Source organism: Jaculus jaculus, chromosome 1 (genome assembly GCF_020740685.1).
Source record: "Jaculus jaculus isolate mJacJac1 chromosome 1, mJacJac1.mat.Y.cur, whole genome shotgun sequence".
NCBI classification, from domain to species: Eukaryota; Metazoa; Chordata; class Mammalia; order Rodentia; family Dipodidae; genus Jaculus; species Jaculus jaculus.
The window spans coordinates 316,528,480-316,599,397 of NC_059102.1; the positions used below are offsets into that span (position 1 = coordinate 316,528,480).

The following is a 70,918-nucleotide window of genomic DNA, read 5'->3' on the forward strand; positions in this document are numbered from 1 at the left end:
TAAAACTACCCAGCTCCTTTGAGTTTCAGAGTCCAGGGGACTTGGGCTGGAGAGATGGCTTAGTGGTTAAGGCATTTGTCTGCAAAGCCAAAGGACCCAGGTTCTATTCCCCAGAACCCACATTAGCCAGATGAACAAGGGGCCGCATGTGTCTGGAGTTCATTTGCAGTGGCTGGAAGCCCTGGTGCACCCATTCTCTCTCTCTCTCTCTGTCAAATAAATAAAAATAAAATATTAAAAAAAAGAGGCAGGGGATCAAAACTTCAGTCCCATTCCTAAAGCTCCCTGGGAACTTGTTTTTTTTTTTTTTTTTTTTTTTTTCTTTTTCTGGCTTGGTCCTCTTAGTTGGTGGGAGCTTGGGAAACTCTTTTTATCTGTTTGGCTCATCTGGAATAATCATTTCATTTATTTCTGGTGTGTGGAAACAAACCCAGTTATATTCAGTTCTATGCTCTTTTTTAAAAAAAAACCTGTACAATTGATTCTTTTTTTATATAACCATAGAAGTCAAACAGGAAGGGATTTCGGTGTATCATGGTATCACCGGTTTTCTCAGAAATACACTGAGAGTTCCAATTTCTTGCTTTTTGTAAGACTTAATATGCATTGTAATTGTGACCTAAATACCAAATTGACAAATATAACCTGAGGGCCAAATATGGCTCAACACCCTATTTTATAAATAAATCTTTATTAAGGCATTTCTTGTTCCTAGGGAGAATGTGTAAAGGGGAGGAAAGGTGGCAATAGTGGCTGCTCTGTGAAATTTGAAGGAGTTTGGTGCCTGTGCCTATGGTGGGGGGTGGACAAGATGACCTTATGTCGGCCTCCTCTGGTCATGACCTTGAGCGGCCTTCTTGCATGCATTTTAGATGGACAGGCAGGATGGGACCCTGAGAAGCAGGGCGGATGGAGATGAGATGGAAGCTCCTGAAAACGGCAGGACAATAAGCAGAAGAGCGTGGGGCCCGAACTACTTAGCTCATTTTCATAGAGGCTGAGTGAGGTGCTGGTGGGACCTATGTGGACTTTGGGGTGGGGAAGAAGAGAAGGAGCAAGAAAAACCGTATTACGTATTTGTGAGATAGCGAATGTTTGCAGGTGCAAAGGCACTTGTTTTAGAGTCAGACAGAACTGGGTTTATAGTTACTGAATAGGTCGCCAAAAGCTCAGTGTCTTCATCTGTGATATGCGGTGCGGTTGGGTCATTGTATGTGGTGAGCACATTACACAGGCACTACATGGTAAGGACTCACATCCCACAGCAGGGCCTCAGCAAGTGGCTGGTCCTTGTCCTCCATAGCTAACATGTACTTTCATGACTCTTGAGAGAGGACAGGCCTGGACGCCTGAACCCAGCCCTACAGAGGTGAGGGTGGAGGCTGAGGCTGCGGGAGGTCCCCGGGGGGGAGGAGGATGGGGAGAGAAGAAAGAAACTTTGGAATCGCATGTGGAAACAGTTCACCACCTGGGGGAAGGAACACGGAGTCCGGGAAGCAGCAGGAAGTGAGGCAGCAGGAGAAGCAGGACCGGCCTGCGAGGCCTGGAGTGTGCATGCGCCCAGGCACTAATAAGGCTCTCATAAGTAATAGCGACACTGGTGACGACACGAGCTCAGCACGTCCTGTCCTCCTGGTCTCTCCCCGCGGACCTCCTTCTCTCAGCTGCTGGCACTCAGTTCACCGCCCAAACCTGACCCTGCTCCCGTGCCCGCTGGGTGCCCTCCGAGCCCGCACCGCGGCCGCTCTGCCACGTGGGCTGGCTGTCCCGAAGGCCCTTCGCGTGACTTTCTCAGAGCTGAGGACGTTCTCCAGGAGGGTGTGCATAGATGCGCTTTAATATGGGGGTGGCCTGGGGGGGGGTGGTGGAGAAACAACTCAGTTTCGGAACCAGGCTCCTTGGGCTCCCACGAGGCCACACGCCCTGCTTGGGGACTCTTCTCCCAGTTCCCTCCACGGTCCCTGGTCTTCCCCTGCCCTGTCGCTGCCAGGGCGCCTGCCGTCTCCAAAGGCTGGGATTCAAGCTCATGTTGTCCCCCCGGCCCGGCTCAGCCCCTTGACCAAGGTGGTTTTCCTTGCCTCTCCTCCCGCCCTCCCTGTCCCCTTCCTCTGCCTGCCTCCACCGAAAGCAGAGGCGCCTTCCCCCGGTCTGGTCACCTCCGCCTCTCTCCTGCTCCCAGGCCGGGAGAAAGGGTGTTTGTTATCTTTTCCTGTTTTGGGAGCGGCCTGTTATTCTCCATCTTAGTCAATACAGGCTTCTCCTGCGGGTGGCGGCCTTCCCTCCTTTCTCAATATGTACTCCCTTGTGAGCTCGGGAGTCCAGAATCAATCAATCTGTCTTTCTCAGCTGATGGATAAAAATAAGAGCGATGGACAGGTTAGGGCATAGACAGTGCTCCTTGAAGAGGAAACATGCTACAGAGCCACAGCCACAGCCCTCTGCAACCCCTTCCCAACCAAGTACCTGGGAGAGAGGAAGCAGGTGGTTGGCAGGACTGGCGAAGCCTTGGTTGATGACCTCACAGCCTATCCAGAGCCGCCTTCTGGCCCATGCCACTAGGAACCCAGGGCGCTACCCCGGGGGCAAGGCCTTATCTCTAGCTAGAGACCCCTCCGTTTGAGAGGTTATAAAAGTAAGGAATTGTGTTAGGTCAGGTTCGCTGTTGACCTTCAGACCTCGGTTTCTCCCCCTTCTGTGGGTGGCCAGGGTTAGCAAGAAAAGGATATTTCACCAGAAATTCGTACCAGCACCTTTTTCTTGAACCGGGTCAGAGATCTTTATCCAATTTTATTTAACAGTTTGTGCTGGTGACTCCTCTCCCAACTTGGTGTAATGAGAGCAGCCAATGTGATTTGTGTGTGTGTGTGCGCGTGTGTGATTACTTCAGGGTGATTGGTTGGGAAGGTCACACATATCCTCCTCCTAAGCCCCTCTCAAAGGTCACTGTGGCACTTACCCTCTCAGAGAGGCCCAGGGTGGACGAGCAGAGCCGGGCAGGAATGGGAAAGCGGTGCCACCAATGCTGTGGACCTGCTAGGAGAGGGCAAAGGGCCCTGTCTATGAGGTAGGTCATGGTGCCCTTGTTGCTCTGTGAGCAGTATGTCAAAACTCTTCTTATTCAGCATGCGGGTTTCTCATTGATGGCTTGTTAAAGACTTGAGGAAATGCCGTGTCTGTGATTGCTGCTATTAAAAAAATTGAGCAACAGATCCTTGGTCAGGTGCCTAACCTGCTATTATAGCATTGTTCCTGTGGGGAAATCTGATTTTTTTTTTCCCCGTTCAGTGAACATTAGCCTTTCCAGGAATGGAGCATATTTTCTGAAAAGGGGAGTCATGGGGTCAGCAATATTCTCCCACCCAGAACACCCCACCTCCCTACCTCATCAGCTAAGATCTGAACACCAGTGAAGCCCGAGTTTGTGCCCCAAGGCCAGGCTTCTTTCTTAAATTCCATACTTGCTGTCTGCTTAGATATTTAACAGTTCACACTTAGCAGGCCCTTAAATCTACCCCAATGTCTTACCCCTCCTGGCTGATGGAAACTCTGCCCTCCCCTTTCTTTCTCTCAGCTCTGCCCCTTAGCCTTGCTCGTCCCCACCACATGCCCAGGGTCAGGAAGCCCTGGTTCTACCTTCAGAGTAGGGTTCGAACATGAATTTCTTTCCTGTTGCCTTGAAGCTCCAAGCCACCCTCATGTCTTGGCTGAGTTATAGCTGTGGGACTCCTGGTAACCACTGTTTTCCTTCCTGGTGCCCTGCAGCTTCTTCTCAACAAAGAAGGCTGTTAACTCGCTTTGCTTGAACCCTCAGAATGGCTTCCCAAAGTCCAGGTGCTTTCCCTGTCACTTCAGTGACTTGATACACTTACTGCTCCCCGTCTTCCTGGCTCTTCCCTCTCGCCACACTGGCTCCTGACCCTTCCTGGGTCACTTCAGGGATTTTCTCTGGCTTTTTCTGTTTGTCTAGAATGCTTCTCTCCCAGATTGCCCAGTGTAAATCCTCACCTCCTTCAAATCTTTGCTCAGCCGTCTCTCCAGTGAAGTCTGTCATGGCTACCTTAATGAATATTGTAGTGAGCCTGCCTGTGCTTGTCATTGCTTTAAAAAAATTTTAGTTTGTTTTCAGTTTTCTTTTTTTTTTAGGTAGGATCTTGATCTAGCCCAGACCGACCAGAAATTCACTATGTAGTCTCAGGGTGGCCTTGAACTCATGGTGATCCTTTGCCTCCTGAGTGCTGGGAGTAAAGGCATGTGCCACTTCGCCTAGCTGTATTTAATTTTTTAAATAAAAACATTTAAAAAATTTAATTAATTAATTTATTTGGGGGAGAGGAGGAGTAGGAGAGAGAGGCAGATAGAAAAAGAGGAAAGGCGCATCGGGCCTCTAGCCACTGCAAACAAATTCCAGACACATGCGCCACCTTGTGCATCTGGCTTATGTGGGTACTGGGGAGTTGAACCTGGGTTGCTAGGCTTTGCAGGCAAGCACCTTAACCACTAAGTCATCTCTCCAGACCCTTTTTTTCCCCCTTTAAAACATAGGTTCTGGGATCTGATCTAAGGTCCTCATCCTTGCATGACAAGTACTTTCTGACTGAACCATCTCCCCATCTCACGACAGGGGTCTTTGGCTGTGTTGTTTACTGAGGTACTTAAACTCCTAAAAATGCCAAGTGGGCACTCAATAAATGTTCCAAAAAGAAAAGAAAAGAAACAGGACAAGGGAGAGGGCCACCTATGGCAGCAGGAGTTAATCTTCGGTCCCTCAAACCCTGAGGAGGTGAGGAGTTGGTGAGGAGTGCCCCATCTTCTTGGGAATGGTGAGATGGCAGAAAGTTGTTTGAGCACAGCCTACTGATTCCCTTGACCTGAAGAATCTATCTCCAACCCTGAGACCCTGGACTCCCTCAGTGTAAGGGATATATAACAATGGACTATTGCCTACTTGCATGCTCTCCCCTACCTCACATGAACCTTTTAATTAAAAAGTATGCTTTGGGAACGTGTGACAGGACTGGGATATTAAACTTGATCCAGGAGCAACCAGCCTTCCCGAGGGAGACCATTAAACTCATTTGGAAAAGTCAGAATGATACATACGACAGTTGATTCAGCTTCATGTCAGCTGGGAGGGCTGAGGCTGTGAGATCATTTGAGGGATGGCCTCTGAAAGTGGGAGTGCCAAGGGCTGAGACTTGACTCATTTCCTTGGAAAGCAAGGATAGATAAAGGCATGTAGCCAGGCTGGGGGTTAGGGAGAAGAGACTGGATAAAGGGACAGGGTACATGAATGTGTCAGGCTTAAGGGACAGATAAGAGCCCTGCCAGTCTAGAATGGAAGGTGTGAGTGGCAGTCACCTTCAGCTTAATGCCTCTTAGGGCTGGCGCTTAGAGGGAGGAGGCGGGAAGCTGCTGGGCCGCAGCAGGGCCCTGTATTTCTTCCGCTGTCCACTGTCTATTCAAGCTTTATCCTTCCATCATTCTGGTTTCCTATCCATCTTTCTCAGACTTCCCTGACCCAGACCAGACAGTGGGAGGTGACTCTGTTTCTCTTTAGTGTTTAGAACCTGGCTGAATCAGTCTTCCAGGGATGAGGTCTGCAGTCCCAAAGCTGTGATGGTCCCCTGAGGCAGGGAGACAACTTGGCAGTGGCGTGTTTGTGTGTTCTTCCGACAGGAGGATATGTGGAGTGGTGGGTAGGACATTCATTAGGGGCAGTGATGGCCACAGGAACAAGAAACGAGGAGGTGTGTACAAAAGACCGCAGCATCTCCTCTGCCCCCAGGCACCGATTTGACTTCCCTTGACTCGCTGCTCACTCTTCCCGAGGAAACTCATTTGCCCTTGGAAGTACCTAAGCCATCTCCAGCCCAGAGTGGCTGAGTGTTCAAAGACAATGTCTGCTTTGGCTGTGCTGCAGTTCTGGGGCCAGCTGTGAGCCACCAGCAGGCAGGCACTGGCCTTTAGTCAGCATGTCCTCCTAACCATCCTACAAGGAAACACGCTACTTTCTTTTCCCCAGTCACCTGCTCTGAGGCAGCAACTCTTAATGTCCTCCCCACAAAGGGCTGTGTGAGCCTCAGGCCTGAGTAATGTGACTCATCTCCAGGGACAATCAGCGTCTAGCAAGCCCGTCTCTCAACAGTGAGCAAAGCATCGTCTTCTGTGTCTGATCACGCCTCCCTGACCAAGTCATTGTCATTGCTTGGAAGGGCTTCTCCCAGACAGCATCTGGGCGCTCTACCCAGTCACTCCATGGGGGATGGGAACCCCAAATTGTGTGGGCTTGTAGTCAGAGGGTTTGGGGTCAGGAATAGTTCCTCATGGCTACCGAGGCAGCCCCTGCACTCCCTGCCACCACGGACTTCAGGTTCTGATGTTTTAGGATTTTCTGGAAATGGGTAGACAGAATCCAGGTCAGGTGACCAAGGTGCTACAAGATTAGTTTGGGCTGAAGATGCTGTGGGAGAGGCTCTTAGCTTAAAGATATCATGTAGTCCTTTTCTCCTCAAGTTCACATTCAAGGAGCCTTGCAGATCTGAAGTGTGAAAAAGCACTTGATGATAGGCGTGCCCTGGTGTTCCAGGGGAGAGTAGAGGGGCAGAGGAGGACTTTTCTTCACGTTGACTTACATTTAAAATGTGTTTACTTATTAGAGAGAGAGAGGGAGGGAGAGAGAGAGAATGGGCATGCCAGGGCCTGCTGCAGCAGCAAACTAACTCCAGATGCATGTACACTGGGGAATCCAGCTCGGGCCATTAGGCTTTGTAAGCAAGCATCTTTAACTGCTGAACCATCTCTCCAGCCTCCAATATTTATATGATTTATCTCAATATATTGCTCAGCCTCCGAATGTCTGTTTCTTTGTAACCCCCTGTCCCCTGAAAATAAATGAATGAACTCTCGACTTTAGCCTACAAGGTGCTTGTCTCTGGTCACTTTTGGTTTTGGTGACTGGTACATTCATGTGCCTGGTCACTCAGGTCAGACACACCTTGACTCCCCGCCCCCTTTAACCAAAGACACCTCTCTTCCAGCTCTGCTGTGCTTTTTGGATTTACCTGCTTCTTCCCACCCCCTTTCCATCTCCATCTGGATTCCAAGCTGCATCACTTCTTTGCTGCTAGGATTGCTGCAATCATTTCATTTTGGGGCTTTCACTCTCCCTCTTCCCTCTGTGCTGCACACAGCACCAGTGTGGTTTTTTAAAAATGCAAGTCTGATCATGTCATTTCCCTTTCTAAAGCAGTTTCAGTGGCCTCCTTTTTACATTTATAATTAAAATTTAAATCTTACCTTGTCCTACCAGGCCCCACCTGACCTGACCTCTGAAGCTAGCTTCTCCTAAGATCTCTCTTGCTCATTATTCACTAGCCATGGGACCTTCCCTTAGACATTCACACATGCCAAGATCTTTCCAGGATTTCTATTCTTTCCAATTCCTCAGCTTACAGGCCTTCCTGGCTCTGCTTTATTAATTCTAATTCTCCCTGCTGGTTGCAGCTTTAAATGTCCCTTCCTAAGAGAGAGCCTTTCTCTTGCCTCCCGCCAGCTATGTTTTGCTGCTGTGTTATTCTCTCTCTTGGTTTTCAGTTATTTTCTTCTGTATAGCTTAGCACAGTTTTAATTAAACCTTTGTGCTTATTTGCTATGTCTGTTTCTGCCTACTCTAGCGCAAGCCTTCTGAATGCAGAGACATGCTTATTTGACTCCTGGACAGAGGGCTTCCTAGTGTCTCTTGCACATAGTAGGTCCTCCTTAAAGGTGTGCTGAGAAAAATGAATCCTGAAGTTAGACAGTTTAGCCTGCCAGGAAATCAAGGTCCCTTCTGTTGGGCATCTTCTGGGCTATAGCAGACTCTCAGAAGCTTGCGTTTAGCTGTGGTAGTATGGATTTGGGAATTATAAGAAAAAGACCAGTGGGAGGAGGTCCTTGTATTTCAGCCCAGTGTTAACGTTTGTGATTATAAATCATGCTAACAAATTATTAACTTAAAATTTGTATGTCTCTGCTTTTCAAAGTGACTTGGATGCTGGGTTTGGATTCAGAAATCTTCCATTCATTGGGGTTTCATTCATAGCAAAACCTAGGCCACTGTCCTAGGCCTGAGGCTGGACTTCTTCTCTCCTCTCTCACAGCTCCATCACACACAACGTAGGGCTTGGTGCCCATATGTGTGGATGCCCTGTGAGACCCACAGACCCACCAAAGCTACTCAGACCCTGAGGCACACATATGAATAGTTTTGACCATGTTCGGTAGGATGAAGCCAGAAAAGCCCCGGAATTCCCGAGTGGACTGGGAATTACTGGATTTTGAATTCCTGTAGTGTGGTCCTGGTGGGGAGTGAGTTCGAGGTGATCGTCCCTTGGCTCCTTGTTGGTGGAGGTGAGCCAAGGAAGGCCCTCTGTAACACAACCAAGGAAGCAGCCATCTTGTCCATGGTGCATGCTGATGCTGTCTGTGGGCATGGCTCCCCAGGTATAGCTGGCAGGGAATGGACTGACGGACATGATGCTGTCTGTGGGCATGGCTCCCCAGTGGTAGGTAGCAGGGAGTGGACTGACGGACATGATGGACATGATGCTGTGGTATTCCTTTTGGGATGCTGCTGCTTGGACTTGGATGAGGCTCTGGATGGTAGCTCTGGTTTTGTTGCAGAATTCTCTTACAGATGATCCCGGGACTAATATTTTCATCTTCTTCTGACTGCCCAAGGCTCAGGACTCCTGGTAACTCAAGATCCTCCATCTGTCCTCTGCATATCTTGTCTTCTTGCCAGGCCTGTGGTCAGTCCATCTGCTGTCTGTCCCTCGTACATTCTCATGTGGAGGCTTCATAGGATGTGGGGATGTGTGATCAGCACTTAGAAGACTCCAAGCTCCTGGATGTTCATGTGTGTGTGTCAGGGGTTGCGGGGGGGGAACACTGTTGGGAATTTTCTGGGATATTAGGGGATTTCTGACCAGGGAAGAGAGAGGGCCAGATGACTAGTAGATTAAGGTGGGTAGGACTGTCCAGGTGGGCAGGTGATGATTGCTTGGGTCTGGTGAGCAGAACCCTGGTGAGTACTTGGAGCTCTGAGCCCTGCAGTTACTCTGGTGGGGGACAGGCAGGTGATGGTGAGTGGGCCAGCCAGTGCATGCAGCGAGCAGCAGCTAGGATGGAGACCTTCTCATTTCCCCTCCAACTGGCTTGAATTTCAGTGAGTTTACTTGCACTTGAGATTCCTGAGTGGCCCTAGCCAGGGAGCGCAGCTTGAAGGGCAGAGGTAGGCTTGCCTGCGGGAGATGGGGTATGTCAGCTCCTCAGTCTGGCATCCCAGGTTGGACCCTGGCTCAGGAGAGTGTCGCTGGTCCTAGCACCGCCCTTCTTTCTTTTTGAGGGAGGGTTTCACTCCAGTTCAGGCTGACCCAGAATTCACTGTGTAGTCTCAGGGTGGCCTTGAACTCATGGTGATCCTCCTACCTTTGCTTCCCGAGTGCTGACGTTAAAGGTGTGCATACCATGCCCAGCTCTGCTCTCCTTTTTCTGCAGTATCTGGAAGTGCCTGCGACATCTCTGTTTTCTGGGAGCACAGTCCCACAGCACGTACTGCACTGGGGAGACGTGCCCCCCGGGGAAGATGCCTGGCCAGGCTGTCTTCCATTACTGCCAGCTGGGGCTATGTTTGCGGACAGAGCTTCTGTCCATTCTTACCATGTTCCCTGGGGACTGGACTGGCCCTCAGTGGGGACAAGGTTTCGCAGGTTAGACATGCCTTTGCACTCATGGCTGGGGGCTGTGTTGCTGTTACTGGAGTTGTTGACAACGAGGCTGTGAGCCCTTTGAGGGCAGGGACCGGGGTGGTTGTCAATACTCTATGAACCCTTGTGCTGCCACGCAGAAGTTGCTCAGGAAATGCTCACTGGGTGAACAGATGGACGCGCTTCCTGATCTGCGGATGCCGGCTCAGACTCCTTCTTTGGTGTTTTATTTTGTTAAACCAACTATTACTTCTGACACAGTGTAATACGTCACCACTCCACTGGCCCCAAAGGAAAGTCCTTGGCCTCTGCTAAACTGATCTAACTCCACTGGTTGGGAACTGGATTACCAGCAAGCAACCAGGGAACAGAAAACAGGACAGAGGTCCGGAGGGCTGCATCCCCGGCTTCTGGCCTCAGTTGCTTGGCCTTTTCTTTGGGACACTGAGCTGCCCACACTTTCTAATAAATTCCTTATTGGCTTCAATTAAAGCCAGAGTTGCCTTTAATGTTGCATATATCCAGAGAATCTTGATTGATCCAAGCATTTTTCTTGAAAAATTTAGCGTATGCACACATGTACCACGTTGCACGGAGGCCAGAGGACAACTTTCCTGGTTGGTCCTCACCTTTCACCTTGTTTTGAGCCAAGGTCTCTCTTGTTTGCTGCTCCGTTTGTGAGCATCTAAGTTTCTGCTTCCGCCTCCCGTCTTGCCGTGGGTGTTCCGTGATCACACTAGGCTGCCACAGCTTCCGGCTGTTATGTGAGGTCTGGGGATCAGAACTTAGGTTCTCAGAGTTGCACAACAAGCACTTTATCCACCGAGCCACCTCCCCAGCCTCGGCATTTTCCTCCTCAAGTAGCCTGGAGAGCATGAAATTTTCAGTAGCTTTTTGCGCTGTACTTTCTGGCTTGGATGATGCACTGTTTCTCATGTTTTTCCTTGATAATGGTTTCACTCCTTCCCATCACTTTCCCTTTCTTTACAGTTCTGATACTTTCCCCAAGCATAGTGAGGGAAAAAAATGGCAGAAGGAGAGAGGCTAAATAAGTTTCTTTTCATAAAAACATGACTTTCTTCTCTTTCTCTATCTTCCCCTTTCCCTCCCCCCTTCTTTTCTCTCTCTCCCATTATAATCAAGTCTTAGTCAACAACTAAACTAAACTGCGACTGTTTCTGACATCCAAGCATCGTCCTGTCACCTACCTCTGTTGTGTCACTGTTCATTCTTTCTTTTCTTAACTTATAACACGTTCTTACCATCGGAAGGATCTTTTTAAAAAGTCTCTCGTCGGGCTGGAGAGATGGCTTAGCGGTGAAGCGCTTGCCTGTGAAGCCTAAGGACCCCGGTTCGAGGCTCGGTTCCCCAGGTCCCATGTGAGCCAGATGCACAAGGGGACGCACGCGTCTGGAGTTCGTTTGCAGAGGCTGGAAGCCCTGGCGCGCCCATTCTCTCTCTCTCCCTCTATCTGTCTCTCTCTCTGTGTCTGTCGCTCTCAAATAAATAAATAAAAAATTAAAAAAAAAGAAAAAGTCTCTCATTGTGTATGTGCATCTCTGTATGTGTGGTCCATGTGTGTGAGAGTGAGCATGTGTATACCACAATGTGCATGTGGGGGGGTCTTTTGTTTGCAGCTGCGTGCTCCAGGCTAGCCAGCCCATGGGTTTCTGGGGTTCTCCTGCCTCTGCCTCCTGTATCACACTTACAGACACACACTGCCACTTCTGACTTTACTTCAGTCCAAACCCAGGCTTTCATGCTTACACAGCAAGCACTTTTACTTACTGGAGCCATCTCCTCAGCCTGTAGAAGGATCTCATACACTGGGGGAAGGAATAACACACAGGTTTCTTCTTGGCTCTCAACTTTGATTGGTAGGAGTGACACAAGCATCGTGTCTGGAAAAGTACACGATAGTTAATGAGCTAGGTCTGACATGACCCAGAAGAACAGAAGTCTGGATATTTGTGCCATGGCTCTGTCATTCTGGGCACAACATCCTACCTAATATGAAGTCTCCAGTCTACGATCTTACTCGGATGGTTCCTAATTATCCCTACTCATTGAAGCAGCTCATTGCATATTTAGGTTTCTTGATTTGTTAGAAAGTTTTTTTTTTTTTTTTTTGCCTGGTATTGTCATGCAGTGTTACAGGCTCGAGTGATTTAGAAAACTTAGAGCTAATTTTGAGGTTACATTGACTAATTTTGTCCTTTTAGGGGATTAACAATTCCTTTTGGCCTCAGCTTTCCACATAAGAAATGAAAAAAGCCAAACTGAGTAACCACAAAGTTTCCTTCCAGCTGTAATATCCTCTTCTTCATGTGACTCTATCTGCCTCTCGGTGACATGCTCCATTGGTCCCAGTTACACAGTCTGGGTTTATATTATAGCCCTTCAAGTATTTGTAGGTCCATGCCTCTCTGAGTTTTTTGTTTTCAGCTAAACATGGCCACTTTCTTTTAGCATTCCCCATATGGAAAGGGCTTCTGGACTTGTCACCATTTTCGAGTTTTCTTATGTCTCCCTGAGAGTGCACTGAGACCCAGACGAGCTCCTCAGTGGAATGTCCTCCTACCCAGCCTGGGTCCAGCCTATCCTTCGAGTAATTAGGATCGGCCAGCATACATCCTAGGGGGAGCAGCCGCTCAAGCTTCCCTGGATCTGGGGTTGTGTCTTGGGAATTCACAGCCCTTCTTTCAGGCTGTTTCCAGGGCAGACTCAGGGAGCTGTGCAGTCAAATCTGCCCAGTTGCTTCCCTGAGAGATCAAGTAAGTCATCAGGAGCTGGTTAACAGAACAAGCACTGCTTTGTACATATGGGCTCAAGATTTGCCAGAGACATCTTTGATGCTTACAGCAGTTTCTTCTCTTCTCCCTCCCTTTCTCCTTCTCTTCTCCTCCCTTCCCCTTTCCTTCTCCTCTTCAAAACATGTCTTCATAAACAAACAAGCATACAAACAAAAATAGTTCTCAGGGCTGGGAAGATATGGGTAAAATACTTGCTCTATAAACATGAAGAAAGACCTGAGCTTGCACTCTCAACACCCACGTACCACCACCCAGGAGAGGTGGCATGCTCCTATGTCCCAGTGCCGGGGAAGTGGACACAAAGAACCATCGAGGCTCATCGGCTAGCTAGTCTAGGGTAAACAGTGAGTTCTAGGTTCAATGAAAGACCTTCTCTCAAAGAATAAGGTAGCGGGTGACCTAAGAGGACACATGATGTTGATCTTTGGCTTTCACATGCACATGAACACATGTGTACCTACACACATATGAACACAAATACATGTTTGCACATTACATGCATATACATGAAAAATAAAGTTCTCTTCAAACTTTCTCCTTTGCTATGTCCTTCTGTGTTCTCTCTCACACACATACACACATATATGTAATGTTTTTCTTTTTGTCTCACTCTGTAGCCCAGGCTAGACTAGGAATTCCTGTGCAGCCTAGGCTGGCCTTGAACTTGCAGCAATCTTTCTGTGTCAGCCTCTTCCTTCATGCTTGCCTGCATTCTCTTTAAGATCTCTTCTTCTTTGTCTCTTCTTCTTCCTTCCTTCCTTCCTTCCTTCCTTCCTTCCTTCCTTCCTTCCTTCCTTCCTTCCTTCTTTCTCTCCTCTCTTCCCCTTTCTTTCTTTTCCTGTTCTCGTTCCTCTTTTCATGTATGTGTGCATGTGTATATGTGTGTGTGTGTGTGTGTGTGCTTGTGTGTGTGTGTTTCTGGAGATTGAAGTCAGTGCCTCATAAATGCTAGGTAAATGCTCTACCATTGAGCTATGACTCAAGTCCTCTTTGCTTTTTGCTTTCAGACAAGGTCTTAGCCACTCTGAAGCCCGGGCAGCCCTTGAATGTCAGTCCTTCCACCCGAGTCTCCTGAGTGTGTAGGATTATAGGCCCATGCCACCAAGTCTGTTTACCTTATCCTTTTTTTGGAAATATATTTTTATTTACTTGAGAAATAGATAGAAAAAGAGAGAGAGAGAGAAAGAATGTGGAAGAGAAAGAATGAATGCGAATTGGCATGCCAGGGCCCCTTGCCACCTTGTGCATCTGGTTTTACATGGAGAATAGAACCAGGACCAATAGGCTTGCAAGCAAGCACCTTCAACTGCTGAACCACCTCACCAGCATCCCCCGCCTTAAAAAACAAAAGCAAAAACAACACAGATACTGTCAGCATCTAACATTTACTTATTCAGATGACCTTCAACAGAAACATCATGAGGGCAAAGGTCCTTAACTGCTTCGCCAGTGCCTTGGAGCACGCAGGATGTGCCGAGCCCTCCTTCATGTTTGTGGTGATGTCACTTCTAAAGCGTCAGGCTCAGTGCTTCTTGGCACAAAGATTGGTCTCACAGCAACACCTTCTGCTTTCTAGGGAGAGGTTAACAAGTCCACTAGTTGACAAGCGAGTCAGTGGGGGACGGGAATAGTTTATTTAAGCAGTGTGGACCTGTTCCAAGAGGACCTGGTTCAATCGGCTGCAAAATCAATGTCTAGGCAGGGTTACAAGGAGTCACCTCTTTAAGAGGAGAATGGTGGGCCCCACCCCGGTCAGAATGACTGAGATGAAATGAAGCTGTGGAGTGAAGGGAAGAGAAGTGGAGAGTGATCCGTGTTCTATCTTTCCAGAATTGCTAGACCCTGGACTTTCCTTCTCATGTCATTTTTAAGGGCAGGCTGATCTTGCCTATGACCAGGCATGAAGAATGCCTATGGGTGGCAGATGAGTGACGCACCAGCTGCCAGTTTGGTGGGCATGTGGACTGTGCAGGAAGGTTTGGGGAAAATGGTACGGGGGGGGGGATGCATGAGAGGGAAGAGGATTATGAGAAGCTGGGTGACCACCAGGGAGCCTCTGAGCAGAGCCTGGAAGAGGGAAATCCAGGAGCCGTGGATCTCAAGCCAGTTGTGCCTTCACTTGTCTCAGGGGAAGTGACTGCCCAGGTGCTGGGAAAAGAGGGGAGGTGCTAGGGTAGGGCTGGCATCAAGAGCCTGAAGTCACCTTGGGCACATGTTCAAAACCTATCTCTATTTCCATACCCCTTCCTCTCTATTGTTAAGACTTCCGTGGGGGTCCAGGACAATAATCTAGTTGCATTTGGGTGAGCGTAAGCATAAACTTTATTAGTTATTGATCATTCCTTAGGGAAAATTTAACTCAAGTTTTTTTTTTATTATTAATTCCAGTGGCAATACATAGGCCAGAGTTTTTCCAGAAAGAATCACTCAGTGACAGAATGCATTTTATAAGATGGCTATAACAGCATCTGCTATTAAGCGTGTCAAAGTGACCTTGAAAATCCTTTAAGTAGTAGGGTCTCTCTTGTCTCTCCCCTTGAACTTGTATGGATTGTCCATACTTGTATCTGAAAATCAATGTGTCAGATCCCAGAATGCTTCAGTGCCCTTCCTTCCTCCCCATCATTTTCCGTCTGTGTAGCTCTTCATGGTGATTTGCTCTCCCAGTTTCAGAAAGAAAGACTTATCCTGACTTCAGCAGTTTTTCTTGAAGCTGTTCAAGAATTTCCTGCTGGCTGGGCCAAATCCACCGTCTCTTTTTCTGGTTGCTGTGCTAGGATGGAAGAAGAGAACTCCAAATACCAGCCTCAGGTCATACAGGAGGCCTGAGGTCAGTGGAGGTGAAGGCGTCTATTAGTTGCCCACAACTATCATTTGCCTTTGATGGGCCATGAATTCAGATGACTTGAAAGACCTTTAGGCCAGGAAGAGAAACCTCTGTTTTCCATCTCTCTGGTTCTAGACCTTGTCCCATGATCCCCTCTCCAGCATCAGGAAGCTCCAAATCTGGAGCACTAGCAGGTGATTCTGTTTCCCTATTTGTTCAAATATCTGATGTATCTTAGAGTCCAGGACCTCGGCTGGGGGTAGTTGGGTAATACTTCATGTACAGTGGTGAGGAACCTTGGGCAATCAATGTCTGTATAGATGTCCTTATAGATTCTGGAGAACTGGGGTTCTTGAGGGATGACCTCTTAGCTCACCTTGCTAAGAGAAGAGCCAAGTGGGGAGAAAGAAGCACTTTCTATCTTCACAGAGCAGTGACTGCCCAGCCTGCTTAGAGGCGAGGCGGTGTGGGAGATAGGACCCCGGCAGTTTCCAGGCACCAGCCATGTTCCACAGCATTGTTCAGCTGGTCAGGGAACCTCCTTGTGATCCAGGCACCACCTGATGTTGTCCTTCTTGGCACATCTTACACAGGGGGGGTTTCTGTTTCTGGAGCCACTCTGTCAGCACAGGCATCTTTCTTTGTCCCTGGTGAGGAGATCAGAAAGTTACCCTCTAATGGCTGGAATCTTGATGTCTTTGGCCTGGCTTCAGGCCTCTGAATCCTAAGAATCTCAAGATAAAGTCATCTCAGGCAAAGGGACATCCTTATCTTCTAGCACCCTGGGAGAAAAGAAATTCCTTAAGAATAAGAAGTTCTTCCTAATGCCTACCCTTGATCTGTTCCCATGCCACACATTTAGAAGGTATAGAGAGCCAGGCCTGTAATGGGCCTGGTTCTATGATAAGAAGCCTCAGTGACAGAGCTAGGACTAGTCTGGGGACCCATTGTGTTGAACCTTTCCACCATCCCAGATGGCCAGGTCCTCTCTGTCCCTGATAGTAGCCAAAGCTGCCCTTTTATTAACCCTGAAACAACAGGTTAAGTGAAAGGATGGCATGGTGAGATCTCATTCGTATGACATTGACAAGATAGACAGATGTCCATAGGCAGAAGGTGGATAAGTGGTTGCCTAGGAATGGAGGAGGCATGGGAGACTTGAGGGGTATTGCTAACTGGTTGTAGGATGTCTTTTTGGGGGGAGGAGTGTGGTGATGGAAATATTCTGAAATTGGTTGTGGTGATGCATACAGAACTCTGTGGATATACGAAAGCCACTGAATTATGCACGTTATGTAGGTGAATTGTATGGCAAATGAATTATATCTCAATAAAACTGGTTTCCAAAAGTTGCTTCTTTCCTGGCTTCTACCTTCTTGCCACAAATCTTGGGGAGTAAGGGGCCAGGCCAGACCCTCCCTCTGGTAGACAGGGCCTGAAGACAGAGTTCAGTCTCAGGTCCTCCCTCCCACAGTCCTTCCTGCCCCCCTGGGAGAAATACACAGGAGTCATTTTCTCCTTGAATTCCTTTCTCGTGGCTGGGACAAGCCCCTGGCCTTCCAGATACCACCTGCCACAGTGAGGCCAGCAAGCTGAAACAGTTTGACATGAAAGCAACAATGAAGCCCACATCATTTGGTTTCTTCCTTCAGGCACAAGGCACAGAGAGGGTATGTGTGTGTATGGGGGGGGGGGAGATGCAGGGCTAAGCTTCATGGTGATTGCAGAACCTGGTCCAACCCTCAGAGCTTTCCTTCACTCTCTGCTCCAGGCATTGGTGTTATCTTCCATTGGCCAGGGAGGGGCTTCTCTCAGGAAGCCTTTTCTTAGGAATGAAGGGCTGCTCAGAAGTTAACAGGAAAGGAAGTGTAATTACTGTGGGATTGGAGCACGCAATGCAGATTAAAGGAACTTCATTAACCAGCCTGAAGGTGGGGTTGTAGAGGGAGAGGACGAGGAAAGTCTTGCTGGAACACGCTCACTTTGAAGATTCAGCAGAAGGCCAACTACAAAAAGGGAGTTGGAGAGGGAGAGTCACAGACAGCGTGTTCTAGGCAGAGAGAAGAACATGTTCACAGGCATGGAGATGTGTGTGGGAGAGTTGCATACTTTAGAGAACTGCACCAACTTCACCTGGCTCAGTCTGCTTGGATACCGAAGCAGTAGATGAAGGAGAGTCTAAATGGAAGGAGGTGCAGCCTCTGCCCCCTCCCTAGAGGCCCCACCCGTTCCGCCCATGTTCTGCACCTGCAAGACTTCTGCCTGCGCAGGGGCCACGGTGCCACACCCAGAAGAGACCAGCTAGGATCAGGAGCAGCGAGACGGGCGCAGCCACCAGCAGCACGTCCTTGTAGGAGGCCCTCCCTGGGGCTAGACACGGAGGGGAAGGGTTAGCGGTGGGCCTGGCCAATTCCATTCCTCCCCCTCTGCCCACTGGCCCTTGGCATACCTGCCTCGTGATGGCAGCTCTCCCAGGGGATGACTGTGGCCACATCCAAGCTGACAGGGTTGGAGGCAATGCAGGAATAAGCCGCATCCTTGTCTCCTGGTCCCAGCGAAACATGCAGCCCCTGTCCCTCCGTGGAAAGGCTGGGTAGTTGCACTCCAAAGTCCTCTGGCCCCTCCCGTTGCCAGGTATAGGTAACATCACTGGTATTAGGGGTCCAGCAGGTTAAGAAAACCTGGCAGGTATTTGGGGGCTGGGTAACCCCTGCTACAGCAACAAACACTTGAATGGTGGGTTTGGGTACCGCACCTGTGTGAGAGGAGAAGACCAGGTGTGCAGTTACGGGGGTGCTGGGCCAGCCCACAGCTCGGGGCCCGGGCCCTGTGCATGCCTAGAAGACTCTCTCGTTCTACAACTTTGTTTTTCTTCTCAGTGTCCACAAGACAGAAGCTGATTCCCTAACCCTGTATTCCAGACCCTTCATGAAATGACTCATGTCTGCTTCCCAAGCTTTACTTCCTGCTTACAACCCGTACCAATCTGTAGTTCTCTCGAACATGTTTTGTTCTTGTTGTTTAGTCATTTTGTCTTATTGTATTTTTGTTTTGCGACAAGATCTCATGTATACCGTGCTGGATTTGAACTTGCTATGTGTCTGAGGATGACCTTGAACTTCTGATCCTCCTCTGCATCCCCAGTGCTGGGATTACAGGCATATATGCCACCACCGTGCTCAGTTTATTAAGGTCAAACCCACGGTCTTATTCATGTTAGGCAAACATTCTACAAGCTGAATTACATTTTTAGACGCCCCCTCTTTTTTTGGTGTTTTGAGGTAGGGTCTCATTCTAGCCCAGGCTAACCTGGAATTCACTGTGTAGTCTCTGGTTGGCCTCGAACTCACAGTGATCCTTCTATCTCTACCTCCTGAGTGCTGGGACTAAAGGTATGTGCCACCACACCTGGCTTCTTAGCCCACTTAAAAATGTTTTAGTGGGGAGACTTCCGGTTAAGATGGCGGCGTAGGTACCACGCCAAAGCAGCCCAGGGGGAAAAAGACCAAAAAAACTCAGCAAAATACACACTTTTACTAAAAAGCGAGCTGTATAGGAAATTGAAGTGGCAGTGGAGAGGTAGAAGAGATCCAGAGCCCGTGCAGGCCGGCAAAAGCGGGCCGGGCAGGTCTGCCGACTGTGGCGGTGGCAATGCACCAGAAAGCGGCTGGGCTCGGCTCCAGCCGCAGGAAAAGCCAGGTGCGGGAGCTTCCCCTCACACCGCGCTCTCCTCAAACTCTAAAAATGTTTTAGTACTTTACTGTGATAAAACAATCCAAAAGTAGACTATACAAAAAGGAGACTATATATATATATATATATATATATATATATATATATATATATATATATGGTTACATAATCAGAAAGTTAGTAAGAAATGAACAGAAAAGAGAATAATAATAATGAACTGTACAAGTGAATTAGAAGCAGACACTAAATGGAAAAAGACATGGCCTCTAGCCACATATGCATTCCATAATAAAGAACGCACCCTACCTTTCATGCTTCCATACAGCTTCCACATGGCTCACCTACACATAAACGCTCCCTCTCTCCTTTTCTGAAGACAGAGTCTTAGCTTGTAGTCCAAATGGGCCCGAATTCATTATATAACCCAGGCTGGCCTCAAATTCACAATCCTCCTGCCTCACCTCCAGAGTGTTAGGATTGCAGGGTCATGTCACCATGCTCTGGTCCTGTGCTTTCCTTTCTTTCTTGCCTAGAAAACTCATGCGTCCTTCAAGTTCTGGCTTGGACATACTGCTGAATGTCTTGATTACAAAGCCTCTGACAGTAAGACTATGGCTCTGAGCTCTCCAAGGTCTTTGTTTATTATATATTATTATTATATATGTGTGTGTATTTATATATAATTTATTTATTTATATTTATATATATATATACAATTTATTTATGCAAGAAAGAGAGGAAAGGAAGGAAGAAAATGGGCACAACAGGGCCTCTAGTCACTGCAAATGAACTCCAGAAGCATGCGCCACCTTGTACATCTGGCTTACGTGATCTCTGGGGAGTTGAACCTGGGTCCTTAGGCTTCGCAGGCAAGTGCCTCAACAGCTAAGCCATTTCTCCAGTCCTGTTTATATCTTTTTGTAGCACTTCTTTCACAGCGTGTCAGTCAGTCAACAAGGGATGACACGTCATTATTAATTAAGGCAAGAACACTCATTCCTAGACTTTTGAAGCTTAGGTGAGGGAGACAGATGCTGGCAGGTGATTATGAAGAACCCAGCAAATAATTGCGCGAGGGTAGAACGCTGGGAGGGAGGAGCCCAGAAGTAAGGGTTCTCTCTTGTTATCTCAGTAATCTTCACTCTGTGCTGGCAAATTGGGGCTTGATACCTGAGCTGTTGAACAAATTGGTATCCCGGCATCCTAAGCAGTGGATCCCTCATTCCTGTATAGATTGATGAGCCGACCCTGAATCTCTGTGGCTGGGGCCAGTGGGAGAGCATTATGGTGTCAACAAGGGGGGCTCAGTCTCTGACAGCATTCCAAAGTCAAGCGGCGTAGAGCCTCATTAATGCCAGCTCAATCTGGTGGGATGTGTGATATGAAAAAAGAAATGATTTGCTGGGCATACTAATAGCATAAACAAAGAAGACGGGGTGGGGGGGGATGTTTACACCACTTAAGAGAACAAGCTGCCTTCCCAGCGCGATCAGGCACCGGTAGAAACACCCATCGACTTTTTCTAGTAACCGATCTGCTAATCCAAATCATTCTTATCTATTGTCAAAGCAGAGCTCCCGAGGACGGCTGCTTGGCGGCTTCCTGCAATTAGTTCTAATCACGCTATGTATTTGGAAGCAATAAAACAGCAATTTCCTTGAAATCTGTAATTCAGATCCCGAGAACCAGGCATTTTGGAGCGTACTGGCGTGGGTGCCGCGTGCAGGACCGCAGTCCGCGTCCTCAGCTCACAAGCGCAGCAGCTGAGGCTTGCTCGGGGTGCGGGGGAGCTCCGGGGGCTTGGGCGGCTGCAGGGGTTATTCACCGTGCAGGGCCGTCGGGCTAGGGGGCTAAAAGGGTGCCGAAGTGCAGTCAGCATGCTGCTTGCTAAGGGGTGCCACCTGGGTCAGCGCGTCCTTCTTCCAGAGGTGCGCCCTCTGAGGGCATGCCAGCAATCCGGCTCGGCTGGCCCAAGGGCCGCCAAGATGGCGAGTCTCAGGGACAACCCCCCCGCCCCCTTAGTTTGCTTACATCCTTTCTCTTCCTTTCTTCTGTCTTCCCAGCTGCCTTGCCATTCTTAAATTTGGACTCCTTTCACCCTCCAAATTTTCTGAGCTTTACTGACTGGTGCTTTGGAGGTTCTTATATGTCTTTCCCAGGCCATCAAATAGACAAGGTGAATGGGAGCTAAAAGACTTTATTCCTTGAGCAGCAGAAATGGATGGAGGGGGTGGAGGAGGCAGAGGAAGGGTTGTTGGGAAAGAAAAACAAAGGCCACCTGCGCCTTAGAAAATTCAGCCACTCCGGCTGTGAGAAAGACGCAGCTGCATGAATAACCCTGGCAGATACTGTGGACCCCAAGACATTAAAATAGTGATTGCTTTGAGCCCTTAAGTTTTTTAATATCATATTCTTTTTTTTTTTTATTTGAGAGCGACAGACACAGAGAGAAAGACAGATAGAGGGAGAGAGAGAGAATGGGCGCGCCAGGGCTTCCAGCCTCTGCAAACGAACTCCAGACGCGTGCGCCCCCTTGTGCATCTGGCTAACGTGGGACCTGGGGAACCGAGCCTCGAACCGGGGTCCTTAGGCTTCACAGGCAAGCGCTTAACCGCTAAGCCATCTCTCCAGCCCTGAGCCCTTAAGTTTTGAGATGGCTTTGCAAAGGTGAATGAATGATTGAGAGAACCCAAACGCATGTAGTTAAACATCTCTCTAAAAGGCCTCTCTGTGTGATGTGTTTTGCTATATAGCCATGGCTGGTCTGGTACTTGAAATGCAATAGGAGTTGGCCTCCAACCCACAGCAATCCCCCTGCCTTAGACTCCCAAGTGCCAAGAGTATAGGCATATTCCACCACACCTGGATAAAAGACCTTTTAAAACATATAGGGGTGGGGTTCAGATCAGTGGTAGAACTGGGACTTAGCACGAAACAAACAACAAAATCCCAGACCAAAGAACAACAACAAAAGCAAGCAAACAAAAATACCCCACCAGTTACACCAAAAAGAAATATAACACAAAAATCCTGTACATAACTATATAGTCTATTTTGAATTTAATTTCTAAGTTAAGACTAGTTATGTCATAGTGTACTATACAACCTTTTCTTTTTCTTTTCAGTGACTGGTAAATAAAATAATGGTACCACTTATAATCTATATAATGATACCCTAGAATTAATGGCCAGCCAGGCTTTGTTCTACATGCATTTGCAAAGTCCACTGCACTTCAGCCTGTGCTGAAGCGCTGGTCATGGTAATATGATAGGACTCACTTTATAAATGACAAAGGTGAAGGTCAGGGAGGCTAAGCGTCATGTCCCAGTCTGCTGAGCCAAGAAAAGACTGAGTGGAGCACAGACAAGGATGTGGCGGCAAGGCCTGCTGCTGCTGCTCGAAGGCGCTCACCTGGGAGTGTCTGTGAGGATTTTTTAGATGTGACTGCTGGGGAACAGCTGTTCCCTGACTTCTCAGCATGGCACGGGCACAGACCTTAATTTTCTGGAACCTAGCCCTCCCCAGAAACCCTGGCTTAGGATGCCTAAGTGATGCTTTGTGAGAGGAGGGGTGGAGGGGTGGTCAGAGAACCAGCGTCAAGTACACTCACCATACACCTTGAGCTGCAGAGTCTGGCTCCACGTCTGACCCCCTGTGTCCACCATCGTCAGGGAGAAGTTGCCGCTGTCACCAGACTCCAGGGGCCCAAGCTCCAGGCTGAGGTTGGTGTGTAGCTGAGTCCGGCCCAGGAAGCGGGAGTGGTACAGGGTTTCCAGGGAACCCCGGAAAGACGTGGCCAGGAGTTCTTCAGAAGGCCAGAGAGATCGCCAGATGGCTTCTCGGACTTGGAAGCCATGGGGCCCCTCTGCCACCAGCAGCACCGAGCTCCCCACCTTGCTCAGCACCTGGGTGCCAGTCACTGCAAAGGGAAGGAGCGCTGGAAGGACAGAAGCACTGGTCACTCCACTTGCGTGTGCACAACCCTCTCTGGCACGCCTGCCTTCAGCTGAGCAGGGGCTAATGATGGTCCCTTCACCTCTGCCAGCTCCACTGAGTTGAGGATGCGCAAGGGTATGCCATGGACTAGGGATAAGAAGATCAGGGAGAGATGGTTCATGAAGCTCACAGAGGAAACCAGACACTCAAGAAACACATACATTATGTTAAGTGGGCTGGAGAAATTGCTGAGTGGTTAAGGTGCTTGCCTGCGAAGTCCAAGCACCCAGGTTCAATTCCCTAGTACCCACGTAAGCAAGATGCACAAGGTGGCACATGCAATTTGGAGTTTCTTTGCAGTGGCTGGAGGCCCTGGTGCTCTCTTTCTCTATCTGCCTCTTTCTTTCTGTCAAATAAATAAATAAATAAAATATTTAAAAATATGTTAAATATCATGATGGGGGAAAAATGGGTGCTTGGGGAGAACACAGGTAAGGTGGTAGTGGTCTTTACTTTCTGTCAAATAAATAACTAACTAAATAAAATATTTAAAAATATGTTAAGTATCATGATAGGGGGAAAAAATGGGTGTTTGGGGAGAACCCAGGTAAGGGGGCAGTGGTCTTTACCTAACCTTGAGGGACTCAGAGAAGAAATGGTTAAGGTGAGACCTGAGGTGGAATGGGCATGAGCCAGGCCAAGCACTGGCTGCTGGAGCAGGGATGGGGAAGGGCTACAGGCCAAGGCACAGTGCTGGGAAGGCCGAAGGGAGGAGGCAGCATGTGCACTGAGGAACTGAAAGTGGGTCTGGGCAGGGGGAGGAATTAGGAGATGACGCCATGGGGTTGGTGAGTTCCTGCCATGCCACAATAGCACTGGACTCTGAGCTTTTCCCCTCAGAGCAAAGAGGGTGGGCGTCTCAGGTAGGGGTTAGACAAGAAAATGACATAATGAGATGCATGGCGAGGAAGATGGCCCAGTAAAGATACGGGAAATGCATTGGAGGTGGGCTGTTTATATTAATTCAAGGGAGAGGTGACGGAAACTTGAGCAGAGGAAGGAAGCAGTAGGGATCGGGAGAAGTGAGACAAGAGATTCATGATGTGATTGGTAGATTTTGGCAATAGTTTGGGTCTGGGATGTGAAGGTGAGGCAGAGATGTTTCCCATGTCCCTGGGATCCACTGGGTACCGTGATCTGTGGTCTGGAACAGGGAAGAAACTGACAAGGGGGTGAGAGGGAAGTTGATGCGGGTCTTGAGGGCTGTATTTGAGTTTGAAGTGTGAGGAAGACAATTCTGCTTGTAGTACCCGCCTTCATTTTCCCTAATTTCTGCTCATTCTGGAAGCATCAACATCTGCTGAAACTTCCTCACTTCGATAAGGATATACCTTTTGTGGTAATTTGAATGGATGTCCCCCAGTAGATTCAGGAGTTTATTAAAGCTTGTAACTTAGATCTCCAGCCTGGCTGGAGGAAGTGTCACTGTGGGTGGATCCTATGGTCCAGCCCTAATGTATGTTTTTTGGAGGGGGGGTGGGAGCGGATCTGGAATTCCAGTCTAGAGGTATGCAGAGCGCTTGAGCTCTGCCTGGGGTCCCGGAGTGTGCTTGCTTATGGGGCTGGTGGTGGTGTTTCTTTCTGCGTGGACCTGTGAAAGGAGGCCAGCTTCTTCTGCCCTTATGGAACTTCCCCTGGATCTATAAGCTTCAATAAATCCCTTCCTCCCATAAACTGTGCCTGGTCTGGAAGTTCATCTGAGCAACGTGAAGCTGACTGCACCTTTTATGTCCCCACCATGAGCAAGGATCAGTGCTCATCCTGTTGTTAGCGTCTGTTTCTGAGTCAGCTTCTCCCATCAGTCCATGAGCTCTACAAGGCCCCCAGAAAAATTTTCACTCTTGTACTTGCAGCACTCACCCGGTTTAGGACTAGAAGGTAGAAGCCCAGTAAATGGCATTGAATTCGCTGAGAACTGACCCTGAGCTTGGTGCAGTGGGAGGCCCTGGGATGCAGTCACTAATGGGCCCAAGTGCTGGGCGTTGGGTAAGGAGACCTTTTCTGGGTGGTCACTCATTGGACCACAATAGCTCTGGTCCTTGTCCACCTTATTGCCCTCCTGGCCCTCGTTGTCTCAATCCTGGTAAGACCTGACTCCAGTGTTAATGCAAAGCAGAAAAATAGCATACAGAGAGGGCTGCACTGGATGCCAGTCAAGACCGAGGTTCTGTTCTTTCCCAGCTCTGCCTCAGTCAGCTGTGACCTTCTTCTGCATCTCACCTTCCTCCTCTAAGTAAAGTGAGGGGCCTGTGTCAGATCACTTGTATTGATCTTTTCCACCAAGAACCCTTCTGAAAATTATTTAAGGTCTAAAGATGGAGCTCAGTGGGTAGCCTACCTAATATGCACAAAACAAAATCATTGAAAAATCAACATGTCCAGGGTCTAGGACAGTGTCGTCATATATCCACTGACTTGAAAGGCTTTGTGAATTAACCAAACTGAGGCTTTATGCACAACATAAATAAAATTAAAAAAAAAAGTCCAATGTCTAGGGCAGGGGCAATGTCCTCACATACCCAGTGACCTAAAAAGTTTTGTGAATTAACCAAACAGGCCTTTTGGAGGATTAAGGTGTGATTTTCTACCCACATTGAGAGATTCTGAAGAAATATGTAGAGCATTTTGAGACCTCGAGGCCAGGCAGTCAACTAGGAGTGCTGGACAGAGTGACCTCAGAGTCCTTATGAATCTGATGTAAACAGTGGTGTCTTGGGCTTTTCTGCACCCCATGACTCCCATTCCTGGGCCTGAGGAGGGGAATGCAGGTATCAGATTGGTGGACGGGTCACCCAGTGCCGGAAAGCCCACATCTCAGCCTCCAACATCAGCCAGCAGCCATTCTTGAGCCTGTGTGGACCATGTTTACTCTGCTCCTGCCTCTCCTCTACCCAGCGTCCACCTTGCCTTGTATAGGTGATAGGGAGAGAGAACCTCAAGTCCCCACATGCCACTGAAAAAGCACACTTCTCAGACCATAGGGATCATGCCTGCCCTCCCCTTTTCTTCTCTCTCTGGACTCTGGTGGTCTTCACTATTCCTGCACCCAACTTTCTCTCCAAACCAGCAGGACCAATGGCTCTGTCCTAACTGTCCTGGGCCATACAACTTACTGTGTCTCATGGATATAGATGCCTCTGGTGCTGCCACCTTCTCTCATCTAGGACCCTCCTGCATCTCTTTGTAGGCCCAGATTTAAATGGTGCCCTAGAAGCTGCTCTATTCTTCACTATGCCTTTAAAAATCATTTATGTGCAAGGAGAGAGAGAGAGAGATAAATGAACTCCAGATGCGTGCACTACTTTGTGCATCTGGCTTTAGGTGGAGACTGGGGAATTGAACCAAGGTCATTAGGGTTTGCAGGCGAGTGTCTTACTTACTGAGCCATCTCTCCAGCTCTTCACTAATGCCTTCTTAGCTTCTGTCTTCTCACTCGGTTTTGGAAGGAAGCTGCCTAGAAGTCTGAAAAGGGCAGCCAGAGAGAACGCTGCCCCACTTACCTGCGCAGAGAAGCAGATTCCACAGAGACCACATGGCTGTCCTCCTCCGGAAAACACTGCCAACAATAAGAATCCAGGATATCCCAGTCCGGAGGAGAGCATGGAAGGAGCTGTGCCCCTTCTGGGAAGTCCCATGTTCAGAAAGAGGAATCTGGTTCAAAAAAAAAAAGATGCCTCGAAAGTGAAAACAGCCAGGATGGAGTAGAAGTTGGCTGTGGACCCAGATGGCCTGGCCGGGCTTCCAGGAGTCAGGTCACTTCTTGTAAACCAGCCTCCTTTCCGTGCACATGGCTGCCTGAAGCACGGGGCCGGGTGTGCCCACTCAGTCATGTGTCCTTACTGTCACCAGTCCTCCCCGCGCCCCGCGCTGCCCGCAGCTTTCTCCATCATCACCTCAGAGGGCCCTCTGAGCCCCCACTCCAGCCAAGCCACTGCTCTTCTGCTTAAAATGTGTCTGTGGCCTCCCGCAGTCCCCTGGATAAAGACCGAACTCTCAACATAATATGTGAGGCTCCGGCTTCTTCAGGCCAGCCGCCCACATCCCCTTTTTGCTCTCTGGCCATCCTAGCCAGAACTACCTCTTTCCAGAACCACCCATTTGATACTTGCACGCATTGTATTGGCCTCTCCACTGGGCATGTTCCATCAATCCTCGCAGACTGAGGGCACCTCTGCGCCCAGCCAGGCTTCCCGACCATCAGCGGGGTGAGAAGCCCCTTCTAGGCCCCCCTGTGTGTGCCTGCCCCTTGGCACATTGCTGGTAGCAGCTTTCTAGACACAGCCAGCAGAGGCCTGTGCTTACTTCTGTGCTCCCCTCAATCCTGGCACATGGTATGTACTTAATGAACATTTGTTAACTGAATGGATGCATGCTAGACAAGTTTACCAGTTTTTGTTTTTTTATGTGAGGCCTATGACTGTTCTCAGAAATGACCTTCCTGTAGCCCTGTGGAAGGTGTTACAGGAGGGAGAATTGAAAGCCAGGATGAGGTTAGGCACCTTGCTGAGGTCACAGAGGGGCAGTTCATAATCAGTTTTGCAACAGCTTTCCCCCTCTCCTCACCCCGTTTCTCTTAGTTCTAATTCCTTGGTTTCTTTTAATTAATTAATATTTCCAGTCATAGGGAACAAACGCAGGCCCTCAGGCAGCCATGCTCTACCAATGAACTACTTCCCAAGCCCTTAGTTACCTGGTTTCTTATGTCAGGAAAGTCTTTTCAAGCTGTTGCTCTTGAGGAAGATTCCTGAATATCCTCAGTGTGGATGGTTGCATGCGGTCGTGTATGGTCTCCGGCCTATCGAGTCAAACTGGACACCATGCTCAGGACTGAGCCAGGCACGAAGCATATCAGATGGAGGGGTGGTGTGCAGGATGGTTTGGGGTCACCGTCTCTACACTCCACTTGCTCGTAACCAAAATGTTAAAACACATGTACCAGGGAAAGTGGACGTTTCTGGTGGTCAAGTTCTGTCCTGGACCAGTGGACCGTACTGTCAGTCAGCACTGCAGGAGGGAATGGGAAGACCCCTCTGAGGATCCGGCCAGGATTGCTTCCTGAGTAGGTGGAGTTTGAGTGTAACTTAGATCAGAAAAGGAAAAGGAGAGCAGAGGTTCTGATGGGCCTTGAACCTGAGGAGAGAGCCGATTGTACGAAGACTTGGCAGTGGTAAAGTACCAAGTAGGCTCGGGGGACAAAGAGGGACAGCGGTGAGCTGTCCTGTGAGGCTGAAGTGGGAATCATAGTTCCAACGAACGCTCTGCTTCAGGTGGGCAGGTACAGTGGACTAAAGGAATGTTTCAGAAAGCTTTGCTTGGAGGCAGAGGATCTGCTTTTGACATAGAGGTAACTTCCTGAGGACAGGGCAGGCTGGGAGAGAAAGAATTAGGACACCTGGGTAACAGTTGTTGTGATGGCCCTGGAAGGAGAAGGAGAAGGGCCTGAATGGGGGAAGGAGCCGTCCCTACAGAACTTGGAGCTGCCTGGCTGACGGTCAGGATAGAGATGCCAAGGGAGGGGAATCATTTATGACTTTCTTGTCAATTCTGTCATCCATTCATCAAGCATTTATTGAGCATCTGCTCAGGTGCCAGGTACTGAGGACGTAGAGATGAAAGGCTTAGCCCCTGCCCTTAAGGAGTTTGCAGTTTTAGAGGAGGAGATGGCAGACATGACCCAATAATTAACAATCAATGTGGCAAGAACAATGCCAAACGTGTGCCCAGGATGCTATGAAAGCCAGAGGGAAGAGGCTTGCCCCAGCCTCTGGCATGTGGATGGGTGTTCGAGGTGATCCTTGGAGGGTAAGAAGATGGGGTTGGGTTTAGGAACTGAAGCTCTAGAGTTAGACTTGGATCACATCATGGCTGTGACACCCTAAGACAAGTAACTTCTCAGCTTCTGTGCGCTCGCCTGGGGAAGGAGGATTCACAGCAGGATCTGCCTCTTAGTGCTGCCAGTGAACTCCTGCCAGGATTTACAGTGGGTCTGGCCCACACTGAGAGCCTAAATGTCAACCATCGCTACGGACTGGCCAAAGTCAGGGAAGATAAAGGCATGTTTGAAATTGAGCAGCGCTCTGGGATGCTCTTCCAGACTGGAAGCCTCCTGAGGACGGGGACACCAGGTCCCTTTCATTTCTGCACCGTCCGCTGCAGAGGACAGACTTCCTACGAGGGCAGGCATCCATCGAAGTGGATAAGATGGTTCTGGAGTGCAGAGGTCTGGCATGATGGTGACTGTGGGATGCAGGCATGGAGCCAGCATGGGCTACATACTGAATTCCTCTGCAGGACACCGGGGACTGTCAGAATTGGTCGTCTCTAGTGGTCCTCTACCCCTCCCATCTCTGTTCCCACGCCTTTTCTTTAGGGGGATTTTGTGGAAGCTGAGGGGCGGGGGTGGAAAGCCAGGCTAGATAAAGGCTGGAAAATAGAAAGGACAAAACTTCTTCCTGCATGTGACAGCTGGAGAAAGAAGGACCGAAGAAGGCATTGCTTCTTTCTCAGCGCAGTGAAGGGTTAAAGTCTGCGGCAGGCAGGCAGGCCGGCCCTCCCCACCGCTGCTAATCACTGGTTCACACCACATTAATTACCCAGCCACAGGGGGGAGTGTGCTAGAGTAAATTAGCAGGTAAGTTCAAAGGGGCCACTCCCTGCATTCCTTAATTAAGAGAGCAGCTGGCAGCCAGGGCTGCCTCTCTGCCTCCCCGGGGCCTTTCTGGGAAGCTGGAGTCAGGAGTCTGCGCGTGCTGAGGCTCGTGAAGCAGCTCCAGCTGCCAAGTGGAACAGGCTGGGACCCACCATCAGCCCACCTCCACCCGGGCTACGGCTGCTCACGGTGGCCGCGCAGGCTGCCTGAACTCAGCCATTAACCCCGAGTCACTGGGAGCAGAGAGTCAGGCTGGGTGGGACTGGGTGAGGGTGCAGCAGGCCGTGCTTCAGATGCCCTGTCTGTGAGGGCAGCGTGGGGGGCCACCCGTCTCCCACGGGGCGAGATGTAGAAGGAGAAAGAGGGCAAAAAGATGGGGTTCTGGGGGAGTTCAGAGACAGAGAGGAGAGCCAGGCACTGCAGTAGCTGAGGAGGAGTAGGCTCTCAGCAGGCTTGGGGGAGCCAGGCATGCAGGGAGGGGGTGTGAGTATGACTCGGGTTGGGTTTCCTTGGGGTGCAGCTCTGACCAGATGGAACCAGAATGGAATCACCCCTGCTAGGTGTCATATAATGAAACCGAACTTTAAACGGATTAGGTTTGCTATCCCTTCCCCCACCAAAACAGCAAGAAATTCACAGCAGTCAATTAGAAGAGGGGCCAGTTAACCCCAGCCTATCAGGACGTTAACTCTGAAATCACTGATTTCTGTTTACTTGTGTGCATATGTGTAGTGTGGGTGGAGCGCGTGCATATGTCTGTACAGATGCGAGTCCCTGTGAGAGTGTCTCTCGTGGGTTCTGGAGTTGGCTGTTTCCAGGAGCCACAGCAATTCTTTGGGGGTCTCTGCTCCCTCCAGCACTGGGATTTGAGATGTGCATAGCCGTGTCCAGCTGAGGAACTGATCTCAGGTGTGCTCCTATCCCTTCAGGCTCTCACGCTTGAGCGGCAAGTGCTCTCCGTCACGCTGAGCCATCTCTCCATCCCCGGCCTGACTTGCTTTGTGTTCCGCATTTCTGGCTTCTCCAGTCCTTTCTGCCAGGGGAGCCCCGTTCTGCTCAGCAAACCAGGAGCTTTTACTAACCTTGGAGGTTAGTAAAAGAATTGCCAACAGAAGGGAATTAGATCATTTAAGCACGTTTTATTCTTTGACACCACTGAAGCCTCACCTGCATGATCTGTCAGCGGTCACCACGCTGCTGACCCTGGCCACCCCTTCCCACCCCAACGAGTGAGACTGAACGCAGTGTGGTTGTGACAGCATGTTTGGACCTGAGGCCTGATGCCCTCCAGGGAGAACGACTCCTGCCCGCTCGCCCCGCCCCCCCCCCCCCGCCCCTGTTGCAGAGCTTCGGCAGGTGTGAAATGGATAAATGGATGTACCTCACTCTGCCCACTGAGATGGCCTTGGCTTTCTGCAACTCTTGAGTCTGTGAGGCCTCTCCTGTTTGACCCCAGCTTTGACCGGCTGGTAGGTAGAAGGGATCGGGGTGTTTAGTAAGCAAGCAGCATGGTGCACAGAGCTGCAGAGAGAGCAGCTCAGGAGACAAGGGGAATAGCAAGCGGGAGGGAATCCCTGCAGGAGAGAGGGTGGGAGAGGTCTGTGGCTTAGGCCGCTTCTGCTTTTGAGGCAATGACGCACCTTCCCAGAGATGTGAAGGAAGCCTGCATAAATGGAAGGAAAAAGAAAGCCACAGTGGCATTTTGTTGAGGCAGAGAGGGGGAGCTGGAAGCTCATTCGTGTCCTTACCAAACTCATGCTGGATTCTCAGCTTGCACACACGAATGCATCAAACAAGCATTTGCAGAGCATCGAACACGTGTCAGCCCTATGAGGTCAGAACTCAGGCTGCTAGCGCAGCCTTCATGTGTTGATGATGAAAGGGACCGTCAGTATTGATCTGTGCCCCTTGCGAGGAGGAATTCCAGAAACAAGGAGAATGTGGGCTGCATGGTCAGAGCGAGTCACGTCTTCTGCAGAACAGACTTGCTGCAGCTGCTTCCTGAAATGCGGAGGGAAATGTGGACACCAGGGCCCAGGGATTCTCACTGGATATTCCTGAAAATATAGACTTTATGTCCTGGTCAATTCTAAACTAACAAAGCTGCAATTGAAAGAAATTCCACACATCTCCACCCTCTTGGTTCAGGGAAGGACCATGTTCCATTTTTGGCTTGTATCTAAATTGCATAACCATATACAAAACAAGGAAGAGGTGTTTTTAAAACTTATTTTTTATTAGATATGGACATAGTATGTAAACAACACATGTTGCTACCATCCTTCCCTGGAAGATCATATCTTAAGATGCAGTTGTCCCGTGAATGGATCAGACCTAACGTGAAGTACATTTTTCAGTACCCTGGAGGGCCACCAGGGGGAAGCCAGGAGACTCCCAGTTGTGGGTGTCTATCCTGTCCTCAGCACAGATCCTGAGTTCTTTCCTTCTCGCCCTTTAGGTAAAGTGTCACCACCTGCCACCCACCTTGGGCCCAGTTAGCTAGAAAAGGCACAGCCAACTCATCTGTTTAGATAAATGTTTGCATTTAGCTCTGACTCAGAGAGATTTTTTTTTTGTTTATTTTATTTATTTGAAAGCTACAGACAGAGAGAGAAAGAGGAAGGGAGGGAGAGAGAGGGAGGGAGAGAGAGAGAGAGAGAGAGAGAGAGAGAGAGAGAGAGAGAGAGAGAGAGAGAGAGAATGGGCGTGCCAGGGCTTCCAGCCACTGCAAATGAACTCCAGACCTGTGCGCCCCCTTGTGCATCTGGCTAATGGCTAACGTGGGTCCTGAGGAACCGAGCCTCGAACCAGGGTGCTTAGGCTTCACAGGCAAGTGCTTAACCGCTAAGTCATCTCTCCAGCCCCCCTCTTTTTTTTGTTAAGCACAGATTGTGTGGAGGCATGGTTGGGGGCTGGGCTGGTGAGGTCAGGAGCCAGTGGCAGGCAGCACCTTCCACACCCGTCCTGAGCCCTTCCTCAGTGTCAACAGGATCTCTCGGAACCGCTGATATCCCTTTCTGTCCTCGCCCCTCCCCGGACCCCCCCACCCCACGACTTGTTGTAAATCTTTGGGCTAGGTGTGTTAATACCCCACAAACCAGTGAGAGCAAATGGAGAAGCATGGCTCCCAGAAAGCTGTATTTCCTATATGTTTTTTTTATTGAAAACTTATATAATTATAGACAATAAACCATGGTAATTCCCCCTCCCCCTCCCACTCCCACTCCCATTTTCCCCTTTGCAACTCCACTCTTCATCATACCCTCCCATATGTTCTTTTTGGGGTGTTTTCATTATTTTAACCATTCTTCATAATGGTTCATTTTGAAAAATATTCTAGCTAATTCCTTTCTAAACTAAGGGGAAATGATATTTGCAACTTTGTATACAGATTTAGTGGGGATGGATACCAGGAAGAAAGCCCAGCCCCTAAGCATTCAGTCCAGTGTGTAAGAGAATTGTGTGTGTGTGTAGATAGGGCTCCTTACCCATTTCGGTTGAAGTACCTGTTTTTCTTTTTTTATTTCCAATTCACTGCAGACCTACTTCTGTAAAATACAATAAAAGCAAATTACTAGAAAAATGAAGTGAGAAAGGCATACATACAAAATATAAGCCCTAACATTTTATGATTGTATTAAACAAACATAAAATTACTTGTCAGATTGCTATAAAAGTTTCTAAAATTTTGCTATAATTTCTGTACTTACCTTGTCACAGATTTATAATCAAGCCACACAGGCTGGCACCAGTCTGTAGGCCATGCCTTGAGCCTTACTTGTGCAGGGGTCGGGAAGTGACCACTCAAGAAGGAGGTGATCTGTGGTCTGTGAGGACAATCAGAAGGGCTGATTCTTTCTTCCTTCCCAGTCGTCATCTGTTTCCCTTCATGAGTTGATGTGCCTATGTTTTTACTTCTTTTTCTTCCTTCCTTCCTCCCTCTGTCCTGTCCCTCTCTCCCCCCTTCCCTCTCAACCTCCCTCCCTTCCCCCTCTCTCTCCCTCCCTCCTTCTTTCCTTCCTTCCTTCTCTCTCTCTCTCTCTCCTTTCTTTTTTTAACAAGGGGGAGATTTTTCTGCTGTAGTTACAAGGGTTTTGATTCTGTTAGCATACCCTGGCTGATCCCAGAAGACCCCAAGCTTCAAGATTATCTGGCTTGTGGCAAAGAGGAGGGGGAATGGGCTGGAATGGTGACAGGGATGAGGGAGAAGATGAGGAAGGGAAGGGGTTTGAGTGGCAGAAGGAAGAGGAAAAAGGAACAGAAGCAAATAAACAAAGGCAAGCATGAGTCTCAGTAGTTCTCTTGTCTTCAGCCAGAGCGGAACCACAGGCAGTCAGGCTCCCGGACAGGAGGGGATGGATGCACCTCCATGATGGATTCTTGTAGGTAGGCCAGCTTTTAAAAACCTAATGTGCGTGCAGATTGCCTAGGGATCTTCCTGAAATGCAGATTCCGATCCAGAGGGCCTGGGGTTGCGTCTCAGCAGGTACATTTCTAATAAACTCCTAGGTGATGTCAGCACCATTGGTGTTGGGGAACCATGAGGTTAGATATTTGCCGTTCAATGGCATGACACCACCTTCATAGGCAAGGTGGGTGAGGTCTGGTGATATTCCCTCCTGTAAATCAGATCTCACAGCCTATGGTTCCGGAACAGGAGCCTGTGAAGCTGGAACAAATGCAACTAATCCTTTTGGGTTACCCTTAGGCCTCAAGGAGAGTGTGGTCTCCTTAAACAAACCAGGGCAAACTGTCAGGCACTGCAAATCAGGTTCCTGATGAACTAACCAAAACCACAATACATTTTTTAAAAAATTATTTATTTATTTGAGAGCGACAGACACAGAGAGAAAGACAGATAGAGGGAGAGAGAGGGAATGGGCGTGCCAGGGCTTCCAGCCTCTGCAAACGAACTCCAGATGCGTGCGCCCCCTTATGCATCTGGCTAACGTGGAACCTGGGGAACCGAGCCTCGAACCGGGGTCCTTAGGCTTCACAGGCAAGCGCTTAACCGCTAAGCCATCTCTCCAACCCCCACAATCCATTTTATTGACAAAATAAATTTAATAACAATGTACTTGAGATTATATATACACATATACATATATATATACATATATACATACACACATATATATGTGTATATATATATACATATATATATATACATATATATATATATATATATATATATATATATAGAGAGAGAGAGAGAGAGAGAGAGAGAGAGAGAGAGAGAGAGAGAGAATGGGCATGCCAGGGCCTCTAGTCACTGCAAACGAACTCCAGATGCACGTGCCACCTTGTGGTGTATCTGCCTTTATGTGGGTACTGGGGAATTGAACCTGGATTCTTAGGCTTTGCAGGCAAGTCCTTTAACCTCTGAGCCATCGCTCCCGCCCTATAACCATTTTTTAAACAAGTAGGTGGTAACTGTGTTCTGATTTATTCCACAGTTGGGGACTTTGGGCAAGCCTCAGTTCTGTCTGTGGTGAATGGGAAGAGGCCTGAGTAGACAGTGGCTTCAGAAGAAGTCAGAGCCCTCGATGTCTGCAGGGCCCTGGCCCCATTGTCAAGAGTCTATGAATTTATCTGGGCCAGACATGTTTCTGGCTGACTTTCATCTTGCTGAATGTCTCAGAGACCCTCTAGCCCTGCAGCCATCCATGGGCCTCACTCAGCAGCAGCTCAAAGTTGGAAATTCATTACAGAACTGCCTGCCCTGGGCCAGCCCTCTGGGGGGATTGGAGATTGATGCTCTGTCCATTCAGGGCCAAGCATATTTCTTTCTGTCTATATAAAGTCTCTCTCTCTCTCTCTGTCGCCCCCTCTCTGTGTATGTGTCTCTTTCTACACACATATGCAAATATATATACATATGCACATACATATGTATCTGTACCTCTCCATCTATCTATCACTTATGTTGAAAGAAAGCGTGTGTGACTCTGTGTCCAGGGTCACCTGTGAAATCTCAGTGTATGCGTGTGTAGGTGGGGGGTGGGGGAGGTTGTCCGTCAGTCGTACACCATTGGCTGGTCTTCTGCTGAAAGGGAAACAAACCCAGTTCAACAGCTTCTGACCAGGAATGGGGATTAGGGCTTCCCTCACTGCTGGGTCCAGGAACTGGATGACCCACAGAAGGAATCAGGGGGCTGCTGGGGAGCACTGGAGGCTGGAGACGTGTGTATCTGATGGAGGGGATGCTGACACAAATGGAGAAATTTTCATAGTCACCAAGGGGATCTTAGTAGATCCTGCTTCTTAGGTTCAACTTCTTGGCATAAATCTCAGCAGCGGTCAGGGGCATCTTACTTCTGAGCGGCTGATGGGAGTGTCCTTTGGGAGAGCTGGGTCTGTATGAGGAAGCAGGTGGGAGCCAGAGGGTGAGGAAAGAGCCGGGATCCTGCTCACTTGCTCCTCCAAGCTGAACGCACCTCGTGTGGCCAGTACAGCACGCGCACTACAGCCCAGAGCGGGCCGCTGCAGTGCCTCCTCGTGCTCAGGTTTCCCCAGTTCAGGCTGGATGACTCCCCTCAGTTCGTGTTTGCTGGCCCTCATGCACTGCCAGTGCTCTGGACAGTAACCAGGCAGGGCTGGAGAACCACCTCATTTAAGCGGCTCCTTGGCTGTTCACTTCGCCTGGGTCCTGTATTTTGAGGAGTAGAAATCTCCAATTTATACAGTCCATTTTTTATAGATTAGGATTTATAATCTCAGAGCAGGCAAGTGATGAAAAAAATAACAAAGCATTCCTGTTTTGGAGCACTTGTCACATGCTAGACAATTTTTTTGGTGTGTGTGTGTGTGGGTATAATGCATGGATGCATGGGTGCATGCTTGCCCTGGTGTGTGTGTGGTCAGAAGACAGTCTTGGGCATTGGTCCTTGCCTTTCACCTTTAAAAAAAATTGATCATTTAAGTTCCACTTTTTATTTATTTAAATATTCACTTATGGAGAGAGAGAGAGAGAGAGAGAGAGAGAGAGAGAGAGAGAGAGAAAGGCAGAAAGAGAGAGATTGGCCACACCCGGGCCCCTGGCCACTGCAAAGAAATTCCAGATGCATGTGCCACCTTGTGTACCTGGCTTACTAAATTCCTTGGGAATCGAGCCTGGATCCTCTGGCTTTGCAGGCAAGCTCTTCGACTGCTGAGACATCTCTCCAGCCCTCACCTTATTTTGAGGCAGGTTGTTTACCAGTCCATTTGTCTTCTGGTGTGTGTGTGCAGGGCGGAGGGGGGGTCTCTTCCTCCTCTCCGTAGGCATGCTGGATTATGCATGCCTACCATAGCATTTGCCTTTTACCTGGGGATCTGAACTTGGGTCCTCATGTTTGTGTGGCAGCTGAGCCACTGAGCAATCTTGCCAGACAATGCTAGATAATCTTTAAGATTTATTTCTAGAAGCCAGATTCTGTTTGTTGCAGTCAGCTTCATGTTGTTGAGACAAACGTCCAACAAGAAGCAGCTTAAGGGAGGAAAGAGGTTGGTCTCAGACTTATAAACTCCAAGAGAACACTGTCAATGGCAGAAGAAGCTGGCTTACTTCCATAGATCCAAGCAGAGACGCCAGAAAGAGCCAACACCACAAAACACCTTAGAGTTCCAGCTGCTCTCCATACCCCTTAGGGCTGGACTCCAAGATCTGTCCCCCGGTGACACACCCTCTGTGGCAGGATCTGCCTAGTAGGGGCTGAAGTTGCAAGCTCAATTGTAATAAAACAGCTGAGTCGGTGGGGCCATACCTTTAAACTGTCACATTCAAACTACCACACAATTCCTTTTAACTTATAGTAGCCTTACAAAGTATGCATTGTCCACATTTTATAGATTAGGTTCAGAAAGGTTATATATGGCTTGCCAAGATATAAAGTAAGTACATAGAGGCAGATTTAAACTCAGTTCTGACTGACTCGGAAACTGACAGTCTGTCCACAGTTCACTTTTCTTTGTCAAGGAAGGGACTAGCTGTTCCACCATCTCTGCAGTCCATCTGTGACAGGTGTGAATGGGGCTTCTGGTCTTGTAGCTGGGATCCCGTCTAGACTTAGACTGAGCCAAGGCACACTGCATCATTCTTTCCTTTGTTTGTGTGGCCAGCAGAAGAAAAAGACCCTCTGTAGTTACCATGGCAACAGTGGTGGTAGTGACGATGTTGAGAATGGAGACTGTGGGCGTTAGAGAGGCATTAGTGACGGTGATGGCAGTGAAGGAGGATTCGGTGGTGATCACCATGGCGGTGAATGTGATGTCGTGGTGGTGTTGAAGGAGTTAGTGGTGGTCATGACAATGGGGGAGACAGTGGTCACTATGGTAGCTGAGGAAGTCATAGGGGTGGGGAAAGTGGTGGTGATAGTGGTAGTGGGGGAGAAGTTGGGGTGGTCATGGTAGAGTTGATGGTAGTGAAGGTGACGGTGTTACTGGTGATGGTGGAAGTGAATGTGGAAATGGTGGCGGTCATGGTGGTGACGATTGTAGTAGTGATGATGGTGGTGAGCATACTGGTACTGGTGATGATGGAAGTGAATGTGACAATGGTGATGACCATGGTGGCTGTGATGACACTCGTGGTGGTGGTGATGGTGGTGAGGAAGGAGGAGATGGTGATGATAGTGGTGGTAAGTTGTGCAGTGCTGGTGGTGGCAATGGCAATTGCGGTGATATGTTCTCAGCCCAGAACTTCGTATCTCAGCGAAGACATTAAGTTTGGGCTCAGATCACTCACCTTTGCTCTGCAGAATAGGATTTGGTTTTACCTTTCTCTTGCTGGTGACCTGGTAGAAGAAATAGTTCTTAAATAGGACTTGCCTGGTACTCCCACCTGAAAGACTCTCAAGGAGGACAGGCAACAAGGAGCTCTGCCATTGTAATAACTAGCAGTGGAGAATCTACCATTAAAATGGGAACATCTAGGGCTGTAGAGATGGCTTAGTGGTTAAGGTGCTTGCCTACAAAGCCTAAGGACCCTGGTTTGACTCTCTAGAACCCATATAAACCAGATGTACAAGCTGGCACATGCATCTGGAGTTTGTTTGCAGTAGCTAGAGGCACTCAGATGCCCCTTCTCTCTCTCTCTCTAACAAACAAATAAAATATAAAAATGGGAACATCCACTTTGGAAAGAAATGCCTGGCTTACTCCATGGATGTTATCTGCTTTCTTATCCTTGACACTATTTAAACCAGAGGTTGGCCAACTTTCATGTGAAAAGTATAGTCAATATTTTATGCTCTTTGGGTGGTATCATCTCTGTCACAACTATTCAGCTCTATAATGTGACAGCAGCTATATAGAATACATGAACAAATGAGTATCCCAATAATATTTTATTTACAAAAGTAGGCAGTGGGCAAGGTTTGGTTCATGGGCCATGGTCTTCCACTTTGGGTCTAAAACCTCCCTGCCTTCTCTCCTGGGGTCCTGGCTCTCTGCCTGCCTTCCTCTTCTACCATTGGCCCTGAGACCACTCCTCAAGCTCTTTCCAGAAACTATCGCCTCCTTTCTCTAGATAACTGATTCTGGAGACTAGGGACTCAGGAAGGCTTTCTTCTTCCTGCTTCTTACATGTAGGAGGCCATTTTCTGTCTTCCTGCTGAAAGTCCTTGCCATTGTCACATCATGGGCAGTGCTCTCTGCCTAGAGGTGGGGTTCGACTCTGGGCTGGAAGGGGCCCTGGGAGACACGAAGGCACGCTTCACCGATCCTCATGGAACTGGTAGAACACTGGGGACAGAAAGCATCTGAGAAGGATGGTGGCAGAACTGATGGAGGTCTAAGGCTGGCTTGTTTATGAAGATTTATTCACAAGCGCGGGCATATTAAATTTTATGGGATGCTTCCTTTGAAAAATCCCCCAGAGGACAGGAATGCTCCTTGGGAATCACAAATTGGGAGGAAGCAGGTTCTGAAACGATGTGTCACACCCTGGTGTGGCAAGAGTCCAGACCCACACATCAGGGAGCTCACTAGACAGAGGCAAAGTTAATAATGGACTAATTATCTCTACAACACTATTTCAAGTAAAATACCTTGTCAGATACTGGGAATTTCAAGTAAAATATCACTTTTTAGCAAAGCATGTAGCCCAGTGACCAACATATAGTTGGATTTCAAACAAAACAAATCAAAACAAACCACTTACCTTCCCAATTTTTTTCTTTTTTGTTTTTTTGAGGCAGCGTCTCACTGTAGCCCAGGCTGACCTGGAATTCACTATGGAGTCTCAGGGTGGCCTCGAACTCATAGCAATCCTCCTACCTCTGCCTCCCGAGTGCTGGGATTAAAGGGCTGTCCTTCCCTCCTCATCTCCATCCAATGAAGGCCTCTGTGACTTCAGTGGAACTTGTTTTATGGGAGGTGTGACAAGTAATAAAAGGGTCACTTTAAATCAAGCAGCCCAGAACTTGTACAGGCAGGTGAGCACCACTTTGAAATGGGCCACATTATTGTTCCAGAGGTGCTGCCACTGATTACGATGTTTTAAATTTTGTCTTCAGACATTGAGACTTTTATAAGTATTGATGGTGGCATTTCTTTTTTCCTTCCTTCCTTCCTTCCTTCCTTCCTTCCTTCCTTCCTTCCTTCCTTCCTCTTTCTTTCTTTCTTTTTCTGTTTCAAATACCTGGGAGGTATTTATTTATTTGTGTGTGTGTGTATATATATATATATATATATATATATATATATATATATATATGTTTTTTTGAGATAGGGTCTCACTCTAGCTCAGGTTGACCTGGACTTCACTATGAAGTCTGAGGGTGGTCTTGAATGCACGGTGATCCTCCTACCTCTGCTTCCCAAGTACTGGGATTAAAGGCATGCACCACCATGCCTGGTGGGAGGTATTTATTTTTACTTATTTATTTGACTGAGAGACAGATAGAATGGGTGTGCCAGGGCCTCCAGCCACTGCAAAAGAACTCCAGACACAGGTGCCACCTTGTGCATCTGGCTTATGTGGGTTCTGGGGAGTTTAACCTGGGTCCTTTGGCTTTGCAGGCCAGTGCCTTAACCACTAAGCCATCCCTCCAGCCCGATGGTGGCCTATTTCTATTTGATGAGGAAGGGATGTGCCATTCAGAGGTGGTTAAGAGTGTCTGCAGCTGAAGAATGAAGTTGTTGGTTGGCTATTTTTTGTTTTTTTTCTTGTCTATCTATGGCATTGGGCCTGAAAATGGCTTTCTGAGTGACACTCAAAAGAAGAGTTGGTGCTTCTGAGATTCCGAGATATCAGGACCACCACAGGAGTCCTGTTTGTATACAAGATAGGTCCTTTAGTGAAGTGGAGCCTCCAGGCCCCAAGTTGTTGGTATAGAATCTCTCTATGGAGAGGGCTGCTCTTTTGTGCCTTGTTAATAGGCACCTACCTTCTTCTTGAAGATTTTTCCCTAGTGACTGCTTCTCAACTCTCTTGCTTGGAATTGGGAGGGATGTGGCTATGTGTCCTGCCCCGTCTTGGATGACGTGATGAGTGGACAAAAACGCCCGTATTCCTGAGGCCAGGCTAGGCTATTTGGAGGGGACGGAAGGAAACACGGGATAGCAGGACTCACAAACCTTCAGCCTGTGGCCCTAACTCTAGGCGTCTCCCCATTTAGGGGGTGGCCAAGATTTGAGGACTTGGGAAAGAGATTCAGACATGCAAGCCAGTCTGGCCCAGAGACAGAATGACTGGTTTTAGGACAAGTACTTAGCCCGAAGGGACCTTGTAAACGAGAACGAAAAGATGGCTCAGGGGGTGCATGACTGCGCCACGTCATGGAAGGTCATGTAAGCCCTTCTGCCCATGGGACTTCCCACCCCTGCCAGGTTAAGAGCACAGACATTGCAGTGACTCTGCTCAGTCATGTGGGGCCTGCCATGGGCCATTTCTGTGCTGTGTGTAGTGGGAGGCAGCTGAGGAGCAAGATCTGGCTCCTGACAACCAGACGGGGCTTCAGTTTGGTTTAGACAAAGCACACCATGCAAGGAGAAGTGCCTTTCTCTGCAGACACTCTTCTTGGCCTCCCAGGAATAGTTCCCGGCATCCCACTCTGACTTCACTGGGAAGAGGAGGGAGGCAGCTCCCCTAGAAGGATCCTGGCTGTTTCCTGGGGTCTCCCCATCAAGATAGAAGTGCAGGGTTGGAAGAGAGATCTTCTGGGTCTTACAGATGTCTCCCACAGCAGGACACTGTACAGTGAGCAGAGGATGGGACTCAGGCACTGGAAGACACATGAGCGGAGAGCAGCAGCCTGACCGTCTAGCCCCCTTCTTCCTGAAGGACCCATCACCTGCTACCAGGAAACCCTGTTACCTGATACATGGACCTCTTAGGAGTGTCCAACTTCATGCTCTCATTGTGTGTGTGTTTTTTTTTTTGTTTGTTTGTTTTACCCTGTGCTCGGATCTCCAGTCAGTGACTCTTATTCTGAACTGGGCCATCCTCAGAGGCCACCTTATGCCAGTAAAGTCCAGTGTGTCCCTTCTTGATTCCTGGGATGGAGGGTTCTGAGTGGCAACCCCTGTCCTACAAGATGTGGCTGTCATTGTGGAAGGAGAGGAGGAGCTGCCAAGCTGACATCTGGGGGTTCAGGCTACCTTCTCAGGGCTCAGGAGAGGGGCTGGCCCTTGGCACAGGAGGCTGGCACAGCTTTGGGGAGATGCAGACCCAGGGCGCAGGAAGAAGGTCCCGGACAGCGAGGCCCAGGAAGCGGGGCAAGGGGCTTCAGTGCAGCCCGGGCTGCAGCCGCGCGATGCACATGGGAGCCAGTTCCATCCCTAGGACCTGTCCTTTGTCCTGACCAGAGACTCTGAGATGACACCCAGAAAGCCAAACACCTCTGGAATCCCAGAAGTCAGGGCTAGAAAGGTCCTTAGTGGTCACCTGGTCCTTGTGAAGGGTGAGCGGCTGGGCTGGTCCAGGGCTCTTCTCAACCCCGTGCTTTCCCTGGCTTCAGACATGGCCCATGGGGATGGAGGGATATTGAACATCACTGTGGACACCTGAGTACCTGACACCCTGGACCAACATTAGGGGCAGCTAGAGAAAGGGATCTTATCCAGACAGCTACTGACCTACAGAGGTTGGGTCCCTGAGCATCACCCTATTGACTCACCAGCCTCCAACATGGAAACTCACCATAGACTTGAGCCATGATAGGCACTGAGAGCTGCGTGAACCTGCGTGTGAAATACATCACTCACTCAGCGCAGCTGTACTGGCTGCTGTTTTTCACTGTTGCTCTCAGAGAATGTGAAGACTTCCCCATCTTTGTAGAACTGCACCTGGGATGGTTCTGTGTGCTTCCCTCCCTGGCATCACAGAGTCAGTGTGTTCCTTCAAACCCAGCGTTTGGCCGGACGCAGGGCTGCAGACATACTGTGAGCCATGGAAACAGTCATGGAGCTTCGGTTCCTTTTATCGCCCGGTCTCCACCCAACACCTCTCGATGGGGACAGAGGCTCCCGGGAAGTACTCGTGCGGCTCTTTGTGTCTGTAGTCCTTCACTGTGTGGGACTGTGACTTCCTTCCTGTGGTCCTTTAAGCCAGGTGTCCCTCATAAACTTAGACGTTCTGAATGCTAGATCCCCAGCTGATGGAGATTTGGAGATTAGCGCCTCCTGGAGGTGGTGTATTGTTCGGGGTGGGCTCACGGGTCTTATAGCCAGTTTCCCCATGCCAGTGCTTGGCACACTCTCCTGTTGCTATTGTCCGCCTTATGTTGGCCAGGGGGTGACGTCCACCCTCTGCTCATGCCATCATTTTCCCCTGCCATCGTGGAGCTTCCCCTCGAGCCTGTAAGCCAAAACAAACCTCTTTTTCCCCACAAACTGCTCTTGGTTGGGTGATTTCTACCAGCCATGCGGACCTGACTGCAGCACTTTCCTTCTGTCCTTCTTTCCATTCTCCGTGCCTCTTTTCCCGTCCCTCCTCTCAGCTCCCCATGGCTTCTCTCTGGCTCCCCCTCCCATCCTCTTCGCCCTCTTTCATATTGTATTTTCTCCCTTCACCTTACCGAGTTGGGCTCAGCTGGTGTCATTCCATCCATTGTCTGCCCTCATTCCTCCTGACTCAATCCTCATCCCCCTAGGTTGGCTCCTTGTCCCCTGGCTGCCCTAGTGTGACATTTACTTCAGCTGTTCTCTGTGACAATCACTGCCCAACAGAGAGTCAGTTCCTGGCCAGGGCTAGTTTTCATCTCTACCCTCAACAGGGCTTTCATCTTCTCATGGGAGGGATTTATTTTCTCTGTCCTTCCTAAAAGGCATTCTGTGCCCTGATGTGGACTAGAGACAGGTCCCAGAGATCCAGCATCACTGTGGGTAGACAGGCTGGGTCTGTTCCCAGGCTGTAACTCGTGAAAAAGCTAGACACAACTAGCTCAGGCAGCGTTAGGAGTCAAGACTGATGGTCTCAGTGTCATGGTAAGCAATCAGGTAGGGAGTGCCGAGGCTGGCCCCAGCACCTCCTGCCTGTGTCTGGATCTCTCTTGAATGCTTAGAACCCACTGGCTTACTGGGGAGCTGAGCAGGGAGGTTCCCAGGGTCATGGAAGGGTGGTCCAAGGATGGTCTTGAGTGACTTCTCCCTGAGTGACAGAGCATGTCCCCAGAGGTCAAGATGCGTAGAGCTCAGAGGTTTTTCTTCCTTTCTAGAGAGCACGATGGAGGTTTTGGGCAGGGCAGAGCTGAGAGAGAAGACGAATGGAGCCATAGAAATGCCTGCCGCTCTGAGCGCACAGGGACGCAGGGGACCGGCCCCACTGAATGGAGAACACAGGAGCTCCAGAACCACTCCGGAAAGACAGAGACCGGAGTCATGTTTGGGGCACAGGAGGGAGCCTCGAGCTACTCTCTTGAGACTCAAGTCGGCCTACAATACCCAGAGCCTTAGCCAGCGAAGGCTTTTCTTCTTCCTTGACCATGATCACGAATTCTGAGGGAGGGTCCTAAGGCTGATGTTGCCATGCAGGTGGGAGCACCCCAGTCTTTCCAACCATTAAAATGTTGTCCCAGGTACATCCTTGGAACCATAAGGGACATGGGCAAGACTTACCACTTGTCCTAACATAGGAGACTGCAAAAGACCAAAATGATAAAATTAGGGTAAGTAGCAGAAAGAACTCTTCCATCGGCCACTTCAACAATTAACTGGTATTTCTATCATTTCAAGCTATCCAGCTACACAGCCACCCAACACTGACCACCACCTGCTCACCTGGCCACTCAGCCACTGCCCCCAAACCCCAAATAATCAACTCTTACGGAGACACATTCCCTGGGATCTTCTGCCATCACTTTCCTCAGCTCACGTTTTGTCTGCTCACACAGGTCTTCCCTCAAACCACAGTAAAAAAAATTTTTCTCGGCCATGTTCATGGAGTCATATTGTATTGTTACCAGAGCACTTACCAGTAGTTGGATTTATCCTTGCTGTTTGATTTTGGGGCACAGTCTTACTGCATAGTGTACGCTGGAAACTCATAGCCCAGGCTGACCCCTCACTCGCAGAAATCCTTCTGCCTCAGCCTCCCAAGTGCTAGGATTATAGTCATGATTCACTATGACTGACTTGACTCAATCTTATCTATCAAAGTGCCAACGTGTTGTCACTTGTATTTCTCTGTTTAGAATGTAAGCAGACTGCCTATGTCACTGCCATGTTCCTTAAACTTAGGGCCTGTGCTCAGAACACTGAGAGGGAGTGAAGAGGAGGAGGTGGGGTCTGTGGGGAAGTAAGTCATTGAGGGTGTTCCTTGGAAGGGTATATCTTTTAATTAGTTAATTTATTTTGGTTTTTCGAGGTAGGGTCTCACTCTAGCTCAGGCTGACCTGGAATTCACTATGTAGTCTCAGGGTGGCCTCGAACTCTTGGCCATCCTCCTACCTCTGCCTCCCGAGTGCTGGGATTAAAGGCGTGCGCCACCACGCCCGGCTCTGGAACAGTATATGTTGTCCTCACTCCCCTCCTCACTCTCTGCTTTCTGGCTGCCACAAAGTGAATCAGCTTTCTCCACAATGCCTTCCTTCCATGATATGTCTGTGTGACCGACAGTTCTCGAAACCATGGAGCCAGTTGACTGACTGTGGGCTGAAGCTCTAAACCATAGGTTCAGATAAACGTTTCCTCTCAAAGCCGACTCTGTCACTTTGCACCCGTGACAACAAGCTGATTGCCCTAAGAGTGGAGGATACAGACTGGAGAACACGCATGTGCCACATGTGTCCGTCCTTGCTGTTCACACTCCTCCGGACACAGATTAATTTGTACTTGGCTCAGGGTCAGCACATTTATGGAACTGCAAGTAGATGCAGAAATGATAAAGTCTCTTTCCTTTCATCTCCACCCTTCCATTTGTCCCTCCTTCACATTCGATTTGGCAGCAGCGGGTTGGACTCAAGCTTGCCTCATTCTGCCCGAGCCTGGACAGCCTGTCTGCACTGTAAGAGCTTCCAGTTCCTCATCCTGTCATATCACATAGTGAGAATGGTAATAGTAACTTTTTACGGGTGGTCGTGAGGGTTATAGTAACCCAGTGCCTGGGAAAGTGGTTTCTACACTAACGAGAAGCAGAAGGAAGGCCTGACCACAGAATGCCTGAGAGAGCCTGTTCTGTAGTTATGCCTCCCCTGCCTTTCTCTCCTCACTGGAAAGCAATTTCTGCAGCCACAGAGGGTTGATCAAACAGGGTTCAGGGTGCTGAAACCTGTCATGGCAGAGAAGTCAGCCCGAGAGCAGAGCTGCTTCATTTGGGCTTATGTATCTCAGTCCAGATGACTTGTCCCACAGCACTACAGGGCCTTGGAACTTGCAGAATAGCTCTCTGCAATCAAGATGGCAGCCAAGTGGGATCCTACTAAAGTGGGGTGACACCTGTCCACAGTACTTACCGTCGAGAGGGTCATGGGACCTCAGATGTTGCTGAATATGACTTTTTTGTTTGTTTGTTTTGGGGGTAGGGTCTTGCTCTAGCCCAGGCCGACACAGAATACACTCTGTAGTCTCAGGGTGGCCTCAACTCCTGGCAATCTTACCTGTGCCTCCCACACCTGACTGGTAGCTAGATATGAGATGACAGTGTATACGCTGTCCAAGAGCTGTTGTCAGACTAAGTTGCATTATGGAGTCCTAACAGTGGAAGCAGCATTGCACATGTCTCCGTTCACTACGGGAGGGAGGAGAAAGCTGAGCTCCCAGCACCCTGATAAAACTCACCCAGGCAGAGTAGATCAGGATGAGGAAGGGAGTTTAGAAATCCTTTCCTGCTGGACTTGTGGGGGACCTGGGCAATATTTACTTGGGAAAGATACAACAGGACATGGGCTTAGCACTGGTTTCCAATCACTTTGCTGGGAGAGAAGAGTCTTATTGTGAGTTACTTTATAGGAAGTTAGAGGGACCACGGGGGCGGATTTTGAGTCAACATGAAGACCTATGTTACAGTTGAGTTCCGCTGTGGAGAAGCTTTGCCGGGCCGTGGCTGCCGTGTTGCTGGGGGGAGTGAGGAGGCCCTGTGGCCCCTGCCGCCGATGCTGTGTGAACGCGTGGACGCGGGGGGCGGGGGTCTCCACTAGGGAAGAGATGTTGTCTAATGCTTGACTGAGAAGAAGGACCAGGACCATTTCTCAAACTCGACAAAGTTAACAGTCCTACGCCAGCACATTTGCTGTCAAGGCCCTCGCTTCCTAGATCCCCGACAGGTGATCATAGTAACTGCTTCCCCTTATTATGGCCACAGCTTGCCAGGCATTTAAAAGAAATTACTATGTTCAACTTTTCCTGATCAGAATCTACCCAGGTCTGACTGGAGGTGGATGGATGGCTGAAACAGAGGGTGTGACCTCAGATAGCCTCGGTGTCGCATCTTTGTTTTCATCATTAACAGGGTAATTCCAGAAAGGTTTCTGAATCTCTTTGAACCTCGTTTTCCTCCATGGTTTAATAGGCATAATAATAACTGCCCTATAAAGTTGTAAAGATTACATGAGACATGCATACTACAAAGAAGGTATTCAGTGGTTATTTTTTTTCCCTCTCTGTCCACACCCAACAGGAAATCACACTTCTGCTTTCAGTTACTTCCTAAATGCCCAGGCTGGCTTTGGGGGGGATGGGGGGCTTCCTGAGCATCAAGCATGGTCGAGTTGTACATGATTCTCCACCACACTGCGCTCCCCTCCTCAGCTTTGTTATCCAGACCCTGGGTTTATAACGAGGATGCCCTTGGCTTTATCTAGACAAGTGCAAGGGCAGTGCCTTTCATGAGATCCTGCAGCTTGCCCTAAGGAATCTCGCAGTGGGGCAAGGCCGGGCACCGGGCACCGGGCAGCACTGTCTCCTCTGTAGAGCGTGTGTGAGCCTGTTCATCTGTCCACACGGCCACTTCTAGACCACGCAGAGCCGCACGGTGACCCAGGAGAGGAACGACCACACAGTCATTTCCCCCACAGCCTTAAATTCACATAAATTTTGTTCTGGAAGAAGTCATATTAAGGAATAATTCTGTTTTCTTGGTCCCACAAAAGTAAACAGCGAGTAAACAGATAAGCAAATAAGCCACTGTAAATGAGTTTGTTTCTTATTTAAAGAAGGTGGGGCCTGGGGAGACGGTTGGTTCAGTGGGTACAGGGCTTGTGACACAACCATGAAGACCTGAGTTCGGATCCTCAGTACCCATGTGAATTGCCAGGTGTGGTGGCACCCGTTGCTGGAGGGGCTGAGACTGGGAATCCCTAGGGCTTGCTGGGTAAATAGACGAGCGGTAGGAGTGAGCTTCAGATTTAGTGAGAGACCCCATCTGAGATAGTAAAGTGGACAGTGACCGGGGAGAATACCCAGTGCTGACCTTTGGCTTCCACATGCATGTGGACACATGTGCCTGTGCACCTGCACATATACATGTACCCTACACACGAATACAACACACACACACACACACACACACACACACACACACACACACACACAGTCAACTCTTAGAAACCCAATGGAAATAGAATATGTGCAGAAACGGTGACTGTGGTGTAGCATGGTGAACCTGGGCCGAGACTTAGAGAGAGCACGACCCTCCCCATACAAGCCTCTCCACGAGCTCCTTCACCCAGCAGAGTGACGTCATGGGGAGAAGTGGAGAAGACAGTCACGTGGATCAGAACGGATCTGACTCTCCTTACCAGTCTCAAGGACCAGTTAGATGCCCACATCCCCAACAGAGAGACGACGAGGCTGAACCAGGGGATCAGCCTGAGAAGGTCTCTGGAGAGTGAACACACGGGCTTTCTCACAAGTGAAGTCTGGTTTCAGTTAGCGGTTCTAAGAGGAGGTTAAGGCTTCGGAAAAATACGTGGCCTGTAAAATCCCACCTCCTACTGCCCAACAAAATGTATCAAACTGTTTCCCCCACGTCTGTGATTTCTCTGATGCTGGCAATAGACTCCGTTCCTTCTGTGCTTGTTTTTCTTTTGAGACGGCCCCGTGAGCATTTTAACCTGATTTCACTGGGCAAAAGTGTCACTGGGAAACATGGGAATCTCAGAATGATTTCCATCATCCCTACTTTATCTCTGATACAGTGAGGGGATGCTAGGCCAAAAACTAGGACAACGGACAGGAAACATGGCAGAGCCCCCACCCCAAACTCATCTCCAACGAGACAGGAAACATTGCATAGCCCCCCACCCCAAACTCACCTCCAACGGGACGGGAAACATGGCAGAGCCCACACCCCAAACTCATCTCCAACAGACGGGAAACATGGCAGGACCTCCACCCCAAACTCATCTCCCTAACTTGCTTTTGTGCCCACGCTTCTCTCAAACTCCAACCATGAACTCACCTGAGCTGGGCAGGGAAAGGCGCGGCACTTTGGGTCTCGAGGATGACCGACAGGAGGGGGTGCCCATGCTTGGTGACTTACCAGAGAGCAGCAGAACTGCCCAGAGCAGCATGGCATCTATCCTGGTGCAGAGCAGGGGGTACAGACCAGGCTGTAGGGTGCGTGGTGGCCCTTCTGACTTAGGTGTTGTCCTGGCTTGACAGTCTAAACAGAGAGTGGGGAAGAAATTTGAAGAGCTCAGATGGTATTTACTCTTTGGTTAAATGGTTACAATGAAGCGTGTGTGTATGTGTTGAACCGGAAGCATGAAGGAGTCAGGCAAATCAATAATAAACACTTTCTGTGGTTTCAAAAACCTCATGCTAGGGAACCAGCATGGAACATGGGTGTGGGACATCCTCATAAGAAAGATCCAGAGGGCTGGAGAGATGGCTCAACAGTTAAGGCACGCGCCTTCAACGCCTACTGACCCGAGTTTGAGTGTGCATGTGACTGGAGTTTGTTTGCAGGAGCTAGAGACCCTGGTGCACCCATTCTCCCTCTCTCACACACACTTTCTGTCTCTGCTTGAAAATAAATACATAATTTTTTCTTTTAAAAAAAGAAAGATTGCAGTCCATCATGGTGGGGAAGACATGGCGGCAGCAGCTTGAGGCAGCTGATCACATTACATCCACAGTCAGGGGGCAGAGAGAGATGAATGTGGGGCTCCGCTCACATTCTCTCTCTTTTTTTATTATTATTTATTTATTTTTCTTCTTCTTTTCTTTTTCTTCTTCTTTTCTTTTTCTCCTTTCTTTTTTTGAGATAGGGTTTCACTCTAGCTCAGGCTGACCTGGAATTCACTATGTGAATCTCAGGGTGGCTTCAAACTCACAGTGCTCCTCCTACCTCTGCTTCCTGAGTGGTGGGATTAGAGGTGGGTGCCACCACGCCTGGCTATTATTTATTTTTGAAACAGAGATTGAGAATGGGAGTGCCAGGGCATTTAGCTGCTGTGAATGAACGCCAGATGCACACGCCCCCTTGTGTGCACGTGTGACATTGGTACCTAGAGATTCCAACATGAGTTCTTAGGCTTCACAGGCCAGCGACCTAACCACTAAGCCATCTCTCCAGCTCCCCTTTCTCCTTTTCACTTAGTCCAGGACTTCAGCTCATGATTCGTCCACACTCGGGGTGTATCTTCCCACCTCATGTCTCTTTCACAGACATGCCCAGAGGTTCATCTTCTAGGAGATTCCAAATCCTGTCAAGTTGCCAATCAATAGTAAATAGACATCACCCAGTGGGTGTGAAAAACCCATCAGATGCTGCCAGGCTCTGCTCTAGCGACTGGGTTGCTTCAGGATTCTGGAGAAAGGTAAGAGTAGTGAGGAGGTAAAGTTTATTCAGCTAGATGTCTTAACACACGTTTCTTACGCTGTTGTCTTCCTGGAAGCCTCCTGATCTGAACTGTCTTCAACTTTTTCCAGCCACGGGCCCAGTGCTTGGGGTGGAGGCTCTGCAGTATGGCGGCAGAACTGGGAAACAGGGTGGTAGGTGACCCAAAATGCCCTAGCTTGCAAAGCATGTGTGGTGCTTTGCACACAGTAGGTCCAAGCTTTGGCTCAGCTGTGTCTACGTCATTGCGGACCAAGGCTGAAAGGGGAGGAAGGGTAATAGCAGAGGTTCTCTTCCGGGAAGCTCAAAACCCGGGTACCCTCATTGCTCAGATCATTACCGGGGCACCAGTTGTGACAGCCAGTGGTTGTTGGGGACTGAGAAATATTAGTCCAAAGAAGGCCTGGGGGAACTCAGGAGAGTGGGTGTTAGGGACGGCTCTGGGCATGGGGCAGCATGCCAGGCACGGAGCCACCGCTGAGCACGAGTCCTTGCTCTGACTCCTAATCTGATTAGATACAGTGCCAGTTTGAGTCAGGTGTCTCCCATAAACTCATGTGTTTTGAATGATAGATCCCTAGCTGGTGGCAATTTGGTAATTGGAACCTCCTGGAGGCAGTGCCGTGTTGGGTGTTGGGTTTTGGTTGTTATAGCCAGCTTCCCCTTGCCAGTGTTTGGCACATTCTCCTGTTGCTGATGTTGGCCAGGAGGTGATGTCCACCCTGTGCTCATGACATTGTTTCCACCTTGCCATCACGGAGCTTCCCCTCAAGTCCGTAAGTCAAAATAAACCCTTTCTTCCCACAAGCTGCTCTTGGTCGGGTGTTTTCTGCCAGCAGTGAGAAGCTGACTGCCACACTGCCTCTGCGAAGTTGTACCGTCCTTTGGTGTGTCAGAGACCTTATCTCTGAGGTGAGTAAATGATCTTACTGCTTGATAGAGGTGTGAGGAAGGTCACATGGGATAAGAACATGAGATTGTTAGACAATGTTGGCTGCATGCAGCTATTGGGGTTGGCGAGGCTGATATAGAAACTTTGTTCATTTTGACTTTAGTTAATTTAATACATTTTTTTAAATTAATTAATTATTTGAGAGCAACAGACACAGAGAGAAAGGCAGATAGAGGGAGAGAGAGAGAATGGGCGCGCCAGGGCTTCCAGCCTCTGCAAACAAACTCCAGACGTGTGCGCCCCCTTGTGCATCTGGCTAACGTGGGTCCTGGGGAATCGAGCCTCGAACCGGAGTCCTTAGGCTTCACAGGCAAGCGCTTAACTGGTAAGCCATCTCTCCAGCCCACTTTAGTTAATTTAAATGTTAATATTACATGTGGCTACTGGTTGTTTCCTCAATTCTTACAGGCTTCCAGCCAGGCCACACAAAGAAGTGCTTGACAACCGTTAACTAGTGTTATAAGGAAGAGTGAGTCAGGAAGCCTGGCAGTACCATGACCTTCCTCCCTTGCTTTTCTGGGGGAAGACTCCTGGAGTATCTTGTGTGAGGACCTCATCTGCTCAGCCTGAGGCCGGAACCACGCGGCTTGCTGGGAGCAGAGGTCCAAAGAAAGACCCTAGAACATGTCTGAATTAGGTTCTAAAGGCAAAATGAACTGGAGAAGTGTACTGAGACCTGGGAACTTAGGGCAGAGCCAACAGATAGACCGGCAGTAGGGTGAAGTTGGAGCCAGACTGGAACGACACTCTGGTCCTTGCTGCAAAGGCAGGCATCCCCCTGAAGCACCTCTGTCCTCCGCTCTTCCCAAAGCCCCTGGATGAGTGCGAAGCAAACAGTGGGAAAACCTCGAGTCAGGCCTGCAGCGCCCTCTTGTGGTAACATGGATAGCAGTGGCATGAAGGAAAAGTTATTTCTGTTATTTATTTGTGTGTGTATCTCGTATGTATGTACCTACACACGTGTATGATGTGTGTATATAGCATGTGCTTGTCATGGGCCACATTTGTAAGTCAGAGGACAACCTCAAATTTCTCCTCCCCTTCTGCCCTTTGGAGACAGGGTCTCTTGCCTCTGCTACTTGCGAGCTTCCAGATCCTCCTAGCTCCACCTCCCACGGCTGTTGACGTGTCAGGGCTGCACACACGTGTGCCACTTTGTGTTTGTGCCATTTTGGGAGGGTGCTGCAGACTCAAACACGTGCAAGTTGGTTTGCAGGCAGGTGCCCTTAACCAAGGAGCCATCTTCCTCGCCCTAGGAAATCTCTGGCCCTGTTTGGAGCTGGAGTCTCTTTGCATTGGTTCTGGAGCTTGTAGGGCCCCATCGATTCTTGGGCCTCTGCCCCCTCCAGCCCTTCAGACCACTGGGGTTAGAGCTGTGTGGGATCTGGAGGTTTGAATGCGGGCGCTCACACTCGCATAGGAAATGGGAAGGCATCTCCCCCATACCGCGGCTACTGTGGAGCCATCTCCTCAGCCCTAGGAGGTTTTATTAACATTGAAATGCCCCTCATTGTCCATTCAATCACCCACTCATCCTTCCACCTACTTTCAATCATCCGTCCAGCCAAACACCTTTCTCTAAGAATCTCTCCTATATGCCCTGCGTCCATGAGCCGAGGTGAGGCACGAGCTGCGGTCCTTGTGTTTCTAAGGGTTCTCTTCGTGGCCCGTTAGTCTGTTCATAACAGTGCATCGAGTTTCTTTTACGTCTTTCTGTACTTCCAGTCTTTAGTCTATTCAGAGTCAAGCACTGAATCTAATTCACCTTTGTGTCTCCGGGCCTAGCAATGTGAGGTTAAATACACATGAAAGTATAGTTCTTAGGAGTGCTGGAATCAGAAAAATATGGGTTAGAGTTCTGGTTATGCTATTTAGTGAGTAAGGGACCCAGAATGGTACCTGAACCTTATTAAGCTTCCAATTTTAAATTTGTGCCATTGTAATAATGACACCCAGTTCTTATTTTATTTATTTTTTTATTTTTGAGGTAGGGTGTTGCTTTAGCCTAGGCTGACCTGGAATTCACTATGCAGTCTCAGGGTGGCCTTGAATTCACAGCAATCCTCCTACCTCTGCCTCCCCAGTGCTGGGATTAAAGGTGTGTGCCACCATGCCTGGCTTCTTAAAAACATATTTATTGGTGAGAAAGAGACAGAGGGGGGGGGGAACAGAGAGGGAGAGAATGGGCATGCTAGTGCTTCTAGCCATTGCAGAGGAACTCCAGATGCATGTCCCACCTTTTGCATCTGGAGAACCAATCCTAGGTCCTTAGGCTTCACAGGATAGTGCCTTAACCCCTAAGCCATCTCTCTAGGCAAGAATTTTTAGCGTTGTGAAGAGAACTATACCTTTTGTTAGTTTTTAGTTTAGGGTCTCTCTCTAGCCCAGGCTGACCTGGTACTCATTCTGTAATCCCAGGCTGAGCTCGAACTCACAGTGATCCTCTTACTTCTGTCTCCTGAGTGCTGGGATTAAAGGTTTACCTGGCTGAGAACTATACTGTTGTGCACAGTATCTTTTATGGTCACTGTTCCACCCTTAAACTGGATTATTTTGTGTTTTCCTTTGAACCATGGCCTACCAGGCTATTCTGCCACTCATCCCCGCGTCTTCTATCACCCTGTCTCAACTGCACCAGTCCCCAGATGCTGCTGAAAGATGCTCAGCCTCCTCACCTTCAAACCAACCACACCAGGCCAGCCACCCTTCCCTGGGTGCGACATGCTTTGAGCTCCACCGTTCACAGCCAGTCTGTGTTGGTGGCATAGTTGTCATGAGGGCTGTCAGAGCGTCTGGGTGGGGCCACACTTCTGCCGGGAAGCAGCTTTACTCAGTTATTCAATGTTCCATTCAAAGATAATCATTTTTTGTTTGTTTTTTTTTTCCAAGGTAGGGTCTCACTGTAGTCCAGGCTGACCTAGTGTCCACTATGTAGTCTTAGATTGGCCTTGAACTCTCAGGGATCCTCCTACCTCGACCTCCCCAGTGATGGGATTAAAGGTGGGTACCACCATGCTTGGCTCAAAGATGATCTTTATGTGCTACAAGCAAAAAATTAGGGAAGTTCTGGGCATGCTTGATTCCACCTAACTCACCTCAGCCCACCCTGAGTTGCTTCCAGCTGCCATCATGTCTCCAAGTATGTCCACTATGTAGGTTTGTCCGTGTTTTTGATTCCATGCCAACGTTGTTTCTGTTGATTACTGCCTCCTTCTTTCAAATCAAGGTCCCATCTCTCTCCTGGATTGCCTCCCATCTCCCCAAGCGGCTTCTTTTCATGTCCCTCTGCAGGCTCAGCCTCCCTCCTCCAGGGGCTTTGAAGCAGCTCTGAAGATCCTATTCCCAGACCCACTTTCTCTCCACTCTGTTCTCTCACTACACATTCTCATCTGTGCCCACTGATGAAATTAACACCTCTAATGCCATGAATTCCCAATACGTCTTCCTAGTTCAAGGCTTCCATTTCAGATATGAGCAACATATGAGATATGAGCTTACATGAGAGCTTCGGATGTAGGTCTTAGACTCAACCTGTTTCGACTGAAGCTTCCCATTCCATGGTGACTATTCATCACTGTCACCAAAGAAATACATCTCTGAGTATGTCTAGGAGGGTGTTTCCAGAAAGGTTTAACTGAGGAGGGAAGACCCACCCGGAATGTGGTAACACCATTTCTATGGCCTGGGGCGAGATCCAGGACTGAGTAAAAAGGAGAAAGTGGGCTGGAGAGATGGCAGTTAAGGTGCTTGTCTGCAAAGCCAAAGGACCCTGGTTCAATTCCCCAGGACCCATGTAAGCCAGATACACAAGGTGGTGCATATATCTGGAGTTTGTTTGCACTGGCTGGATGCCCTGGCCTGCCCATTTTCTTTCTCTTTTCCTCTCTGTCTCTTTTCTCTTTCTCAAATAAATGAAAATTTAAAAAGGGAGAAAGTAACTGGGCATTGTGTCACACACCTTAAATCCCAGCACTTGGGAGGCAGAGTAGGAGGATCACTGAGAGTTCAAGGCCACCCTGAGACTCCATAGTGAATTCCAGGTCAGCCTGAGCTAGAGTGAGACCCTACCTTGAAAAACCAAAAACCAAAACAAACAATCCCAACACTTGGGAGGCAGAGTAGGAGGATCATTGAGAGTTCGAGGCCACCCTGAGACTACATAGTGAATTCCAGGATAGTTTGGGCTACAGAAAGACCCTACCTCAAAAGACCCACAAAATTTACAAAAAAAAAAGGGTGAGCGGAGTACTATCTTTCATTTTCTCTGCTTCCTGTCTGTAGAAGCAGCCTGACCTGGTGCCTCTCAATCCTGGCCCCGACCACTATGCTGGGCTGTATTCTCAAACTGTGAGCCAAAATCAACCCCTCCTTCCTGAAGTTGCTTTGTCAGGGCTGCAGGAAGAGCAGTTAGCCTACTCCCCGATGTGGTCCTCTTCTGCTAACTCCTGTGTGAGCAGCCATGATCACGCACCTAATGTGCAAGTCAGAAACCAGGGTGTCCTGATTCTTACTGGCTTCACAATGCAAATTATCCTGGAAGACATGTTCTCATTAATGAAATACTTTTGGATAGCAGGTACTGTGCATGTGTATGCATTTATGGGTGCTTTATATTTTGGTCACCTTGGATCTCTGCCCCCTCCTCACTGCCTTCCCTCCCCGCCTGTCTGGCCACATCCACATCATGTTTAAGATTTCAATTCAGGGCTAGAGAGATGGCTTAGCAGTTAACGCACTTGCCTGCAAACCCTAAGAACCCATGCTCTACTTCCTGGGTCCCATGTAAGGCAGACCTACAACATGATGCAAGCACAAGGTTGCACATGCACACAAGGTGCCACATGCACCTGGAGTTCGATTGCAGTGGCTGGAGGTCCTGGCACACCAATTTTGTCTCTCTCTCTCCTAAAAAAGATTTCAATTCAAAGATCCTTTCCTGTAGGAACTCTGTCCCGACCATCATTTGAACTAGGTACACATCCTTCCTTATAATTTGGTACTTTCTTTAAAAATATTTATTTATTTGGGCTGGAGAGATGGCTTAGCGGTTAAGCGCTTGCCTGTGAAGCCTAAGGACCTCGGTTCGAGGCTCGGTTCCCCAGATCCCACGTTAGCCAGATGCACAAGGGGGCGCATGCGTCTGGAGTTCGTTTGCAGAGGCTGGAAGCCCTGGCGCGCCCATTCTCTCTCTCCCTCTGTCTTTCTCTCTGTGTCTGTCACTCTCAAATAAATAAATAAAAAATGAATAAAAAATATTAAAAAATATTTATTTGTATATTATTTATTTGAGAGAGAGAAAGGCAGGAGAGAGAGAGAGAGAGAGAGAGAGAGAGAGAGAGAGAGAGGGAATGAATGAGCAGCTGGGGCCCTCTAGCCACTGCAAATGAACTCCCGACATTTGTATACCTGGCTTTACTGGGTACTGGGGAATTGAACCTGGGTCCTTAGGCTTTGAAAGTAAGCATCTTAACCACTGAGCAATCTCTCCAGTTCCATTTGGTGCTTTCATATGGCATTATAAGTATCTTTTGCATGCATCTCCCTATGGACTGCATGTCTCAAGGGCAAGGGCTAGGTGTGTCATGTTGCAGTACCTTCAATGTCTAACACAAATATTGCTGGGACAAAATACTTGACAAAAAATCAGTTTAAGGGAGAAAGGGATCATTTCAGCTACAGTTTCAGGTTGCTGTCCACTGTGGCACGGAAGTCATGGCAGGACAGGAAGCCAGCATCACATCAAATCAGCAGGTGGGGAGCAATGAATGCTGGTTCTCAATCAGTGGACTCCCTTTTACACAGTCCAGGGCCTGCCCACAGTGGGTCTTGTCAAGTGGATGATCGGTACACACTTATCAGGAGTATGTGTTCAGCAAGTAGGTGTGAGATGGAGGCCAGGTAAAGTGCATGTAGTTCCCTTCTCTGGGCTCCTGCTTAGGAGGTGACAGTGTGGAGGCTGCCGCACTGCCTTCTGCCCAGCGGTGGGCCTTCTTATCCTCCCATTTACTTGTTCACAAACAGGTGTGTAGTGAGGTGAGACTGCTGTCCCTAGAGGTGGTTGGTTGGCTCCGAGTTCGTCCATGTCCATATACTTCAGTGCCCTCCTGCCTTCCTCAGTGGCCTTCCTCCATTTCTTTGGAGGCACTTTACTTCATCTGTGCACTTCCTGTGACTCACAACTCCAGGCTCCATCTCATGTCCCTCCCTTTTCATTTCATACCCATTCATTACATCCCCCTCACATGTATCTTTCTACATTGACGTTGCTTGTTAAAAATTGTCTGGTGTGCTTCACACAGGACATCCTTGACAAAACTTCTGGTTATCAGAAACAGAATTAGCTATAGAGGGAGCTGAAAGTGCTGGAGGCTCGCTCTTCCCTGCAGATCGAGGAAGAAAAGCATATATAATTAAAATGATAAATTGGATTTTTTGGGGTCCTCTGTTTACCACTGTCAAACATAATCTATTTCACGCATTTATTCAGAATGCATAAAATAGGTCAGAATTAATTTTCTTCAGTTTGCTTATTTTCCCCTTCAGTTCACTGAGTAGATATGAACCTGGATAGGGATTGGAAGGCCGCAAGGCTGTGTACTTAGAAGAACTGAGAGCAGGAGATTTAACGCACTGAATCCTGGGAGCTAGACACCCATGAGCAGGTAAACAATAACAGGAGGTAACGAGTGTCTGGGGAAGAGTGGGGCCTGCCTCCGGCATTGTGCGCCTCTCTCAGCCTAACGAGCTGGTGGGCTTGGGCTGTATTCCCCTTCCTCTTCGCCTACTAGTCTTTACATCTCCCCCCCACCATTCCCACCTTCAATTTCTCTCCTTTCACCTACCTATGGAAAAGTATTATCCAAATCAAAATCATTTGTCTTCCTCATCCCTCAGCATCCATCTGAGTGTTCTCCTGTTCTGAGAGGCACGCCTCTTGAAAGACTTGCTTACATGGCATTCTGCAGTCCCCCTCACTTGCCAGTTGTGGGCATCTGGCCACAGCCCCTTTTGAGCTCTCCACTCCAGTGAACTGCTTTGGTCTGAGACGCCTGTACTGCCAGCTCCAATGGGGCGAGGGGAGCAAAGATGGTGATTTCCTGCCTGTGTCCTATTTACTTGGTCACTTGACAGCATCTTGGAACAGTGCTTCCGACTTGAAACACCTTCCTTTCTTGGCACCTCTCACTTCCCTCCCTCCTGATTCTCCTTCTACTTCGTTAAGTTTATTTGCTGGACCTCTTTTTTATGGCATTAGATGTAGGAATGCTCAGTGTTTGGTCCCATAGCCTCGTCTCTATTTACTGTCTGTCTAATCCCATAGCGACAGAGAATAGGCTGGTGACACCTAAATTTATACCTCCTGACCTCACTGGACCTTTCCCATGGACTTCTGAACCAAGCACACAATTGCCAGATCTATCCCTGCACTTGGGGAGTTGACGGATATCACAAACTTAACACCCCCTCACCCCACTCATCCCTGGGAACCAGCCATCCACCCTTTCTAAGGTCTCTCCCCCTCCCACGGGTTTTCTCAGCCCAGTCAATCGCACCTTCCTCCCATGCTTAACTGCAAACCTCAGAGTCGTGTTTCACATGGCATCTGTGACCAGCTTCTACTGTTTCCCCTTCAGATGTGCATATTTGCACCATCTCTACAGTGTTCCAGATGCTTTGGCTGTGGAGTTCCCGAAATCTTTTCTTACAGTACCAGAAAGACTTCCTTCTTTCCATTCAACACAAAGAAGAAAAGCAGTGACTTACTCGTGGCATAAACAGACTAATGGAAGTCGTCCTCTGTTGAAAGCCCTGGGGTCTCTCTGTTACACTGACGATCATGCTCACCCTCACTATGCTCAGTGTGCATCCGGCTCTGCCTTGCCCCTCGTGGCCTGTCTCTCCCTCTCCTGCTCCGGCGAGTCTCTCGGCTCCACTGCATCTTCTTTCCTCTTGCTTTCATCTGCCTTTCCTTGGAGTACTCCTGCCATCCGCCTCTCCCCTCTACAAACAAACAAGCTGCAACAAATATTAATCTAAATTGTGTTTTATTTTATTTTACTTTATTTCTTTGAGAGAGGGAAAGAGGCAGAGAGAGAGAGAGAGAGAAAGAGAGAGAGAGAGAAAGCAAGAAAGAGAGAGAATGGGTGCATCAGGGCTTCCAACCACTGCAAACGAACCCCAGGCACATGTGACACCTTGTACATCTGGCTTACATGGATCTTGGGGAATCGAACAGAGGTCCTGTGGCTTTGCAGGCAAGCGCCTTAACCGTAGCAAACAACAGAAACAGCGTTGATGCACCCCGCCACCCAGCAGCACATCGTTCTAAAGTTTTGGCATATTTTGCTTCAGGTTCCTCTCCCCTCCTCCCTCGCTCCCTTCCCTAGTCCTTTTCTTCTTTGTACCTCAGGCTGGCCTCCAAATCTCATCACCTCTGTCTGCCTCCTGGATGTTGGGATTGCAAGTGTGCACCATCACTCCGGCTTTTGGTCTCCCTTACAGAAGTAACATCCTCCGCAACAGACAAAGCCCCATGCGCCCCCTCCCCGTTCTGCCCTCCTCTCTTCCCTTCCAGAAGCAGCTCCTGCCTTTGTCACTCACCTTCCTCACGTTGTTTTCAGAGTCACTGCAAATGTGCATGCCCACCTACAACGTCTAGCGTTGTCTGGTGTACCTGCACTTTCCTGAAAATGGAATTTTAGGGAGGAGGGAAAACTCCCAAACTCCCTCTTTTCCTCAGCACGATGTGTGATATGTGACATGTGACTGACACATGTGGCTTTCCACTGTCATTCACCGTTGCAGTCTACTTCACCGGATGCGATGTCGAACTCATGCTGCAAAGAACGTTTGTACATTTCCTTAGCACAGCCTTCAGAATTTCTGCAGGGTAGAACCATAAAAACAGAATTTCTGAATAATAGGATATGTCTCCTCACCTTCACTAGGATGTGCCAGATTGCTCTTTAAAGTAGCGGAACCATTTTCCACTTCTCAGCCAGCCTGGGAATTCCGATCACCCTCTCCCTACCGAGTCGGCAATCTGGTTGAAGCCGCCAGAGGGCGGTAGCTCGCTGGGGCCTAGGGCAGCTGGACCAGAGCTGGGCTCCCTTCAGTCTCTAGGTAGTGCCGCGCCCTCTGCCGGCGGGGTGGAGGGCTACAACCCAGAGGCGGGGAGAGGCTCCAGCGCGGATCACTGGGAGATGGGGGACTGATCCTCCTCTTTTCCAGTGATTTTCTAAAACTTGAAAGCAATATAAAGCAAAACTTCACTAAAGACAACCTGAGCTGCTCAGCACCCAAGTTATGCAAGGCCAACATTTAGTTGCTGCAGGTGTTTTTGCTGCAGAGATAGCTTAGCACTTAGGGTGCTTGCCTGCGAAGCCTAAGGACCCAGGTTCTATTTCCCAGAACCCACGTAAGCCAGGAGCACATGGTGGCGCATGCATTTGGAGTTTCTTTGCAGTGGCTAGAGGCCCTGATGCACCCATTCTCTCTCTCATGCTCAAGCAAACGAACAGATAAATAAGTAAATTTTAAAAGAAATAAAGTACCTTTTATATGTGGGTCTCCATAAACAATGTACCAATAATGTTTGTTTTGATTCTGCATCTAATATTCTGCAAGTTTCTCTCCTATATGCTCAACATCGTTTCCAGAAGATGTCTATGAGGGCGTTGTTAGCCGCAGGGCAGTGTTTTCCATTCTTCTAAAACTGAACTGTTTTCAGTTTCAGGCTGTGTAAACAATGGCGGGTGTGAACTCGTGAGGGAAGAGATTCTTGGTTTTTGCTTGTGCTCACTTTGTAGCCCTTGGAATTTTGTCGGGCCTGTATCGCATGAATGAGCAAGCAGCTTCACACAGGCCTCTAAGACGCTCAGATGCCAAGGCTGCCCATATACATACACGTATATGTAGAGGTATGCATACATGTAGTGAGTGTGTGTGCTCCTTCTCCACATCTCTTGTATTAATTTATACATCTCAAGCAGTTTGAGAGTGCCATTATTTTGCCAACTTAATTTTGAGATTTGGTATGTGTCCAACACTGTTGTATGTAAAACTGTTCTTAATTTTTTGGCGTGTGTGTGTGTGCATGCGTGCGCAAAGATGAGCATGTGTGCGGAGGCCCGAAGAGGACCTCAGGTGCGCTCCTCGGTCACTTCTCTGCCGTATTTCCTTGAGCTGTCTCCACCACTGATCGTGTAGCTTGCCACTGTTTGGGTTAGACTGGCTGACCAGTGAGCCCCAGAGATCCTTCTGCCTCTGCCTGTCAGGGCAGGGGCTACAGATGGGCATGGCCGTGCTTGGCTTTTTACGCGGGGCTGGGGACTGAACCTCAGGCCCTCATGCTTGTACAGTAAGCGCTTTCACCCATGGAGCCATCTTCCTGGCCCCTCATTATTGCTTTAGTTCTCATTTTCTTAATTCCTTTCTGACTTGCCTCACCTGACACATCCCTCTCCAGGTTATCAAATGAACAGGAGAAGGGTGGGCAAGTTGAGGGTCACTCCAAGGTTGTGGCCTGACTCATAAAGGGACCTGTAGCCTTCCATGCATCTCTGAAGGAATTTCAGCACATATGCAAGGCACATCTGAGACTCCCCCCAACACCCACCCCAGGACTGACGAGCACAGCATGGATCCCAGGGGTCATGCTCCTGCCCTGGCCCACTCTGAGTTCTGAAGGCCCACATGAGGGTCAGAAGGGGCTCCCTGGGCATGAATGCTGGTTTGTCGGTCTCCAGTTGAGGAGTGCCAACCAGGAAGGCCATAGACTCTGTGTCTCTGCCATTTGCAGCTGCCTGTATTCCTCCAGGGGTCCCACAGGCTGTATCACTGACGGCCCCAGGATGCCTCCCCCATGTACAGGGGAACATGCCCCATGGTCTGTTTGGCTCCACTGACTTGATGACGTGACCATTATCTGGAAAGGAGAAGGAAGGCTTGAGGGTAAGTGTCAGGTGCAGTGGCAGAGAGGAGAGGGGTGGGGATGGGGTGAACCACTGAGGCATCAAGGACGTGCAGGAGTCCCCTTGGCCTTGGGGGCTGCGGAGAAGAGTACCGGGGTGCTGGACTGAGTGCAGTGCCAGGGTCACTGCCCCAAGAACATCAGAAACTGATCAACCAGGATGTGACAGTCTGATTTAAAATGTGACTTGGGTGATTTAGGCCGAGCTATGGGTGTGCGGAAGCCAGTGCCAGCTGTCACAGGAAAGACACATTTCCAGCACATAGGGATGACACTCATTGACATTCTTTCCCATTTGAAAGCATTAAAAAATCATAACTTGCGAGCCCAGAGGGCGAGCACACTGACTTAACAACCCTTTACTTTCTTTGCCGAACATTAAAGTCATTAACTTCCAGCAAGAGGGGAAGGCAGGTTCTTACTTAATTCTCGTCTTCAGAAAAGTCTTGAAATGGGCTGGAGAGATGGCTTAGCGGTTAAGCGCTTGCCTGTGAAGCCTAAGGACCCCGGTTCAAGGCTCAATTCCTCAGGACCCACATTAGCCAGATGCACAAGGGGGCGCATGCATCTGGAATTCATTTGCAGTGGCTGGAGGCCCTGGCACGCCCATTCTCTCTCTGTCTCTCTCTCTCTCTCTGCCTCTTTCTCTCTCTGTCTGTCACTCTCAAATAAATAAATAAAGATAAACAAAAATAAATAAAAAAAAAAAGTCTTGAAACTCAGCCGCAGCCAGGTTGTGTCTCAATGTGACAATGTTAAATCCCAAAGTGCCACACTGCTCAGGAATGGGGCCAGTCTGTCAGAATGTAACTTATGAAAACAACATCAACAACAAACCTCGTGACATGCCCTTTGTTCAGAGCCCCACGGTGAACACCGTCGATCAGATCAGACATGGTCCTTTCCCTGTGGCACAAGTTCCTGCTGCCTTTGAACTATCTTAGCCTTAACATGTATTGCCTACTACCCGCTGCATGGGGTGTTACTGCAGCAAGGCATTTCACTCCCACACCTTCCCCTCCCCCAGTCTTTCTCTCCTGCAGGACCCCCATGCACCCTGTCCACAGCCCCGTTCCAGACCTTCCTGTGTGGACTCCGCACTCAACACTTAACCTCGAGATATATATATATATTTTGTTTTTTCAAGGTCAGGTCTCCCTCTCACCAGGCTGAAGGAAATCACCACGTGGTCCCAGGCTGGTCTAGAACTCAGCCTCCTCCCACCTCAGCCTCCTGAGTGCTGAGATTAAAGGCATGTGTCACCACGCTTGGCTAACCTTGTTATTTTTTTTTTTTTTTAAATTCTTTAGCCTAGAAACCATGGCACTTCTTTTTTTTTTTTTTAACTATTTATTTATTTATTTGAGAGCGACAGACACAGAGAGAAAGACAGATAGAGGGAGAGAGAGAGAATGGGCGTGCCAGGGCTTCCAGCCTCTGCAAAGGAACTCCAGACGCGTGCACCCCCTTGTGCATCTGGCTAACGTGGGACCTGGGGAACCGAGCCTCGAACCGGGGTCCTTAGGCTTCACAGGCAAGCGCTTAACCGCTAAGCCATCTCTCCAGCCCTAACCTTGTTATTTTTACATCGTCCCAAGGCCAGTTTCGAACTCTTTCTACCTCAGCCTCCTGAATGCTTAAAGGTGTGTGTCACCACACCTGGTTAACCTTGGTATTTTTAATAGCACGGGACACTTCTATATCCCTTTAGGCAATCAAGCTGCACCATCCTTACGTCTGTGAAAGATTCAGTTTTACCACACTGACTCCTCTTATCTCTGTAATCACTGGGGCCGAGCTTAAGTATATAAACACTGCATCCTTCCAGTCGTACGTATCCAAATTTTGCAGTCGTACTCGAGAGTGTGCATGCGTCACGTACTGCTGCGCTAGGTTAATCTCCTAGATTCTCTTCTTTCCATTTATTCATGACTGTTTGATGACAAGGTGGGTGACAGCATATCGGTTATTATCCACGGAGTATGGGATGGGTAGCATGCTAGGTGTAAGAGGTAGGGGACACTGTCCTCAGACTCCAGAACTGCAGAAAGGAGACACAGAGAGAAAGATCTGTCTGTCTATCTATCTGTCTGTCTATCTATCTATCTATCTATCTATCTATCTATCTATCTATCTATCTATGTACCTACCTACCTACCCACCTATCTATCTATGAGAAAGAGAAGTATTAAATGACAGATACTTTGGGAATATGTTGGGGGGAGCATGGTCTGGGGAACCCTTTCCCAGGAAGTGACGTGTAAGCAGGCACTAGCAGGGGGTGTGGAAGATGGAAGACAAGTGAAAGAACAAAGCACAGTGGACAAAGGAAACAGCAGGCGCCGAGACTGTCAGGCGGACAGAACGCACAGAACCTGGTTGCAGGCAGTTCAGGTTAAGTCACAGGCCTTGCGTTCTCAGATCCTGCACATTCCAAAGGTCCTCCGGCCTTCCCCTCGATTAGCTCCTCAGGTCTGACCACTGAACTCTTGGAATATAGTGCACGATAAGAGTATCTTTGTATACCTGAGACCTTAGGCCAGCCAGATGGCTCATGCCAACAATGTGATTTATGGTGGACACCTGGTTTTTATACCAAGGCTGCTCTGGGCCACGCTGCGTCAGTTTGACCTCTGTTCAGGCTGGAGACTGAGTGGCTAAGGTCAGTTATGCACATGCTGCGTGCCAGTGTGACTGACCTCCCCTGAAGTCTCTGGACAGCAAGGCTCGGGGGAGAATCTGTGGGTGGCAATATTTTGTCTGTCTTGTCACACACTGTTGCTAGGAGAATTAAGTGCTGCCCATGTGACTCCACTGGGAAAGGACAACTAGAAGGCTGTGCCTGGTTTCTTCTGAACTCTGTCTTGTAAGCTTCCTCCCTTCCAGATTTCACTGCAATAAACCAGAAACCAGAAACAGCGTTCATAAGTTCTGAGTCCTCCCGGTGAATCATCTGACATGGGCGTTGCCTTGGGGGCCCCTGACATAGGTGGACTGGTTACAGCACCGGCTGTGGGGAGGCGGGCATTGAAGGTCAGGGAGGACATGGAGGAGAGTTGATACCTTAGATCTGTATGGGCCCTGATGTGGAAGGACTTGGCTCCACCTGTGGACTGGATCGCAGGGTGGCTTTCCACCAGCTTCAGCTCAGCTAAGCACCATGCGGGATACCGACAGAAAACAGGCGCACCAATGGGTTTTCCTTGGGTGGGGATAGGGAAACCCAAAGGCACTTAAAACATACTTCAGACGTTCAGTGTCATCTGGGGGGATGGGAGTCATTTCTCATGGGACCACATTGGATTTGGAACAAAGTCACTGCTCAGTATAGACTGCCAAAGAATAGTGTGGTATTAAAGGAAGAGCTGGAGAGATGGTCTAGCAGTTAAGGCACTTGCCTGCAAAGCCTAAGGGTCCAGGTTCGACTCCCTAGAACTCACATAAGCCAGCATGTGCGCAGGTGGCACACGTGTCTGGAGTTCGTTTGCAGTGGCAAAGGCCCTGGTGCATCAATTCCCCCCTTATCTTCCAAGTAAATAAAAATAATAAAAAAATCTCAGAACTGTTTGCCATACTCAATGTCAAATTCAGAGGTGTTGTGACTAATTTGTTTCATGATCATATATCCATGGTGACAGAATAAGTCAAGGGAGAAATAAGGTGAGTGAGGGAGTGGTTGGAGCAAGTTAAGCAGCTTATTGGCCCAAAGGATTCACATATCAAGTCTGCAAGGAAGTTGTCAACTGCAGGCATGGGTGTGCTCCAGTGTTTCTCAACTCTCTGTGCTTGGACAAACATGCTGTCTTCTTAAAAGTATGCCTTGAATCCATAATAGCTGGAAAAATGTTAGAAGTAATGGGAGACGTGCTTTTATAATTTATTGTGAATCAACATGGGACTGTATTTCTGATACGTGTTGGAGGTTTGAGGTTGAAGCCTGGTAGAGGTAATGGAGCTGTGCTGATATTCAGGTGTCCAGGAAGCACCATGACCAGGGGGCTCCACAGCAGGCCCTGGGAGACCAGGCGCCTCAGTTCTTGGGAGCCCGTGAGAGATGCTGCTGTTCAGTTAGAGCAGTTTCTCTTCTCTGTGTCGCATCAGAGATGATGGTTTGTTGGCTCCTAGTTGGAATCTTGTTCTACTTTGGGCAAGTGACTTATGCTCTCGAGGTGTAAGTTTACTAACTGTGCATTGTTGATGGTAACAGGACTTTCTACATAGTGTTTTTAAACTTATTATTTTCTGAGGAGTTCTGAGATAATGTCTGGAAAGCACCTGGCACAGTGCCTGGCATGCGTTAAAGGATCAAACAACAACAAAACTGCAAAGGGTCAGAGTTTTCAGTAAGCCATCACGTAAGAAGATGGTTCTGAAGGCTCCGTGCCCACCACACAAGCCTCAAGATTGTCTTTCCGGGTGAGGACATCTAGGTCCTCTGCATTAGGTATTAACGGTGACAGAAATGCCCTCATGGTAGTTGTTCTAATGCTTTGGCTGCATTTTTTTTTTTTTTCAGAGAGAAAGCGAGTGTGTGTGTGTGTGTGTGTGTGTGTGTGTGTGTGTGAGAGAGAGAGAGAGAGAGAGAGAGAGAGAGAGAGAGAGAGAGAATTGGCACTCCAGGGCCTCAGCCACTACAATCGAACTCCAGATGTTTGCGCTACCTGGTGGACATGTGTAATCTTGCGCTTGCCTCACCTTTGCGCGTCTAACTTACGTGGGATCTGGAGAGTGAACCATGGGTCCTTAGGCTTCTCAGGCAGGCTCCTTAACCATTAAGCCATCTCTCCAGCCCCTGGGCTACATTTTTAAACAGTGGACATGATCCAGTGTTGGGGGAAGTACTATCCTCCGGCCTACGATGAAGAAACTCGTCACTGGATCCAGGATGTGTGGGGAACATGGTGGGGAAGGCTGAGATCTACGAAGAAGCCAGACTCTATCCTGGCAGGTGGATGCCTGGTGAGACACAGGAGTTCTGCACCCAGCAAACGACTTGGGTTTGTAACTTGGCTTCCTCAATACAAATGTTTATTTTGAGTGAGGTTGGAGAGATGGCTTAGTGGTTAAGGTGCTTGCCTGAAAAGCCAAAGGACCCAAGTTTGACTCCCCAGCACCCATGTAAAGCCAGCTGCACAAGGTGGTGCATGCATTTTCAGTGGCTAGAGGCCATGTCATGCCCATTCTCTCTCTCTTTCTTTCAAATAAATACATAAATAAATAAACAGCAAATGTTTCTGTGGCTTGATTGTGAAATGTTCCTCCCCGCGCCCACCCACAGGCTTATGTGCTTGACCACATGGTCTCCAGCTGGCGGTGCTGTCTTGGAAGGTTGTGAAACCTTTAGGGGGTGCAGCCTTGCTGGAACAAGTGGGTCACAGGGAGCAGGGAGAGGTTCGTAGAGCCTGACTCCACTTCCTTTCTTCTCTTGGCTTTCTGACTGCAGATGCAAAGGGAACGCCTCCCCCCCCCCCCACACCGCCATGCCGCCTGCAGCTCCTCACACTGTAAGCAAAAATAAACTGTCACGGTAACTCTCGAACTGTAAACAAAAACACACCTTTCCTCAGGTGAGCTGCTTCTTGTCTGGTATTTGGATATGGCAGTGAGAAAAATAACTAATACTTGTGTGGCTTTGATGTTGTTAATCTCTCTAAATCTTCATTACCTCATCTGTACAAAGGAGAAAAATAGGCTGGGAAGTGGCTCATCAGTTAAAGGCACTTGCTTGCAAAGCCTGATATCTGGGGTTTGAGTTGTTGTAAGGGTAAAATGATATAAGTGTATGTAAACAACCAACTGCACAGTAAATGCTTCATTAAAAAAAGAGATAGCAAATGCAGAGCATGGTGGCACACACCTCTAATCCCAGCACTCAGGAGGCAGAAGTAGGAGGATCTCCGTGAGTTTGAGGCCACTCTGAGACTACATAGTAAATTCCAGGTCAGCCTGGACCACAGTGAGACCGTAGCTCGAAAAACAAAACAAAACAAAACAAAAAGATGGCAATAATGATCATTTCTAAGGGCTGGAGAGATGGCTTAGTAGTTAAAGGCACTTGCCTGTGAAGCCTAAGGACCCAGGTTTGATCAGTACCCACATAAGCCCGATGCCCACAGTGGCACATGCATCTGGAATTCGTTTGCAGTGGCTACAGGCCCTGGTGCACCCATTCTCTCTCAAATAATAAAATGAAAATATTAAAAAAATGAACATCTAAGAAAGCAAAATATGATTATGACAAACTGTGAAATGCATTTAGTGGTAACTGTCACTGTTTTGTGACAAAACAATCCTATGAGACCAAACTTATCTCCTCAGGAGTGGCGAGGCTTGGCGGCTTTGATTGGAAGCTTGGCACATGAGCGCAGTTCATCTGCCGCACCCTGGGGGGTCCTGATTTTGGGCATGATGCCAGGCAAGGTAGGAGGGTGTGCACAAGAGGAGACCTCCTCAGTCAGGGCCGAAGCAGTGATGGGCCCTCTCCATGTTAGGAATGTGTAAGGGAACGGAACGATGGAGCTCCAAAGGAGGCGGGGCCAAGGTCAAGTGCACGCAGGTGTGGGCCTGTGATGTCACTCTAGTTCCTCCGGCACTGTGGAGCTGTGTGCTGGGACACACGGCCTCTCAGGCCATGATGGGCCTTAGAATGCACAGGGACCCACCTGAGGAGGCATCCTTCATGAGCAGCAGAGGCAGGAAGGCCAGGCTAGGAAAGAATCTTTTCTAAGAGGCTCGTGGCTGGCTTCCTTCTATCCGGAATCACGGTATTGCTGCACTTGGATTTCTGGGAAGAACTAAGGTGCTCAGCACAGGGCTCACATGATATGAAACCATGGTTTCCAAATGAAAAAGTCTGCAACACAGACCCCTGGTCATGTTCCAGAGAACATGAGGGTGAAGTTGTAGCTACGCTCATCAGTTTACTGGGAACAGAACCCTCCGGAATACAGGAAGTCAATGATGTCTGTTGCCACGTTGGAAACCGAGCCTGGGGAAGGCTGAGGGCCTGGCTTCTGTCCTTATCCTTCCATCTACCTTGAGAGGTTAGCCTGGCTTCCATGGGTTGAAGGAGGTGGTAGCATTTGAGGTTGGCCCTTGCTTCTCTACTAAGATATATTTCAGGAAATGCCCAAGTCTGTTCCTTCCTCTACCCCTGGAGAGAAGAAAGCTCATGGCAGCCACTGATGCATGGTGGGCTGCCACAATGGTTCTCAACTCAGGCAATTTCTAGAGACATCCCTGGCTGTCACAACTGGAGGAGTGTAACTGAGTGAGAAGCCACAGATGCTGCTAATCATGGGACAGTCATTCCCCAGAGACTTACCAGCTCCCATTCAGGAGAGGCGATTTGAGACCCTCGGAATGATGCAATGGGAGTGTTTATCTGATGGTGGAGGCTTGCTCCTGGCATCAGAGTAGGAGAGAAGAGGAATGGGTCACGGCTAATCTGGGACCCTTTTTTTTTGTTGGTGGACAAATATGGAAGAGAGGGCAATGGGAAGGCAAAAATTCTGCCTTATAAATGAGCTCAAATGGAGCTTCAGGCTAACCTCTCAAGGTAGATGGAAGGATAAGGGCAGAGTTTTTCATCTGAAGTCAACTCTTACTTATTTAAAAGCGATTTCCTTAAGCACATAATTATGTTTATTTCCCTAAGGAACTCTTGAGGCAGAGACCTGCTTAAATTATGGGAGGGAGGCTGCTCGCAGTGCTTTAATGGGGTTAGAAAAATTTTCTGTCTCCTTCAAAGGAGCCTTGGGAGGAGGAAAGGTGATCCCACTCTGGTGGGGCAGAGGACGCGGGAGGGCGCAGCAAACGAGGAACGGGCCGGAAGGGCGAGGACTGGTGGTCTGATGTCCGCTGATCAGGACTGGTGAGGAGACCGAACTCAGGTGCAGCTTCCAGCCTCCCACCTCCTGCCTGAACACCGTAAGGAGGAAAAGGGTTGAGGAAGTGCGTCACTCGCACCCTGCACATGACAACATGCACGGAGACACGGACACTCCTCTGCTGGTGTGGCTTCCACCAAGACTCAGCATGGGGCAGGAGTGGGAGTGACAAGGTGGA

At 48.9% G+C, this 70,918-nt stretch overlaps 1 protein-coding gene across 1 annotated transcript; it reads right to left on the reverse strand.

Annotated features, from left to right (window-relative positions):
* Window positions 1–15,061: 15,061 nt before the first annotated feature.
* On the reverse strand, window positions 15,062–26,617 carry Slamf8 (SLAM family member 8). The gene is made up of 5 exons (XM_004671162.2): window positions 26,577–26,617; window positions 22,691–23,017; window positions 17,836–18,141; window positions 17,649–17,756; window positions 15,062–16,033 (listed from the first exon to the last, which is right to left on the reverse strand). The coding sequence occupies exons 1-5, from the start codon at window positions 26,608–26,610 to the stop codon at window positions 15,972–15,974; spliced, it is 837 nt and encodes a 278-aa protein (XP_004671219.2). The 5' UTR covers window positions 26,611–26,617; the 3' UTR covers window positions 15,062–15,971.
* Between the last annotated feature and the right edge of the window lie 44,301 nt (window positions 26,618–70,918).

Excerpts from the sequence above, each read along its gene's own strand:
- Slamf8 (XM_004671162.2), bottom strand. The coding sequence starts at position 26,610 with ATGTGGTCTCTGTGGAATCTGCTTCTCTGCGCAG. Across the intron at positions 18,142-22,690 it reads TCTGCAGCTCAAGGTGTATG|GTGCGGTACCCAAACCCACC; the intron begins GTGAGTGTACTT and ends CCTCTCACACAG. Across the intron at positions 16,034-17,648 it reads GCACCGTGGCCCCTGCGCAG|GGACAAAGAAAGATGCCTGT; the intron begins GCAGAAGTCTTG and ends TCTCCTCACCAG.